The sequence below is a fragment of the Cupressus sempervirens genome, chromosome 9, assembly GCF_028749045.1.
Source record: "Cupressus sempervirens isolate cs-2001-9-10 chromosome 9, ASM2874904v1, whole genome shotgun sequence".
Classification (NCBI taxonomy): Eukaryota; Viridiplantae; Streptophyta; class Pinopsida; order Cupressales; family Cupressaceae; genus Cupressus; species Cupressus sempervirens.
This window is the reverse complement of record NC_143126.1, coordinates 722,920,235-722,992,323: the sequence shown is the minus strand read 5'-3', so window position 1 is coordinate 722,992,323 and position 72,089 is coordinate 722,920,235. Positions and strand designations below refer to the sequence as shown.

Genomic DNA, 72,089 nt, shown 5'->3' with positions numbered 1-72,089 from the left:
TTAAAACTTTACATTTCCCCCCTTGTCACATCACCATCTTCCTCTCCAATTTGAGCGCTCAGCATGGAAGGAAGCATTTAAATATGTTTTTTTTTTTTTTTTTTTTTTATCAAAGTCAACAAGTTGATCCTTGCTTTTCTTCCACCCTGGATGCATGTGTTTGGAGGGGGGGAGAGGAGTGTTGTCATGCACGTACCCCAACTAGCAGCACGTTGTCCCAAGTGCAGCGCTTGGGAAGCGCAGCGTGCTATGAGTTGGGGTGGTCGATTTGACCCTTATAGTAGGGAGAGTAGGTATTGTAGAGGGTGTAGGGGGTAGTGTAGAGTAGGGAGTAGGAGGGGAGTTTGATGTTAGTATAGGTTAGTTTATTTATTTTTAGTTTATGATTATAGTTTAGTTTTTGCTTAATCGTAGTTAGTTTGTTTTAATTATGTTAGTTTATGTTGTTTTTTCATTTGTGAGTAGTATTAATTCATAAGTTTGTTTTAGTATTTAGTTTAAAATGTTTTGTTTATTATAGTTATTGTAAAGTCTGTTTATATATATATTTATGTTGAATTTGTGTAATATTAGTTTAAAGTTAATAGAGTTTTCTTTTTGTTAGTTTTAGAACTAAGTTAGTTTAACATTAAATGTAATATAGTTTTAGATTTTAAATTAGTTAGCATTTTTTTTTAATATAGAGCGAAATATAATTGAGTTGCAATTATAATCGAAACTTAGTGTTAATAGAATGTAGTATTTGATTGCGATTGAACTAGAATTAAAAGTGATGCATTTAGTTTTGTTAGGAATTAAGTATGATGTTAAATTAATATTAATTTATAGGTTCTACCATCATTTAAATTAGTGTAACGATTAGTGCTGTACTGATATGATTTTAACTAGTTTAAATGTATGATTGTTTTATATTTAGTTAGTTTTCAATTTCTTTAAATTTAAATTTAGTAAGATTTTGATGGTTTATTAATATGTTAAAAATAGTTGAAATGTTTAAGTTAAAAAAATTTAGATATATATATATTCAGTTTTGATTTTAGTTAATTGTTTTCTTAGAGTGACTTTCCTATATCGATTAAGATTGTCAATCGATAATTGTCTAAGAGATTTTTTTAGTTGATGTTGATTAGATACTTTCAATTAATCTAAACTCAAATACATTACATTGTCATTTAAATTAATTGTATCTTATTGTTGAAGGTTAATGTAGAGAACCTGTACTAAAGCTTTTATCTATCATTTCAACTTAGAGCATGCTTAATTATTAATTATTATTCAAAAAAAAAAATTGGAGTGTGTTTTTGCCCTCGTAGTTTGGGCATGACAAGATAATTCTAGCAATCTAGTAAAACATGGGATGATCCTTGGCTTGTGAGTATTCCATGTTAAGGATCAACCTCTGGTGTAAAGGGTCAACTTCCCTTGAATCGCCTATTGAAACTGGACTTGAACTTGGTAGGAAATGAGATAGAAGGAGAAAACTAAACTGGAAATGAAGGTGATTCACAAAAACTATGAGGGTGATGCAACTTTGAATGAAAAACTCATAATTAGAAAATAATGTAACAACTTGATCATAGATAAATCCTACTAACATTAAGTGCATGAAATGTAAAATGGTGTAGGGTTTAAAAGAATGAAACTTGTTCACAACTTTAAAACCAAGATTACACACAAATTACATATAGTAAACTCAAAAACTATCTCTCAAATGCCTCTCAAACACTTAACTTAAGCCATGTTTCATAAAAAACACACTAACTTGAAGTTGAAAATGCTCAAAAGACAATAATTTTTTTGAAAAAGGACCAAAGAGGATCACTAATATATTACTTTCAAAAGGAGCAAAGGCTCAAAAGTTGCATCACAATATAGGACATGAGCTACAAACAAGACTATCTTTGCAAGGAGAAACAACAAAGCCTTGTGCAATGAGATAGGATACAAGAACTAATTAGAATAATGCCCAAGAATGGGGTATAAGTAGGTTTGAAACCCGCAATCTACATTATCCCCTAAATTGGAAACCAATCCATGATTTCCATCAAATCAGTTGAACACTGAAAACTAACATCTCCCCAAAATCTGTTGGTAGGTGTATGCAACTTGCCTTTCTATGAAGTTCCTCCTACCCGTGATTTTGGTAATAATAAATCCCACCAACTGCGTGATTTTTGCATTTAAAATTATATCTAAATGGGATGATTTCTAATAACACCACCCATTTAAATATTTACACTTGAAATAAAATGCAAAAAACACCCTTATGTACACCTAACATTTTCTATTTCACCAAAATATTGTTGGCAATATGGTCATATAGATGTCTTGGTAATTTTCATTTATGGCAACATGTATTTAGCATTTCATTTATGCATTTAGAGTTAGAAAATTGTCTAAGTATTAGACAGTTTGTAGTAGCGCAAAGATAGATGAGATGTGTACAAATGATACACTTCGAGTTAGCTTATGCGCAATTGAGGAAAGCTTTATGACAATGTCAAGATGATGTGGTAAAGTGAGCATATGTGTACAAATAGAACGACGTGAGTTATAATTAAAATACCAGTACGGGTATTTGACTGAGCAAAATAAAGCATGGTAGAGAATTGAGTTGTACGACTTAAGAAATTATTTTGGTAACAAAATAATTACCAAGTCTTGATGAATCAACTTTGTGGAAATTATTCCATAAGTTATTTTATATTATATCAAGTCTGTGAACACGTGAAGGCTGATTGAGCAGACAATTACTAATTTGTGAAGTATAAGTAAAGATCTTATCTTGTATAGATAAGGGTGTGACATATGTGTTATATGTCGAAATGGTATGATATGCAAACAATTGTATGAAGATCTTGAAAGTTATATGAGCCTTATGTGGTGCGAGATTTGATGTATAATCAAAGCAAGTGTAAATTAAAGTATTGTATATACATACATACATACATACATACATACATATATTATTGTGAAGAACTTTATTGGATAAATGCATGTTAGGGCAGTGGGCTCTTCTTGCATACATTGTAATTGTTCTACCAAATCCTAGCAGGGTTGAGGCTTCTAACAAGGCCTAGTCCTCTAACAAGGACTCAAGACACTATATGTACTTCTTAGACTCCTAGCATGGTCAATATCCTTAATAAGATCCTTTTCTTTAGTGAATCATCTTGTGGGTATCAGCCCCACTGGGTTTTTCCCTTGGCCAGGGTTTCCCTGTTTAATAAATAATGGTGTTATGATTTCTCTATGTATAGGTTATATTTATTGTTCAACATTTTTGGTTTGCTTTCATATGCAAGTTATAAAGTAATTTAAAATATTCAGTTGTGGGCAAAATTTTGTAGAATACTAATTCACGCCCCCCCCCCCCCCCCCTACTTCTCTCAGTATTATCTATTTCTAACAATTGGTATCAGAGCACAATTACTTTGAAGAAGCTCTTGAATAGACTAACCTTCTTACAGAAGAAAGATATAACCTCAAGGATAGGTATGAAGATGCAAAAGTTTACATTGACAAACTAAATTACAAGATTGATGATATGAAATCTAGTGAGAAATCAATTGTGCAGACTAATGACAATGATGAAGTAGGAAATCTCAAGAAAGAATATGAGATCTTGAAACATGAATTGAATTTCTTTTAGCTTAAGTCGACCCTTAAGAGAGATGGTAGTAAGAATGAACCTAATCTAAAATTTGAGAATATAGACCTTATATCCCAGTTGAGTCAAGTAACATATGAATTAGATTCTATTAAGATTGAGCATACATAATTAGAAAAGTATAATATCATTGTGAAAGGAGAGTTGACACAAGCTAAGCAACAGTTGGAGAAACTTTATTCATGTAGTGAGAAGATTTATGAACATATATTTCACTATAGACCTTCTTATGATAAGACAGGACTTAGATATCTTATTGGTGAGCAATCAACCAAGAAAGTTGAAATTAGAAGAGAATCAAATCCAGTTGTTGAATCCCCTAAAGAATTTGATTTGAGTAAGATAGAATCAAGCACAACTACTAAGGTATCAAAAGAGATCGAATTAGTTGGTTTATTAGTAAAACATAACGAACCCAAGAAAATAGAGCAAATTGATAAATCTAAGCAAGATGAACCAACCAAGGAAGTGAGACATGAGTTCAGAGGTAGATGTTTCATATCCAATGAAGTTGGTCATACGAGGAGAGATTACACAAGTAAGTATTTTAAACCTATTATTAATTTCTATTGTTATAATTGTCATGGTTATGGACATAAAGTACTAGATTGTAAGAAACCTAAATTTGATGGTAATAATGGCTTCAAATAGTAGAGTGTTTAGGAATACTAACCCTGCAGGTAATGAAAGAGGGAGATCACAAAGCAGATGCAATGATGAAGCAAGATATGATGGAGAAAAGAAACAGTTTGTGTGTTACAAATGCAACAAACCTGGACATATTGCAAGAAATTGCAGAGAACCTAAAAGTCAGAATGGAACCAATCAGAGAAGGAATGCACCTGTATGTCAATTATGCAATAACTTTGGACACCCAGCAATATACTGCAGAACAGAAAGAAGAAACTTCAATAGGAATCCTAACTACAAAAGGAACAACAACAAAAGGAATAGAAATGACAGCGATAATAGTCAGAAGGAAGCAATCAAAGAACATGTTGATGAATTCAAGGAAGCATTTGTGAAAGCTAAGGATCTAAAAAGTTCTTAAATAGTATTGGAGGAACAATATTTCAATGCACCTAATGAGACATTGGAGTCAGCAATTGTTTGTGACTCATCCTACTTGAATTAAGTAATTTCAAAAGAGGCAGAGCATCAAATTGGTCAGAACTGATGTTAGAGAGTGAGTTGGAAGTTGCACAATTAACAAGAGGTAAATGACATAGAAAGGAAGCTATGGTTGAATACGCAAGCAAAGATATATTATCACAAAGATCTGAGAGAGAAAACAAGTTTACTGGTAAACAAAGACAATTTTTAAATCTATGGTAGATACACATTTAATGTGTAGTGAGATTTGAAATGATTTAAGGATTGAAAACATGATTATGAGTACCATTTTTTCATGTCAAGTGTCTAGAGCAAATTGAAGAGTGATTTGACAATAATTTGAAGTGTGTACTCTAGCAATTTGACCTTGTTGAAATCAGAATGATTGTGTACTCTAGCAATAGTCTTGTTGAATGTAATTGAGGAATTCCATGTTGCTTCCATACATCCATTTTTTATTTTTATATCACTGTTTTATTGTGTGTTATGGTTGCAACAAGTTTAAATAATATCCCTCGACACATTATTGCCTCTAAACTCCAAAGTCAATAGATGCAACAAGGAGACCTTGTAACAAATATTCAGGGATCAACACCAAACCAAAAGAACATGAAAATAAATCCTATGCATGCAAATGGTCAAATGAATAATCACCTTGGTGGAAGTGTTAATGACTCATCTCACAATTCTATAGCTCTGAGTAACTATCAAAATCTTCTACACCAAAATTCAATGCCTACTTCATAAAATAATTTACAGCAAGAAGCATCTTGTTCTTTTGGTGGATCAAGTCAAACCCCCCACTGCAATAACTTACAAAGTCCTCATTTTATTTCATTTCAGGGTGCATTGTCCTCAATGCTCGGAACCCTTTAGAATGCTTCTCTTATTGGTTTGTCCAATTCCATTTAGCAAAACTCTGTAGGTGCAAATTTGCTACAACAAACACATCCACGCTCATCTCAGGTCAGTCCACATATTTCACAGCATGTACTGCAACACCTTATACAAGAAATGATGAATAACAGAGGTTTACCACAGCAACCATTGGTTGGACAAGGTTCAAATGGAAATAAATTACATGGAACATGCTAAACAATTTAAATGGATTAGGAAGCCTTGGCATTGGATCTAATGCAGTAAGAAGTGTTGGCATGATAGGCAATGGGTTCGGTTATGGAAACAATAGTATTTCTAGCATAGTTGGAAATATTGCACGGAGTCTGGGTGGAAAATGCAATCTAATCCCAAGTAGAAGTAATAGTTTTAGGAATTTAGCCAATAATTTTGTGCCTATGGGCAGCATTAGATCTGGTGGTTTTGGTGGAAGACTAAACTTGGGTGTTGTAGCTCAGTTGCAAGACATCCACTTACAAGATGTGGTTCAAGATCTTCCACATGATTTCACAAATGATGACATTTCAAATGGTTTGGGAGGAAACGATGATTCCAGTGATATGCCATATGTCTGGAAGACCTTTTCATGCTAGTCATATGCAATAGCTAAGCACCTAGTTCTTATAACACTTGCATTTTTTCATAATTATTTAGATGGAGCATTTGGGAAAATATGTGGAAGTGTAATGTTACAATTATGAATATTGTGTTGGCATTTTGTTGGTTGGAGTTTGATATATTAGGTTTCATGAACAGTTTTAAACTATTGGAGCTGGTAGTTTTTCTCTCATAAAAGGATATATTATAACTTTATATACCCTAGTTAAGGGGACACTCATGCATCTTCAAAGAGGAGTATTTTCTTCACTATAACCATCTCCATGTCAACATTGTACAGTGCTCTGGGCTTTGGTTTCACTACCTCGTATACATTGTTTGTAGTTTTTATTTTTATAAAGGGTAGTTCTCTTGTTTAAACATTTTACTTTTAGCCTAAAGCTATGGGCATTTTGATTTAGCACATCCTTTTGTATAAGGCTTTTGCAATGTGTATTAAGAACAAGTGTTTTCATTGAAAGTCTACCCATTGTATCCTTTCATAACAATACAACAATTAGTGCAATAAAAAGATGGAATCTTGGTGTTTTGTTTTTTGTATTCTGTCATCTCATCTTTTAAAACAAAATGAATGTTGCTTTGCATTTTTCCAAAATTTTCATTTTTAGTCAAAGTGCATGCAAACACTAATAACATTCTAGTACTTTATAACCCTTCGTAAGAATGTTATGGATTTGTTCAATTTTTTTGACATCTTGAAGGTGTAGGTCATTTTAACTTAGTGTCTAATACTGTCATATATAAAATTAAAAGTTGAATTTGAGTAAATATAGGTATAAATTAAGGGGTATCATATTAGCAAGGATTCATTGAAAGGAACAAGCAACTAGATAATCCATGTATCAAATCCCTCTCGATTTGTGTGAAAATGCATCTAAGTTAAATTAGGCATTATTCACAATGATGCTTTGTCAGATACCATAGATTCACAGGAAGAAGCAAGTAAATAAACCACATGTAAACCTAGAATAGGGTTGATTAACTAAAAAATCAAGTGTGATTATAACACACTTGTATTCATGCTAGTGTTGTTAATTTCTGTACTTTGTTTTTGGCATCACCTTTTTTTGTTTGTGTGGTGTTAATAAGTTATTTATGAGCTGTAAAAGCCAACACCCCTCTTTCAGTACTGGTGCTCTCTTTGATGCTTTCAAGTTGTGGTTGTGTATGGGTTAGCCTCCTTACCCCACCTTGTTAGACTGCTAATTATAATAAAAGCCTTTCTTTCATTGTACATAATTACTTCACCATCTATTGAGGTGCATCTTTCAACTATAGCGGTGGAAAACAAGACAGGGGATAATTTTAATCTCTCATTGGCTTGAGAGCAAGATAACTCTAAATTTTTTTTCGAATGTTAGTTATTCACCCACCGATCTTTAAGTATTGACAGAGATGATTGGAGTAGGTTGTGTTTGTATTTTAGGTTGATTTTTTATCAAATAAAAGGTGGAAATCATACTATAAATGTCTGAAATGTTAAGTCACCCATGAATATTGGTAGAGATGATTGGAGCAGGTTATGTGCATATTTATAGTTTAAAGGATTTTACCATCATCTAAGATCTTGACAATGTTTCACAACCTCTGCCAAATATCGTTTGAATTGTAGTTTATATAGGGTATTCTAGATGCATCGTTCCAGTTCTGTTGATAACTGGGTATAGGGGTTAGGTTTGAGGTTTTGAATTAAGTGAAACTTTGGTTTTGAAGCTAAGTATCCTTCTTAATAAATAAGATAAATGTGAACATGTCCAATTGGTCTTGTATTGTGATAGATGTAAGATTTTGCAACCTAAATCTACAAAATAAATTGAGAATATGCTAAAAGAATGAAGCCAAATTGTAGGTCAAAAAAGTAGAGTAAACAGAGCTACTAAAACAAAAAATCTCTTTCTCATTGATTGATTATAATTTGCATTCATATGCATGATTTATACAATAACAACCACTGTACCAATTAAGAAATCATGGTGAAGAACTATGAAATAACAACATGATTTTTGCATGTGTGAACATCCACTGTTTTGACAGAAGTTGAACAACTTCTCATCACCCATGAATTATTGCATCAAAAAAGTGGTGAACTTGGAGTTAGAATTAGTTAACATCGACACCCTCCCCCCTGTAATTCTAACTAAGGAGAAATGAAAAATCTAAAGAAAAGAAAGATGAAAGAGGAAAAACTCAATGGGAGTAAAACCCCTCCCTCAAAATAGGTGCTAATAAAGCAATAAAACTACAATGCTACAATTTCTTTCACCACAAGAAGTTCTCTGAGAAAGTGAAATGGAAGAGAATCCCTCCACGATGTGTAGTGAATGGTAGATACTTGACACTATGTGCAGAAGGTGGTCCATCATCTTCGAACAACATTCGTCCCTTTAGGAAGAAACAAAATTGAACATGTATGAATGAAGTCTTCCCAATCCTAAAAGGAATATGTAGGAAGAAATCTCAAGATGCATGATGCCTCACAAAATTGCTCCATTGTCTCTACGTAGATCTTGAAATAGCTAGAATCTATTAGAAACTGATGGATAACATAATCAAAAGACACACTTATCTTCTCAAAAGGCAAATAGATCTCCTCAAGATGTTGTACAAATGTATCCAATCTCATATCAATCTATGAAGAATGACCATGTGGAGAAGGAAGAAGAGGGACAAAAGGTTCCCTCACAACGACTGAAGAAGATTCATCTTATCAAAGATAAGATGTATGAAATCCATACTTTCATCTAGATCTAAAATGAGGGATTCTACAAACAAAAATGATATGTTTGATAGAAATCTATCGCAATGAACTAAATTCGGAAGACAAATGATCCTGCTGCAAAGAAAAATTGGAAGCTTTCGATGAAGCAACTCTAATCTTTGAAGAAACAATACGAGCACCAGGGTTATTAGTAAATTGATCATCCACAAAGGATGTGTTTACACAAGATGAGGCAACAGAAATCTTAGTATCACCCGTAGAAGTCTAGTTATCCAAGGAATCATCACTTTTAGATGAAGAATCAATGTCTCCATACAATTGCTAGATGATGATCCAAGCAATGAAAGGGCACTCTGTGTGCTCTATATCATATAAAATATCCTCAGAAATAGTAAGACATATTAATCCATAGACAATATCATTACTATTAAACCATACAATTTTTTATTCACAATTGTTGGGCTCATAAATGTGTCTGAGGAGATAGGGTAATAGATCTTGCTCAAGATAGTGATTCTCCATCCCCCTTTTCTAAGACAGATAATTCTTCGAGGTTAGCTTGACAATAGAAGGATGAAAACAAATACTAGACATCATTGATCTCCCCTAAAAATGGAACTTTATCTCAGTTCATGATTACAAAAAAAAACACATTAACAACCCCCAATCTAATGACAAATTCCATTCTAAAAAAGCTCTGGTCTGAAATACCTGCAAATATCTTCTTCCAACTCCCTACACTCTGATACCATGTAAGATTTTGCAACCTAAAGCTACAAAATAAATTAAGAATCTGCTAAAAGAATGAAGTCAAATTGCAGATAAAAAAGCAAAGTAAACAAAGCTGAGCTAAAACAAAAAAATCTCTTTCTCATAGATTGATTATAATTTGCATTCATATGCATGATTTATACAATAACAACCACCGTACCAATGAAGAAATCACGATGAAGAATTGTGAAATAACAACATGATTTATGCATGTTTGAACATCCATCATTTAAGTAGAAGTTGAACAACTTCTCATCACTCATAAATTATTGCATCAAAATAGCAGTGAACTTGGAGTCAGAATTAGTTAACACTAACAATAGATGATGGCTATAATATCTTAATTTGTCTTCACATTACTTTTTTTGTGTTTCTAAAGATGTAAATTCCTCATTTAATTATGTTCTACGTTAAGTTATATCTAAGAACTATATATTTGGTTAATCATAGAGAAAGGTAACCAAAATCTAAAGCTGCATAATATAAAGTAACAATCACACTTGAAAATGCGATAGGGATGCCAATAGATGAAATATTTTCTTGTGTGCAATAAAATAGATTCAAGGATTTCCTTCTGGTATGTGGTAATATATTAGAATATCATAGTAATTAACATACATCATTAGCCATTAGTATGCCTTAAGTTATTGAGATTAGAAAACATTTAATTCTTCATAATCTAATAAATAACCAATTATATTAGGGTTCTTCCACAGTACTTCCCTAAACCTAACATGGGATGGTAGAATTATTGTGTTGGGTGCTTGGGCATCATCTACAACACCTCAACCCTAACAAAGGATGGTGGATTATTGTGTTGGGGTGCTTAGACGCCATTTGCAACTAGTCTCCCTCGAGATTCTAAGAACACATGTTTATACCCATCTTTGGACTTATTGAGCTAGGCGAAGTCAGAAGATTCGTTGAACACCAAGCATGAAGTTAGATATTGCCAAATTTGAAACATTCCTAAAAGATTCAATAAAAATTGCTTTAAATTCATACTCAAAAGACAAAATTGATTTCCATTGCACTAAAAAATTAGAAATTGTTGTATTGACGATCTTGCAATCGTTTGTAGGGTTTTTAGACAATTTGTTTCTTTACAATTGTTGTTCTCGAGCCCATTAAGTGCACATAAATTAGCCAGTCATTCTGCAATGTGATTGTGTTTTGAGGAGAGCTGGAGAGGCGAATCTGCAACCTGAGAGTGTTTTTAGGAGAGGTGAATTTGGAATGATCACTTTCCATGTCTGCAACTTCCACTGTTTTCCTGTGTCTACGTCATGCAAGGTATCAACCATAAAGAGTTTCATTGTAATTTGTCACCCACATTTTTTTTAGGTTTCTTTTAAGACTCTAGGAAATACAAATAACGTAATGTAATTATTGTTTTAGTTTTATTAAATCTATAATTTTAGGAAACTATTTTAAATCTTAAAGTTTATAAAATTAGTTAGATAAGTATTTTAAATTGGTAATAGTTATCTAATACCATTAGAAAATTAAATCTCTTATTACGAAATAATAATAGTTTTCTAATACTATTTCAAATCTCTTAATGGTAATTGGTAATAGTTTTAATCATAGATTCTCATACAACAGTTTGTAGTGGTAATTGGTAATTGTTTTCCCACATAATAGTTTGTAATGGTTATCTAATGTTTGTTTTAAAAAATCTATAATCTAAGATATTGATATATTAATTTTTTTTAATTATAGTTCTTTAAATTTTAAAATATTAAAGTTGATAGCTAATTAGATATAAATCATTATTTATTTGATTTGATTTGGCTTTATAACTTTTTATTAAAAAATAAAAAATAATTTTTTTATTATGGTCTAGATAAATGTATATATTTCAAATAATGTAGTTATAGAAGTGTTAAATGTTGAACTTCAACATGTCTTAATTTAATTTAATATTAATATGTAATATGACATTGGTTTGTTTTACATTTACTTATTGAATTATTTAGTTTTAAAGTTTAAAATAGTTAATGTTTTTTCATTTAAAAAAGTTTAGTTAATGTTTTAGATATAATGTAGTATTTTATTTTTTATTCTGCACATTGTAATATGTCTCCCAACAAATCAACTTCGGAGGCATGGAAACATGTGACTCATAATGGTGTTAAAGCTCATTGTAACTTGTGTCCAAAAGTTATTACTAGAAGTTCAACAAGGGTCATGGATCACTTGCTTGGTATTATGAGGGTTAAATGTGGAGGTGTTACTACATGTCTAGGTGTGACCCAAGGGTTCAAAGCTATTTTAGAGAAAGAGCATTCATCTTCGATTGTTGAAAAGATGAACAAGGCACAAAAGAAACAAAAAAATGAAGATGATGTCTCTAGATTCACATCTACTATATCTTCCTCTTCCTATCTACTTCAGGTCATAAAGGCGCCGAAAGAGAGGGGAACATGAAGCAACTTTTGGAAACCAACTGAGAAATAACAAATGAATGATTTACTAGCTGATTTATTCTATACAAGTGCTATTCCATTCAATGTAGCTAGAAATCCACTTTTTCATATGACAATTCAAAAGGTTGCAGAGTTTGACAAAGGGTACATGCCTCCCACTTCTAAGGCTTTTAGAAAAATTCTCTTTGAAGGTTAAAATGTAGAGTGACTAAGAAATTAGCTGAGATCAAAGACTTTTAGAAGGCAAGAGGTTGCACTATATTAAGTGATGGATGGTTAGATATATGTCAAAGGCCATTGATCAATGTTTTAGTGGCTTGTCCTAAATGTGTTGTACTCTTGAAGGTTATTGATACTGCAAATAAAAAAAAACTTCTAAATATATATTTCAGATACTAGAGGAAGTGATTCTTGAAGTAGGTGTGGGAAATGTGGTTCAAGTGGTCATTGATAGTGCAACGAATTATGTGGGAGCTAGGAATCTGATTGTAAAGAAGTATCTACAAATTTGTTGGAGTCCTAGCACATTGTTTGGATTTGTTGATTTATGACTTGGCTAAATTCCCCTGGATACATGAAGCAATTCACAGAGGAAGAACAATTCCAAATTTTATACAAAATCATCGTCTCACATTGAGCCTTTATAGACAACATACATCTAGGGAGTTGTTGAGGCCTTGTGACATAAGATTTGCTTCATTTTATATCACTTCAAAAAGAGTGGTTGAAGAGAAAACAACATTGAGATATGTAGTTTGTTCCAACGAGTGGGGAAAATCAACATTCTCTAAAAGTGATGAGAGGAAGATCGTAGAACAAATTATTTTAAGTTGTATCTTTTGGGAAAGTGGAGCAGAGTTCTTAAGTATATGCGAGCCAATTGTTGATGTGCTTAGTATCATTGATGGTGACACTCCTTGCCTTGGAATGCTTTATGAAAGCATGGATCGTTGCAAGGAAACTACTCAGAAAGCATTAAATAATGTGGACACAGAGTTTCCTTCGTCTCTGATCATTAATTTTCCTTTATAATGTTTATGTTAGATCTAGTAGGACATGCAAAATATAGGTTTATCTTAGGTCCACACTATTCACATCGTCTTGTTGGGAATATGAGCCAAAAAGTACCATTCATAGCTTTTAACATCTTTTCTATTTCTTTGTGACTGTTGCACCACCTCAAAAAAGTCCAACTTGATAATCTCTCACAACTCTTGAAAATATTTAATTTGGAAACCATCGAAACTGGGGGCTTTACTTTTTACATGTGAAACACAACATATTCTATTTCTTGTAAATAGACGAGGCAAATGAAAACCTTGTTCGTCTCAATAGAAATTTTTGTTTACACATAGTTTTAGATACTAATCTTTTTCTTAAATGTTATTTGTATATCTGTATTTGTCACTCTATCTTTATATTTCTTCTTCCGCATGTCTCATGTCTCTATTTTGTTATTTCTCCATCTCTCCTACCCCTATAACTCTCCCTTTCATACTACTATCTATTAAATCTATGACATTCTGTTAGGAATAAGGTGTCTCAACCTTGGATAATTCCTATTCTTATTATTTGTTTTGTAAAATGTATTTTTTACAAATAATGTTGATGTGTCGGCATCTTGAATTGTGTATAAGGAGATCATCACTAAAACGGTTATGATGGATTCCTATGACACGTAAGAGCTATGTTAGGAAGATTCAATGATAGGTGAAGACATGTGGCAACTGATAAATTTGAGTACTATACACTCTACCCCAATAGTGCGGTTCCTATTTTCTCAGAGAATGGTAAAACCCTAATATGGTTACCTTTAGGAGTAGCCCTAAAGTGAAGCGCATGTTATAAGCATTTTTAGGGTTGCGAAGAGGAGGGATGTGAGAAAGTGTATTGTTGGTACTGTGAGTTGCTACTAGAGTCTTCTGTTGTTGCTATTGAACTTGCATTACAAGTGTATTGTAACCTTGTGTTGAAGATAATACATTGTGCAGGTTCTGGAGGGGTGGGGTTGTTTTACCGAAAGGTTTTTCCCCATTGGAAAATCTTTATGTTATGTGTTTCTTTCTCTATCTATTTTCTTTATGGTTGGTTGGCTGAAATATTGTTGTTTACATGATATTGAATCTGTAAGTGTGAAAAGATTTTAATAGGATTTGCACCATACTTCTCTTAACAGATTACTGTAGGAAGTTGTTTCCGCACCTAAGTTCCTTACAATCTCCACAAAGATATTTATTACATAAGCATCATCTGCACACCAAAACAAATAACTCTCTCTATATTATTTTATCTTTTTATGGATACATAGATCCTATCATTCCCTTTTTTGACATCTATTTATTCTTCTCTACCCCCTACCCCTCTTCTTTATCTCTTTGAATCCCTCGTTAGCAACACCTATATATCACTTCTTATATCTTTCTATCCCACCATCCTTTTTCTACCACTCCATCTCCCTTCCTCAATTTTCTTTTCTCTCTATATCTATTCGTCACCCTTTATTGATATCTCTTCCTCTCTCCCTCTCCATCTTTTACTTTATCTATGAAATTCTATCTGTCTCTCATCTACTTATTCATCTCTCTATCATCCTCTTCCCATATATCTTTGATCCTCTCTTTTACTCTTCCCACACATCTCTATCTCCCCCTCTATGTCAACCCCTGCTCTTTCTCTAGGTGTAAGCTACACACACACCCATACACCCACACACACTTAGAGATTTCCACTTTAATATTCATCCACATAAATTTTACATTTCACACATGTGAAAAAGCGGTTTATTTTATTGATTATATCATATGAATTACTCTTTAAAGCTAGTACATTAGTTTTAGTACTTGCATATACAATATTATTATTTCATAATGAATATCTAACTAGTGATTATTTTATGATATTCCATTAATCAAAAGTGATTTTTTTTTGTAAAGTTAAGCTATATACTTTCTAACTTAGTAACTTGTACTAATTATTTATCTACAATGAATGGTTTATAAACAAATATTTTGCATGACATGCACTAAACATTGTTTTATGACATTCATAAAACCATTTGAATTTGAAACCCCAAATTTGTGAGATAATTTTTTTAGAATAACATAGACTACTTTGAAAAGGTCTTGTTGGGACTATTTAGCTCTTATTATGTGCATACTCATATGTTTTTTCTACAAAAATAATTAGTAATTAATAATTAACAAGGTATATTTCTTCTACTTAAATAAATAAAATCTCTAAAGCTAATTATAATTCTAAAAAAGAAAGTACTCACCATTACATAAATCAAAATACATAGATTTTTACAAGTTGATTGTTTACTTTGATTGACTAATTGAATTTCATAATTGGATGACATGACATTGTCTTATTAGTTCCTGCCGTAGTAGGAAACTATAGCATTTAATGCACTTTTACCTTTTAATTCGTTTGTCCAATTAGAACACTTTATTATTCAATTACTTTTTGAGCTATAAAGTTTTCATATATATTATATTTAAAACAATTCAACATAATATATTTATTGACAATTTGAGTGGTCATTTTGTGCTACAGTAGGGAGTGCAACTTTTTCCTTTATTTGTTTGTCCAATCAAAACAATTTATTATTCAATTACTTTTTGCAACTATAGAGTTTTCATATATTATATTTGAAAGAACTAATAATTTGTAAAAAAATATTTACCTTTATTTGTTTGTCCAATCAAAACAATTTATTATTCAATTTTTTTTACAACTATAAAGTTTTCATCTATATTATTTTTGAAATAATTCATAATAATAATTTTTTATTTACAAATTAACTTGTTGTTTTGTAGGGCTTTTAATTATTTATGTACACAAAATGCAACATATTATTTCCAAGACTTTATACATTTTATTATTGCATAAAACTCATAATATTTTCTTCTATAGACAGTATTGCAAATACATATACTCTCTGCTTCATGATTACAATATACATTCCTTAGAAGAATTTACTATCTCAAACTATCATCCAACTACCTAAAAATTGATATGTCATAATTCATCCATCAACTCGATACAAAATAATATTATTATAATACTAGAAAGACACAAATGGATATGTCACAACTCACCTACCAACTAAACAAAAAACAATATTATTCCAATACTAGATTATTCCAAACTATTGATTAAAAAATACAGATTCTATCAAATTATTTATTTAACATAATAATTATAAATATTTTTCAAAACATAACTAATATCAATTTATTTAATAGTCATATTTTTAAATCACCTTAAAAATCAAAATATTATTTCTTAATACCAAATACTTTTAAGTCACTTCTCATACTCTACAAAATTTATCCACATAATATCTTTTACCTCATAAACATAAAAAGGTTAAATAGATTTTTACAAATTAATTGTCTTTCCATTGATTCATTGAGTTTTACATAGTCTTAAATTCTGAAGTTCTACTTATTTATTTATTACAAATTTTCAAATGCACATACTCTGTATTACATCACTACAATATATATGTCTTACAAGAATCTATTATCTCAAACTATTATCCAAGTGCCTCCAAATAGATATGTCACAATTTATCTATCAATTAAAGACAAAATAATATTATTGTATTTGCCGTAAGCTCATATTATTGTAATTAGTTCAACATATCTAGTGATTAATTTTTCACATCTCAACCGATTAGATCTAATTATTTTTCCTTCTAATTTTAAGTTTTGATTTTTGGATTGTTTATATATAAGTTTTTTAGCATCTAATTTTTTTAAAATATTTTACTTGAACTTGATTGGCTCTTATATTTGGGGTCTTATAGGAACGAATTTTCTGGAAGCACTATCGAAATTTTAGCATTCACTTAAAAAAATAACATTGTATGGAAATAAATAGTTTTGAGTTTTAAATATTAATTTTATCACAGTCACTAGTATTTGATTATATTAAATTTTAAATACTTTAATTTGTGAAAGATGACAATTAACTAATGTATATATTAAAATATAGTATTTGTGAAAAAAGGTATAATAATAAATGAAAAGGTAAAAGTATAATACTAGCAGTCGCATGCTTTTGTACATGCAATGAGTGCACCAATAGGAGATGAGATTTAAGAGAAAAATGTAGGATGAACATTAAATAATGTAAATATAAGTTTTAAAAAAAAGAAAATATAAAAATAAAGAAGTTGAAGATTAAAACATAGATATTAAATTTATAATATTTAGAAAATTTGAATATTGCTTAAGAAATGTGTTCAATAATTTCAAGATTTTACAATTAAATTAAATTTATCAAATATGAAAAAATAAAAAAAATAAATAAAAAAACTAATAAGAGAAATACAAAAAGATAATATGAAAAATAACATCTCTAACAAATATTCTATTGATTAAATAAATTATAGAAACTGAAAAAATAATATTTAAATAAAAAATCTAAACTAAATTTTATTTTTTTAAATAGTAATTTAAAAACTAAATCCTAAATCAATTAAAAAAATCAAAAGTTTAATAAATAGAGATCACAACATAATCTAATGTGAAGATCACAAGTAATTATTTTTTAAATAAATAAGAAAAGAAAAATAATAGTTAAAAGTGGATATTTAAACTATAATCTTATGTGAACAAATTAGATTATTAATAATTTTAAATTTAAATAACATAGTATTTACTAAAATCTTTTAAATAGATTAATAAATATTATTTATTTAAATTAAATTTATCAAATACGAATTTTTTTATATTTAAAAGAACCCATCAAAAAATCTATTATGAAAAATTAATAAGAGAAATACAAAAAAAAATGTTTAACAAATATTCTATTGACTAAATAAATTATAGAAACTAAAAAAAAATATTTGAAGAAAAAATTAAACTAATATAACAAAAAATAAATTAAAATAATTTAAAAACTAAAATTTAAATCAATTTTAAAAATTAAAAATCAAAAGTTAAATGAATAGATCACAACATGAGCTATGTGGAGATCACAACTAATAAATAGAAAAAGAAAAACAATAGTTAAAAGTGGAGATAACAACTAATAAATATCAAAACAAGAATTAAAAGTGGAGGGAGAAAATTTGGCCGGTAAATAATTAACGGGAAGAATTTTTAATTTTTCGGTCAAACTGACAACTTTCCTGACCAACTTGCAAATTTTTCGTCAAAATTTTAATTTCCTGGAACACAAATAGCCTATCAGCTAAATAAATAATTATATCTTTCTTAAAATACTTTGTTATTAGATTAAAATCTAGTACAATTATTTTATAATTATCTAGGGCCAAAATCTCTACATCTTAATATTATTTATTTTATAAATGTTTAGTTATCTATAGTAAAAAATAATATTAATGTATTAATATACCAATATACTAAAATACAATTAAGTAGTTATAATAGTATACAAGCCACTACGTGGCACTTGTTCTAATACTAGAATGACCAAATTGATCTACCATAATTCATCTACCAACTAAACAAAAAAAATTAACATTATTCCCATACTACAAAAACAAATATTGATATATCACAATTCATATTTTTACTAAACAATAAAAAAAAGTTCCAATGCTAAAATAAAAATAAATACCTCACTTCTTTACATAAAAATCATATTTTTTTTAATTTTAAATCAATTTAAACTATTAATTAAAAAACACAAGGTCTATCTACTTCTTTATTTAAGATAATAATAAATATTTAATTTTTTTTAACTGTATCAATTTATTTAACATCCTTTTTAAAATCATATTAATAATCAAATTAAATTATTTTAACACCAAATACTTTCCAAGTCAATCCTCCCACATTTTACAGTAAATTTATTTAAAATTCCTACCTCAATCATAGAAGACTATATCCACATAACACATAATAATAATATCTTTCACCTCATAAACGTTAAAAACATTGTATTCGATTCTGTTTGGATGAGCTCAAATTTATTATAAGCCTCGTGGTTAAAATCTAAACCCAGGTTAAAAAGCAAACTTGTAATCTAACCACGGTGAACTTTATTATTTATTTGATCCCGCGTTTACTCCGTTGTTTTCATTTGTACGCGGATTAATCCAAGCCGTCCATCGCAGCCTATCATTGTTTACCCTTGAGTTGTCGACTCCGGCCAGGCAGATTCCGACACGTGGCAGTACGAGAGTGGTTGGATGGAATCTGCAGTAACAGATGAACGGGGAGCAGCCGGGACGATAGGGTATTGACTGGCTGCAGCAGGTGCGACCAGCGATTACTGTGCGAAAGGAGGGGAAGAAGGGCGAAAAAGCCAGTGGGTAAAAACAATCAATCCGTGGTCTTTTTGGGGTAGCTACTGAGGGAATGACAGCAAATGATATTTTTAAAAAAGAATTTTTATTTCTCTTTCTTGAATTCGCGGTTTGTTGAGCTTTCCGGGAGGAAAATCGAGCTACGAAACATTCAGATTGGCGGCTTTCGCAGGACAAGAAATCTCAACTTGGATTACAGGTGAGTTGCTGTTCTCGTTGTACAGTTGGGCAATTATCGCTATCTCGGTTAGTGGATTAGGGATTCTCTCTTTTTATCCTTCTTTGTGCGTGTGTGTGGCTGGTCGAGGGTTTGTCTCGTGCTTGGTTTCTTCTTCTATTTAGTCTTTAAGTATTTTTTTGCCCTCTTCAAATCACATTTTGAGAGCAGAAGAAGTATAAAATGCGTACCCAGATAAATAGTACGTGAAGCAATTTGGTAGATTCACGTTGTTCAAGTTTATTAATTTAGTTATTCTCTTTCACGTTTGAGGATTGAAATAAGTTTTTCTTTTTTGGAGAGATGGGTTATGTGGTGCATGTTGTTTAGCTGGGATTAGCAGATAATCAGGGTAGTATCGGCTCGCACAACGGAACCTTTCTCTTCTAGGTCATGTATATTATTCTATTGAATGGTGAAAGGTATAGATTTGTAAAATAGGACTCATTAGATATGGACGAGATCAAGCGTTTTCTGGGTTCCAATTTTGTGGCTGATTCTTGTTTTGTGGTTTAGTGTCTTTGCAGTTTTTGTATTGCGGCTTTGGCTCAATCGATGCTTGTGATATAAGCTGGTATAAGTACAAGGTAAAATATGTTTTGGTTTGCAAGTCTATGTGGTTCTGATCATTGAATTTGCACCTGTAAATATCATTTAAATATGAAACGTAAAGAAACTCAAGCTGTTTTCTTGGAGTAGTGAAAGTTAGAAGAGAGAATAGGTTTATGAAGGTAAAATTGGATGTTCTATTAAGAGCAATGTATTGGGGTTTTGCAATAATTTAATTATTTTGGTATTCAGGCAAGTGGGTTTGGTTTGTAAGGGTTAATGCTTTAGGAGCAGGAGAAACTTCAATGGGTGGCTAGAAATATCTGCATCTTTACGAGAGGAGTTGAGTTGGGTGGTGGTTCAGGGCTGGCATTGGAGAATTATCTGGATTCCAGCCACCGAACGGCGACGCCGTTGGCGTCTCCGGCTCCGGTGGCTGGAGGCCAAGCTCAACCAGCCTCTTCTAGTTCAGGTATCGCTTACCATACCAATGAGCACAAGCAGAATTCTGGAAACTTGCAATTGAGTGGACCTTTTGGGAGTTTGGCTTCGAGATATTCATTAGCTGGAAGGGTTGATTTTGGAAAAGTTGCCGGTGACATGAATCAAGTTCTGAACAGTGGAGCAAACTCAGGGCCAAGTGTGGGGACAAGTTCTTTAGTTACGGACGCCAATTCAACGCTCTCTGGTGGCACACAACTACAGCGGAGTGCAAGTACCAATACAGATTCTTTTATGCGCCTTCCAGCATCACCAATGTCATTTTCATCTGGAAACATAAGCATGTCTGGTTCTTCTGTTATGGATGGTTCATCCTTAGCACAACAGAGTGGCTCTTCTATAACTCGGCTCGAGTCAAATCAAGACCAAACATCACAGCAGCAGCAGCAGCTTCAGCAGAGGCAACAACAAGGAGTGTCAACTCCAACTTCACAGCAAAAAATGCAGCAAACACCACAACCACAGGTTTCGTCTCAGCAAATTCAAGTCCCAGGAACTGGACCACAGCTTGCTGGACAACAGATGAATGGGCAACCAAATGCTGGGAATGGTCAGCAGCTAGGGCAACAACACCTTGGACAGCGACTTCCTGGTCAGGTACTTATGACTCCTAAACTTGAAAAGAGTGACCAAATGCTGCAAACAACTCAGATGCTGAAGCCTGTGAAACAAGAAGATGGAGTACAACAACAAGTAGCTCAGCAAATTATGCAGAGGCCACCTGACACTGTATTGGCTGCCCAGCTTCAGAGGCAAGAGTCTTTGCAGCGCCCTTCACCGCAGTTGCAGGCTATCATGCAGCATCGGATTTTGCAACAACAACAGCAACAGCAACAACAACAGCAACAGCAACAGCAGTTGTTGCAGTCTTTACCACAGCATGTTCAGCGTTCTCATCTTCAACAACAACAACAGCAATTGCGACACCATTTGCAACAGCACAATATCCAGCCCCCATCTTTGACCAAGCAACCCACCATGGACAATGGTGTCTGTGCTCGTCGGCTAATGCAGTATATATACCATCAGCGACACCGTGAACCAGTAAGGCTCAGGAGATTTATATTTTTTTTGAATGCACTTATGTATGAAAGCTGTTAATGCATTCAAAATGTTTTCAAACTGACAAATAAGGCAATTGAATATGTTTCAAAATCTTGTTTTTCCTTATAAAATTTTATGGGAGTTTGTTGAAATATCTGAACATAACTATTGCATGTATCACAGGGGAACAGTATTACTTTTTGGAGGAGTTTTGTGGCTGAATACTTTGCTCCTCGTGCTAAGAAAAGGTGGTGTCTATCGAACTATGGGAATGTTGGGCATCATACTCTAGGTGTTTATCCTCAAGCTGCAATGGTGAGTTATAATTCATAATTTGTCCGTGTTCCTTTTCAGAGTTTTCACCATTGTATGTAAAGATTTTTCTAAATTTTCTGTCAATGTTTAAATGATGCTTCTTACTTGAAAAGTCTAAAAGACATTTGATGATGTGATTTAAGATTTGTTATGAACTTATGATCTAATTTTTGATGGAAGTATGATTGCCAAGTAATCATTATTTGCTTTTCAAGATTGTATATGCTTATTATAAGACACATTAAAATTTGATGAGTATGATGCAGGATATATGGCAATGCGAGATTTGCGGAACAAAACCAGGGCGAGGATTTGGTGAGGAGATGCTTACTCTGATCTTATAATAATAAAGCACTTTGTCAGTAACTTTTGATGGGTGTACTAATTAAGACTTTTTACTATTAGGACATGTTATCTCATTTTGTATGAGTAATATTCCACAACGTATATTCTCAGAAATGGTTTCCTTGATCAATTTTTATTCAGAACAAGAATCTGATTCCCGTGTTGAAAACACTGTGACCACCTTGTGTCTATGCCTCTGTCGCTATTCACTACCCTTTGTATCAATATTGAGTGGACACTTTGCGTCTTATGGCTGCAGCAATTATAAACTTAAAGCAATATTAATGGTCAATTGCAATGTGTTTATATTTAAGTAGTATCCAGTCTGCACCTGTTATTCCTGCCATTTTATACTTGATGCAATTGCAAACTAAATTAACAAACAATTTATGAAGGATCAATTGGGTTGAAATTGTCATTTTGCCACTTCTTGAAAGTACAGGGTGCACTGATAGTATGGCAAAATTCATCTGTCAAAATTCATTTGAGTGTCTATTGCGAAGACATGCACAGACATAGTTTAGGTAGAATATACGTAAACAGTGCAAACAAAGCATTGTTTTCTTGTCTCAATAATTATTTAAATGTATGAGAAAACTCATATTGTATCTCCCTATCACTCACAATGGTATCATCAACATACTTGTCACTAATGACTCTTTTACCATATTTGCAGTTGTCTTAATTCAATGTAGTACTAGGTTGTGGCCCTAGATAGACACACTGTGCCTTGTACAACTCTTGTAGTTTCTGTTCCAATGTTTGTGAGTTGAGGTCTATTTGATAACTTTAAACTTGTGAACTGTAAAAGGGCCTCACCTAGCTCATAAGATAAAAGGATCACAACTCTCCCTGAGGCGTTGACATCGAGTATGCCAAGGGCAACAGTTTAATTTCGGCATGAGTGCCTTTAACAAGTACTGAAAAAAATTCAATGGAAGTTTAGGCTCGCCCAATAACATATATTTGCAGACATTTTTCTCATATAATCTAGTAAGTTTCCTTGGTGCTTGGGATACATGCATGTAGGCTTGCACATCTACACTTGGCTTTGTTGTTTGTGGTTCTTGATTGATGAGATAAATCTTGCTGTATGCATAAATGATGTTTGGTCTAAATTGTGCAGCAAGATCTTACTAATTTTTGTTCATGTCACTTTTTCTAGTAATTTGTGTTTACCTTGGGGTAAGGGTTATATATAAGCAAATTTTTCCTTATTAATTGTTGATCAATTCGCATTATTTTATATATATTTTAATTTCTGTTGATTTCCAATTGTGCTTTATAGAGACAACTGTTGAGGTGCTACCCAGACTCTGCAAGATTAAGTTTGACAGTGGAGTGATAGATGAACTCCTTTTTGTTGACATACCACGTGAATACCGACTCCCTTCAGGGGTAATGGTCTTGGAGTATGGAAAAGCAATCCAAGAAAGTGTTTATGAACAACTCCGTGTTGTTCGCAATGGCCAGTTAAGAATAATTTTCACTCCTGAGTTGAAGGTAAAGTTCGAAAATGTCATGTTTAATATACCCAAGTGTTATTAGATTTTTTTATATGATACAATTGGTTTTTGTATTTGGAAAATTTATTTAGTGTAATGTTTTAATTTTGGATTCTTATGCATAAAGCTTTATGCCCCTAATACTACTGACAATATCTTTTCCTCATGATATTTGAGATCAGATTTTGTCTTGGGAATTCTGTGCAAGAAGTCATGAAGAGCTCTTACCTCGTAGGATTGTAGCACCTCAGGTGACGTCTTTTTCAATTACATGATTAACTATTTATATATGGCAGATTTCAGAAATTAACTGTTAAGCTATAAACTTGGTTGTCCAGTGGAAAACATCGTTTGATATATTTGTACTATGTTTTAACTTGCCACCAGTAATTAGAAATTTGAGACAAACTTAGAAAATTTTAAAAGCTCCATAATATCGCAATAAATTAGTTTGTTTTTAAAAATATAAGCATCGGACCCGTGCATTTTTGGATATCTTGAATAAGTAAGTATAAGATGTCCAGGTACTTTTATTGATTAGTTGTTAGATCTGTGTTGAAGGACAGCTAAAATTATTGTTGTCATTATAAAATTCAAAAAAATGAACGAGTTATCTGCAGCTGTGAAGAGACATACTTATTTGGGTTTTAAAACCTTATGAATAGGGAACATAGCTGTTGTTATTATGATTAGTTACTATTATTGTTGCCTTTGATAACAGAGACCACTGCTTGCATCATTTATGACTTGTGAGCATAGTTGTTACTAGACAAAAGTGTCAAATGATTATGGTATCTTTTAACTTGTCATTATTATTGCATCACAAATGTTAGTACCGTTGTTGTCATGCTGTCACTCCTACTTATCAATGGTTAAAGAGTTGTTATCATGTCAGTTGTATTATTGAGGTAACTGTGTATGAAATTTCACCGTTACTTATATTGTGAATAGTTTTTAACCAGCTGAGATTGTTGACATCATTATTGTCTTTTGATACACCTATACTTATTATCGCTGATCAGTAGCATTCTGTCATTGTTGGATCTGAATTGTTGTTGGTACAGGGTTCAATTAATATGGGTGTGATTACTGTTGTCAAGCTTATAGGAAATATTGTTGGTCAAAAAGATAATTTTGAAATATTTTAAGACAGGACATGGCTGTCTTGAAATGCCATGCACGATCATTGCTACTGTCAAATTAAGAGATAGTTTGAAGAGGTTAGGTAGACTGTTGCTGTCAACTGTAGTTACTATTTTATGTATAGATTAGTCTCTTGGACTTTATAGTTGAGGAGAATGGTATGATTGTCAGGTTACTTTATAATTTATTTGTATTTTATCATATTATAATAATTAAGAGTTCATTATCTTTCTGTCAGAGTTATTTATTAACATCTTTAAAGAGAATTGATTTTACATCTGTCTGCAATCAACAATCACTAGATAAATGAAAGAAGTCCATAATTTAAAAACTCACGGTGTATACTGTTGTTTACTTAAAGTCTCATTCGCTTGTTTCGTTTCTGTATCATACGCTGGGCAATTTGGATGCCTTTGAAATCCTAAAATAAAAAAAAAATTGCCACATGTTTGGGTTCTTAATATTTTTCCAGTTTTTTTTCTTGATAATGCTTTTAAAATTTGAAAATATATTCATCTTTTGTACGCCCAGGAATTCATGAGAAGATATTTGTATTCATGAGAAGATATTTGTTTCTTTGACGTTTTACTGGAATAATATGAATAGAACCAATAAATAATGTGTTCACAGGTTTGAAATCAATGAAGGTCCAACAAGGATAAGCATTGCTTTATAAAAAGATTTGGTAGTCCACTCTAAGAGTGTTAGAGCTTGATATCATGACACAATATTTAAAATAGGAGTCTTATCATTTTTTAAATCCAATGAATTTTTCAATTTTGATTTCCATGTAAATGATTAATAAATGATGACTGCATAATTTTTTTTAGAGTATCAAGTGTCATTACATTATAGGCTTTGAACCTAGGCCTACTTAGATAGGGACACCAATTTTCCTCATTTATCCCAATTGAAATATTTTGATCTTGTGGTAGAGTAAAGATCTGTTGCAAACTTGGGTAGTCTATTAGTGTTTTTTCACATATATTTAAAAATTATATTGGATGTTCAAATAATCCATCGTAACTCTGATCCTCAGTCCCAGTTCCTCCCAAGACTAAACTAATGAGGACATCCCCAGAATGATGGGATCTGGACAAAATGCTTCTCCATTGTATCAGAGACGTCTATATTGCTCTCTGCATTTGAAGGGTGCTGGTCTTGTGGTTGCTTTTCCTTTTTCTATTTGTAGGGATGTGCTTTTCAAGGGCTTTTGAGGGAAGCTAAATAGCTTGCACTGGAACAAAAACTTCTCATGTGGTGGATGGCCCTATACTCCCCCCGTGCCTTCAATGCTTCATACAATTTGTGTTCTCCACAATTACTTTTGTTATCACCACGGGGTTTACTCATGGAGGACAAATTAGAAATTCTAAGCATGGATGTTGGCAGCCTGCATCCTTTGGATAGGACATTATCTTATCTTCTTACCTTTACCAATTGTTTTTAACAATAGATATTGTTGGTTTTTTCTTTTGATTTTTTTCGTTTTTTGTTATTGAACCCAGGAATTTTTAGCCCTGAGGCTGGGAGTCCAAATTCAGGGGACCTCATCCCATTGGAAGGGATATTATCTTTTTTTAGTTTTACCAATTGTTTTTAACAATAGGTTTTGCTGGTTTTCTTTTTTTGTTTTTGTTTTTGTTTTTTTGTTAGTCAACCCAGGAAATTTTAGCCTCGCCTAAGGTGGGGAGGTCAAATTGAGGGGACCTTGTCCCATTGCATCATCACTGTTCAAACCTATAATGTCAATGGCTTAGTGGTGTTGGAATTTTGAACCTTAATTGCAACAGCAGCATCATCATTTATGCTAGCCATTGCACCATGCCATAAAGCAATTTTGCCAGGGTTTGTCATAAATATTTATTATTTTATCATAGTATATTTTAAATGTAATGCTAATATATTTTGTGTTTATCTTTAGTTATTGTCAATGATAAATTTTAAATTGTAAATGTTTTGTATCTTTGTATTTTGGTAATAATTGTTAAACATTACAATCATGTATAGGTCAAATTCAGGGGACCTTGTCCTATCACACCAAAACTTTTCAAACCTTTGAGCTCAATGGTTTAGTGGGGTTTGAAGTTTGAACCTTAATTGCAATAATGACATCATCTTTTACTAACCATTGCACCATGCCTTAAAAGCAATTTTGCCAGGGCTTTTCACAAATATTTATTATTTTATCGTAGTATATTTTAAATGTAATGCTAATATATTAAAGAAGCTATGCTAGGTTAGACAGCAACACCTAAAATTAGTGGACATGAATGAAGAACTAAAAGAAATGGTAGTCAATCTTGCAAGTTAAAATGTACGCTTTAAATAGAAGCCTTGAAAGTTCCAGAAAGCAACCACGAAATGATATTCAATAAGTGCCAATCTTTAGTTTCTTTAATAGAAAACTTAAAAGAGATTGAAACCCAATTGTGGGTGATATGTGCAATGTCCAAGTGGTCTTCATATGCAAGTAACACCAACATAATGGAGGAAACCATTGTTTTTTTAAGGATAATTCTTATTCTGCTGAGTAAAATCATAAAATGTGATTTCCTAGCTGGAGAAGTTCAGTACATAAGATCTGTCAAAATTATTGATAATGAATATAGGAATCTGCTATTGACAGGTTATCTGTTGCTTATATAAATTCTGTGAGCTGAATTAATAAACCTTATATAGGTTAGACAAATAAAATAGGTTTGCTGATGAGCTAAATTTGATTCTGGGATTTGAAACAGGATGCTGAAATCCCTAAGATATTCTTAAATGAAATGGATTTGTGGACGTTCTAACTTCAAAAATTTGATTGAAATTCTTAAATAGATCTAAAATGATCTTCTGATTAAAGTCTGCCATAAATTTGTATATGCTCTAAATTTGAGAATACTGCTGGAATTCACAAATATATCTGAAGTGAAAATGGAGCTTGATCAAGTCAGTTCTAATTCTTATTCTATTTCTATATTAATAATTTAAAATTTTCAGACTAAAGACAGGTCAAAAATCTGTCTAGTGTTAATTGCAATTTTTAGAATTATCTTTTGTAAACTAAAAGTTTCTGAATAAGCCCTCCACCATTTCTGTATTTTGAACTTGTCTTTTAATTTGGACTTTAAAGTTTACATGGACTGCTTATTTGAAAATGCTTTTTAAGAATTATTTTTGTTTTACCAATTCTATATCTTTCTATTTTCAACCCGCATCAAGAAATTGAGTAATAGGTCTTATAGCATCCCATGTATGATGCCATCTGTTTGTATGAATTCGTATTTCAGACCATCTCTGATATAAGGTCATACTATTCATATCAGCTCTTCTAGATCCTCCCAAAATTTGTAGTATAAGTTGTACTCTGTTGTGTAGAATGTTTGACAGCTCTTTTCTTTTTGGTTCCATTTGCAATCCCCTTCCGATAATTTTGGTGCTTGCTTACAAAGTCTGAAAGTTTTAGTGATATTATGATACCAATGTTAAGTTGAAAATATTGAAAACATTGAACTTGGTTGTTGAAATTTACCATTTTCAAGAATTTGCTATCGTACGTGGTGCTATAAGTGCTGAAATATGAACTCCTCAAAATTTCAAATGAACCTAAAGCTAGACATAGATCTATATATGTTCCAAACATGGAAACCCAGTTTTAATTCTGTGAATAGATTTGAATTTTTGAGCTGAAAGTGCTCTGTTCCAAATGCTAATTCTTCTGATATTTGTTTATTTGAATCTACTGGGTAAATCTGAGAATTTCATATTTTTTTAAAACTTTTGTTCAGTTTTCTGAAACTGTATGTAGAACATACCAAACAATCTAGAATTTGAACGCCAAATGGAGCAATCAGAAAAGATAATGGAAATCATCATTCATCATCGCTTAAGTGTTTTTATGTTCTACATGAGTCTGAAGACTTGGGCGAACATAATTTGCTAAGAAATGCTGTCTTGCTGGCCGACTGTCAAAACGAAGGAATTATGAATTAATAAACTGACTTCTTGATGAAGAAACAAGCCTCTTCATAGACCTGCCATTAGAACACGTCTATCTCATGCCTATCAAATCCTACCAAAGAGAAAAGATGCATTGAATTTGTACATGACTAAAGGGTGGGTTTGTGGATTTACTGCTGAAAAAGGTAGGTTGCTGAACACAATAACTATAAAAATATAAAATACTGGCGTGGTCTACACCCAGTAATATCATTATTACTGACCAAAAACATTTGTAACAATAACGTTATCACATGAACTGCAGAGAGAAACTTGGAGTGGTCTGAACTTTTACTGGATATAAGCAAGATCCTTATGAATAATTACTGCCTGCCAGCACGCAAGCTTTGATCGAACTAAGATGTGAGAACAAGTGCTAAGCAGAAGAAAGAGTTTTACAACAGTCATAATAAACTAAAGTCAAACCATTTATATGGTTGTTTGATCCAATCAGAATATCAGCTTTGTTTTTACAGAGGACCTGTAACATATAAGAAGAGGATGGCCAACAAGGGCAAGGCAGAAAAAAGTATAGATATCTGCAAAATCTTCAACAACCTAGTAGCATCTGGAAATTGTAATTTAATTCCGTTTTCATTAATTTTCAATTAAGTTATGTTTCTTGTGCTACAATGTTAATGAGTTAGGGCTATTTAGTTGTGGTTAAGTTAAAGTCTGTTTTGATGCCTTCTAATGTGTCTTAGTAGAATGATCAAAGCTGAATTGCAATTCTGTAGTCTGGAATGTCTCAGCAAAGGATTGGAACTCTCTTAGAGGGAAACAAATGTTTAAAGGAAATATATTATGGAAGTATTTATTTAATTTAATATTGTATTCATAATTTTTTTTGGATGAAAATTCATTTGAATTTCTATTGCTATCTACTTGAATTGTGGAGTTTTCTGCAAACAATGATTTTCAACTCTTTTGACTCCGAGCTGTCAAATTATGAGTCCTTTGTGTTGGGTTCACTTGTTTGTTATCTTTGTCATGGTAGGCCCATATTTCTTGTGTGTTCAAAACACCATTTAATTGACCAAGCTCTAAAACTATGGATGATCTAAATGGGTTTCATAGAAATTGTGTTTCTTTGCCTTTACTGGTAACTAACTTTGGAACTATGGGCATGCATAAATGGCAACTTTTCCAGAACCATTGTTGTCCTTATCATGCATCATAGCCATGGTATGAAAACTATTTTAAACTAACAGACAAAGTATAAACTGTGACAATGTTGGCTCTAAGGTCCATGCATCCTGGATTTTCATTGATCAAGCCATAAATTTAGCTTCAGTAAAAAGATATTGAGAAAATATGCAGATCATTTAAATTCATTTTAACCACTTATATTTTTTATATTGAATGATAAGAATAATAACAATTTTACATGCAGAAACGATCAAACCTATAACATTACAATTTAAAATTTGAATAAAATGCAAATAACAAAAAATGTCTACCTTACCACAAGATAATAGATTATCAAGTTATCTTGCTGTGTATTATTGGATGTTCAATTGTTTTTTTTGAAAAGCGAACAAATTTATGAGACACATTTCCTTAGAATTTTATGACCATTTAAGCTGCATACAACTCTACCTGAATTTTTTTTGCAGCATTTTGGTCAAGGGAAATGCAGGAAAAATAATAGTTCGGTTAACATTCTCTACACGATGTTCCCGAGCTTTACGTTCATTTGCATGTTTGCTTTTCCTGTGGGCTTTACCTTTATTTGCATCAGAATCTCTCTCTCTCTCTCTCTCTCTCTATATATATATATATATATATATATATATATATATAAAGAAAACTATTGGGGATCTTATGACAGAAAAGCATGAAATCAACCAAAGAGTTGTGAAAAATTCCAAATCCGAGAAAGGCTTGGCCTCAGAAAAACAAGAGAAGCCAAAGATTCCATATCACAACTAGCTTTGCAATCTCAGAACACTGAAAGCAAAGTGAACAGACCGCTGAAATAAAATAGTAGGAAAGGCTACACACATTATCTTGGTAAAAAGAAGCTAAGCAGCCTCAATATTGCATGCAAGCAAACCTTTTGCCATCCAAGAGAAAAGAGCTTCCATATTCCATCAAGTTCCCTCATCCATAGATTCGAGAGTATCTATTCTTAATTTTTTTAGCTTCAGATCTCCTCACTATGGGCTTTCTAGAAGGCCTTCTGCTTTATTGCTCTCAGTTTGTGAAATAGGAAAAAATTTCGTGTAAGCAATCTGATCTTCCTCTTCAAAAACCATTTTCTTCATCAAAGTGATTTAATGCAATTATAGGAGAACAAGGTGCCTCCTCTTGTGTCTTGCCATCTCTAGGAGAGCTAAAGGGCAAATAAATCTGCTTGGTTGGAGAAAAAACAAGCCAGTGTTTCTCTGATATTATGAGACCGGATCTTAGGGATGGCAAATTTTTCCCAAAGCTTTCGGGACAGCAGGGTCTCAGTTATATGCGCACACACACATTGCTGTTAATTAAATGTTCACTGAAAACATGTGCTTATGGTTAACTGAATTTTGGGAACATATTTGTTATTGTGGATATCCTTATAAATAATATTTAAATCAAATTTTGGAGTCAGTACATTATAGATGAAAAGGAAGAAAAAACAAGATACTTAGAAGGCCAATCTAGTTGTACGCGGGTGCAGAAAGAGGGCTGACCTGATTAGGCTATTAACTAAAATGCTTTATAGACAAGGCAAAATCACTGTAATTTCACATTCCTTTGTCCATACAGTAGACAACAGCACAATACATGTAGTTACTGTCATGGTAAATAAATATTGTTGTAGTTGTATTAAACAAAGGAGATGAAACCTCCTTAAATAGATTTACAAAGATAATGTTTCTCAAAGACAGTTGTTTCAATCTTCCAAATGCATAATGATGCATCTTTTATAGCAGATTAGCAAGAGCAGCATTCAAATAGCAAAGAAAGGTCATTTGGGAATGTTGATGTGAGTTTTGTTACACTACAACATGCAGAATCAAATACTTGATATTTCGAGGAGGAACATTGAACAATCAATCCTCTCTTTGATATAAAGTCATGTCTCATGCTAAGCTTGCAAAGTAAGATCATGAAGTGACTTAAAGGTTCCTTCTGTTGTGGATACTCACTCAGTGAAATACTGTGAAATGTTGGTTATCACAAAGGGACTTACTTTATTCATTCAGTGGATATCCGACTCTTTGACTTCTAAAGATTTGGCGTCACAATGTGCAATAAGAATTTAGATTGATTTTCCAACTTCCAGTGCAACTTAAAACTGAATTCCTTCTACTTATAACCATGACTGCAAGGAATCAAGGATAACTTGGACTCTTACTAGATGCAGCTAAACTAGTTGACTCCACCCACCTAGTGCAAGCTTCTAAGGAATACATAGAGAAATGGTTTTCACATTAATGTCCCCTCTTCAATCTCATCAAATGGATGCAAAGTCAAGATTAATATAATTGTAGAAGTTAAGCGCTTTTGTTCATTAGCTTACCACTCAAGACATACTTAGAATTAGCAAAGTCCCTGATTTGTTCGAGTCATGCAATTAAACATCCACAACTACTTTCATTCAACTAATGTACTTGAAGTAAATTCTATTTTACATTATCTCAACAGCTTGAAATGAAATTCTAATCTAAATATCAACTTTTGCACTTCTAAAGATTTGGCTTCACAATGTGCAATAAGAATGTGGTTTAACTTTCCAACTTTCACTTCAACTTAAACTAAATTACTTGTACGTATAACCATGAATGCAAGTAATCATGGATGACTTGGACTCTTACTAGATGCAGCTTAACTAGTGACTCCACCCACCTAGTGCAAGCTTCTAAGTAATACATATAGAAATGGTTTTCACAGGATTGTCCCCTCTTCAATCCCATCAATTGGATGCACTCAAGACATACTTAGAATTAACAAGATCCCCAATTTGTTTGTCATACAATTAAACATTCACAACTACTTTCATTTAACTAATGTACTTTAAGTAAATTCTATTCTACCTTATCTCAACCACTTGAAATGAAAGTCTAAGTGAGATGTAAAGAACCATGCAATACTCTAAATGATCATATATATCCGCTGTGAAGACCAACAATAAATAGAGAACAATTTTGGTAGTTCTTTGGCAATAATTCTTCAACATAACTTTGTTACAAGTGATGTGATTAATCCTTTAAATAGAGAGTTCAATTGCAATGAATGATCGAGATTCATTTGAAATCAAGGGCCAAGATTGATCCACATATAAGGCCTAATTAGGTTTTCTATAACTATAACTACAAATATTAAATGCCCATCCAATTACAATTAAGCACCACCATATAGATAAATAGAGAAATTATATTGCATCATGGGCGAATGAGAAAATTCAAATTCGTAACAACTAGATAAGGTGCAATGAGAAGTGGGCCAATGCGGAGAGCACTTGTAGAAGAATCCATTGCCTAGCAGACTGATGAGAAAATTCAAATGCAACCGAGAACCAATTAAGAAAAGGCTACGGGGGCCTATGCTACCTCATCACATTAATCTGCAAGGCGGACCACCACTTGTAAAAAATTGTGAAATTTTAAATGATAATTTCAGCATATCCAATTGGTAATACTTAGAATATCATCACAACCTTGCTATTTTAATTACCATTATCAAAAGTTAATTGGGTGATGCAAATTGAAATTTCATATCTTTTTTTCAAATTGATTTGCAACAAATAATAATCAACATAAAATAAAAAATGTTATGTTCCTTGTTTAAAATCGATGCTAATTATTTAAATTAAAAGACTCTTTGATTAAATCAATTCAAATGACCTTTGACAACTTCTAGTTGATTGGAAAATATTTAATTTATTGCCATTAATATTTATTTTCCATCAATTTTAATTGGCCATTTGTTATAATCGATGCCACAATGGATGAATTAATTAAATTGATTTTTACAATCAATCCATATTTTACAAAAAATATAGGTATATTTAATCTCATCTCAATTGAAATCCATTTTCATTCTTTTATATTTTTGCATTTTGTCATCATTCTCTCATTCATTTTTTGAAGATTTCAGAGCATTTCATTGAACTCGAGGAAAGGTAGGGTGGTTTTGTGGTTGAGATTTGCTTATTACTCTTGAAGTGGAAACCACTACCTATTTAGCCAAACCCATCTAACATCAAGTGGAAACAACGAGTGACTTAGGAAAATAATTAATTCCCAAAAGTGTAATCCACCATAGATATAGGCAAAACCATTAATCAACAAGTAAAAATCTTAGTTGCCATTTCGTGAAACGAATCCGATTTGGGCATGTGGATCGGATCCGTGGATTCGGGATTTTTTTCCCCCAATTATGATTTGTGGAGGATTCATGTGTGTGTGTGTGTGTATATATATACTAAAAATTCCAATTTGGGCACGCGGATGATGAATCATAATTAGTGTTATGATTTTCCTTTGTGACGTTGTGCTGAAGATGAATATATCAGAACTTGTACTATTTCTTTAGCAGCATGTGGAATAACATTTGTTACATACATAAAGGTTCAAGTTTTCTTGGCGCTAATAATATTGGTGGATGCTAAGAGTCCTGGCAGGTTAATGAAACTATTTTTGTTTGTGTTGATTACATGAAGAGTCTCTGAGTGGAATTTCTTGTGACATATGAATCACTCATTCTGAAGGTGTTTGATGTTGCAATAAAAGATCTTAGGAAGTGTCGTGAGGAATGCATGCAGAGTTTCCCAAGGTTTGGGCTCGTATGCCTCCTAGGATTTGTTATGGTGTTGTAGGTAATAGGATCCGTATGCAGAGCCTCCTATTCCGGGCTTGGATCTATGAGGATTTGGGGGAGAATCCTTGACTGACGGATCCGCAGGCTGCAGATCCTGACGGATCCACAGGCATAATCAAGGATCCTGCCTGGATCCTCACAAGTCCAAGCCTGGATCCGAATCTGGATCTGGCCTGTATATGATGAAGCCAGTAACTAAGGTGAAAACCACTACCCACTTAGGCAAAGTGCAACCAATGTGCAGTGGAAATCGAGGGTGACTTAGGTAAGGTGTAACCAATGTGCAGCGGAAATCAAGCGAAACTTAGGCAAGGTGCAATCAATGTGCGTACAAATTAAAGTGGAAATTGACATGAACTTTACAAGTAAATGTAAAGTAAGTGGAAATCAGTGTGCACTTAGGCAAGTACATGTATTTTGGTGCAATTTTTGTTTTAATTTCTTAACTTCCACACTTAGCCAAATATTACCATTTTCCCAATTTATTTTACACAGCCAAATTTGACCATTTTTCCCTGTTTTTTGACACTTAGCCCAAATTTGCCAATTTTCATGTTTTCCACAGAGCCAAAATTTACCAGATTTTTTGCAACTCAACTCTTTGGAAAGCTTGCAAAATTCTTGAATAGTTGCCACAATTATTTCACTAATTAAACTTGGAACAACAAGAGGGGATTCCCATTTGCAATGGTGTGATGGTGTGAAAACCTCACAACAGGGAGCAGTAGCAGATATTAAAAATGATGAATGACAAACATTAGCACCTCCAACAATCAGAATATATATTTTGTTCATGTTTAAAAAGTGCCAGTCTGTAGGGGATGTCACGATGTCCCTGGGATTTTTTGGTATGCCCCTCTAAGGAAAGTTTTTAAGAGACATCTTCCATAGTCATGGGCATTCCTGGGATGCCCTGAAATTTATAGAGAAAAAGAGAATGGGATAGGACATTCTGTCATGTTCCCTCGTCGCTGAAACACCCTTTGCCAAGGAATAACAGAAAATCACCAGGATTGGGTCTTTCTGTAAAGAATGGACATGGTTTTACCAAATAGACTCCTTGTCAGGTCTGCCCAATTGGTACCAGGTGAAGGGGATCCTTAAAAATTTCAATATTAATATGAACCTTTTGAGAATTGACACTGAATGGAATGGTGAATTGGTTTAGATATGTCCATCAAGATACAAACTGTACCTGTGAATCTACCTTTGCTGAATCGAATTCCTCGTATTTTCCCACTTGTTCCAGCTCTCTTTGAACTGTTGATGTTAACAGTGGACATCATTGCAAGGATTGCAGGATGTAGGCAAAATACATGATTCAGAGGATGAATTTGAACTGTTAAATCATGAGCTGCACAGTTGTTTGAAGTGAAATTGAATTAATGGGCCAATGATTTGTTTTTCTGAATGTGTATGATTGAGATACCCATTTCTCAGGTTGGTGTGTATTTGAGGGGTTACAAAGTCACAATTAACAAGAGGGAAAACAACGAATGGAAGAATAGAACAGCTGATTTAAGCATAGAAATGCTTCAAACTATAGGTATTGCACAATAAAACATGCCTAACTATTAAGCACTAAATTGCACATCTCTTCACACAGATAGAAAATGATCTTTACAATGCTTTTAAGAGTTTTAAAATTGTTGTCACATTCATATCAAAAACTGTGATGAGAGTGAATCTTAACCAAAGATCTAAAATTTCCCTGAAAATATACACACAGCCCTTGAGACATTTAGTTTATAATACCCATCACAGTTCTTTTCTTCTGATGCTTCAAAAGATATTGTTGCGTTCTTGCAATTGGAAAATCAATCTTGAAACCTTGGAATGCATTGTCAACCTACAAAATCTGCTTGGAAAACTCTATCTTATTTCTTCCTTGATGCAAAAAATACTAGCATACATCTTCAGCGCAAAACCTCAAACCAAATCACTGTTTAAGGTCAAATGCACGGCCTTTAGATGATCCCAACCAAATTTAGATGCTATAGATTGAAAGGGTTCATTGAATAGCTGAGAAATATTAATGTCTTCATGGCATGAATAGTTTAGAGGAACACACAGCTGCAAAATTCTCCATTAGCTGGTGCCTTGGTAGTTTAGATCTTGTTAAATATTCCCCCTTGAGCAGTCAGGCCCTTTTTGGTATTCTAATAATAACTTTGGTTCTTAGTTTCAAAACCTTTTGCGATGCTTGACATACTTATCACATTAACTTTCTTGCATTGCCTTCAGCTCGCAACTCTTGTTGACACTTTATTTGAAATTGCATATTGCACCGGGTCTTTGAATGGAATCGTTGAAGCCCAAAACACTTGACACGCATATCACTTTGTTTTTATTTATTGCCTCCATCTTTCAACATATGATTGCACTAAAGCAAGAGGTGCAAACTAGACAACTACTGTTGGCATCTTCATATGATTCCTCCACTGAATTGCCTCTCCTTTGCTAGCATGTGTGAGGCTCTGAAACCAAGGCCACATGTGAACAAACATTTGGCACGTACATTTCAACCATTTGGAAAGAGTTTGTGGAATATGTCAGGCCTGTTAGGCTTCTAAGAACTTCGTTGGGAGCTGCTGAAGGTTCCAAAATCCAAAGGTAAACTCCCTCAAACACTTGGTGTATAATAAATATATGAGCAAGGTAATGTTGGTAAATTTGACTCAGGAGTTATAAAAGGTCAAGAAACATATGGAGCAACTGACAAACACACAATAACGCTCCCCATCCCCATAAAAAAAATGGGTCAAGAGTATTTTGATGAATATCAGGCCTCATCAACATAAGCAATGCAATATAGGCAAAATTACAAAATTAAACAAGACGTGGGTGGGTTTCACAAATTTTTGAAAGAGTCCTAACATTTACCACACTAGCCTAGAAAAAGCTAAATTGCATGGCCATTATCCTATTGATAAATTCCTCATATATATCACCCCCTAAATCAACTTTAATCTCCCAAAGCGCTTGATCAAATTCAGAAAATGTCTTAACCTGCATGCTCATGTTGTATTGCATCATATTTCCAAAATGAGGTAAATTATTGGTGCTGCCAATTTATTTTAGGGAAGGACATACCAGCTGCATTTGCAGAGGCATGTCACCGTAACTAGAGATTTGTAATCTTTTTTGAACATGATTTGTAGAGGGTTCAGAAAGGACATATGGTTTTTTTTGCCAGGTTCTTCATGGGTTTGTCCAGGACAAATTTACAGTTGTTCGTATGTGTCTTAACATAAACCCCTGGCAGATTTGTCCCGCATCTAGGCTTGGGACAAGTTGGACCAGATTTGGCAAGGGAGTGGACAAACTGGAAACTTGGAAAGAAAGTGTAGTTTAAAAGATATCCTTCTAAGCAATTTTCATTCATAAAGATAACTCCTCAAAAGGAGGCGGCATTGCCAAACACCTCAAAATCAAATATCCTTTGTCAGGTCATCGCTAATCTGATTAAAACATTCCTTACGGATATGAAGATCCAATGGATCAGTACTTAGGTCAGCAATTGTGTCATCGCTTAGGGCCCGTTTGTTTTGTGCAATTATAGAATGCTGGAATTTACAAATACCGGAATTTGCCAATTCAAGAAGTTTTAAATTTGGAAAATGGTTTTTGGAATATGGCTGGAATCGTTTGGTTCACCTGGAAGATGAATGAGAAGATGCAATTTTTGCTTTTGGTTCCATAAATTAGGAATTCGAATACCACCTGAATAAGGTTTTTATTTTTCGTTTTCATATTTTTAATGATATCAAGGCCAACTATCCTGCCTGCGATATCAAATACATTGCAGTGGGTAATGAGGTCTTCGGAAAGACTGATATGGGCCAGTATTTGGTGGGTGCAATGGAAAACATCCAGAAAGTGCTTGTGAATGCAAATCTGCAGGGCAAAATAAAGGTGTTGATAATCCATGTTCTCACAGACATATTTAGGCCATTTGCGCCTCTAAATCCGTCAAGGGAAGTTTCACTGCTAAAGTGCAGAACGAGATGATGTCTGTTCTGCAATTCCTGGTGAAGAATGGTTTTTTCATGGCCCATGTGTACACATATTTCACCTACGACAACAATAGAGACTCTTATAATGTTAATAACTCTCTGTTCAAGCCCTTGCCCCTCGCTAACAAAAAACAGGGATCCCAAGTACACGAGTTTGTTTATTGCCATGGTTGACACCGTGTATTCAGCGATGGAAGGCATGGGATGTTTGATTATTCCAATCATGGTATGATGCCCTTCAAATTTTCATTAGATACGGTTACAAAAACATTCATAAAGAACCAGGGCAGCAAGAACGGAAGCACAGATCCATGGCAAAGGAAAACTCTGCAAGCTACATAATTATCAAAGAATGCATGATATTCAAAACTCACCTGTTTTGCAGCTAAATGTCACAAAATACTTAAGGAAGCTTGCAAATCTATGTCAAGAGTCTCAAAGAATCTCCATCCAAACTCTAGAATGGAACAAAACAGAAAGCCCAAACTGTAAACTAATTTTTTTAGTAGAGCCGCTCTGCAGCAGTCACTCTAATCAATGCCCTAGAATTGCGGACTTGACTTAATTATAAAATTTTGTTTACTCAATTCACATAAATGTGGAATTTGAGTCCATTTTCCAATTTCAGGGTTTTAGGTGGAATATTAATATGCTATTTTTGAGGTTAAATAAGATTTTACTAGTTCATATTCCATTTTCATTAAAAAAAACAAACATTGAATTTTGTAAAATTTGGTATTTGAAAATGTCAATTCCATCCCAATTCCATCAAACAAATGGAGCCTTAGGGATATGAAAATTATAAATTTATGGAGGATTTATTAAATATTACGAATGCTTGCCCTATCTTAATGCTGAATCATATATACCTAGTTGAGATGATACCTGGACAAGAGACAACTGCCTCTAAGATATGACTTGTAGCTTTTGTAGTCACAATCTGTTCCTGGCAGAACTCACCACAGGAGTGGAAGGAGTTTGTTGGGTTCTTACACTCTTTAGACATGGTAGGAGCTTCTTGAGAATCATCCATCTTGGTGCCAGTGCCAGCCATTGACTGTGGAGAAACTTTGATCATACCATATAAAAATCCTTTATGCAACAGCTTCCGTGAAATATCACTTGCATCTTTCATTTCTGCACCTTTCTAGCTTTTTCTGACTAGAAAAAGTCTAAAAGATACGTGGAACATGCCAGGTGATAACTCCTTATTGTGTTGCTGTTACAACCATTGTGTTTTCATTTGCTGTTTCATTGTAAGTTGCCTTAAGCAGCAAATCCTAACAGATTTTCCCTATCGTAAATCACCATTGCTGAAGCCAAGCTCATCCTTGCCAGCCCAATTGCCCGGCTATTGATTCTGCCCTAGTTCACTCAGTTTCTGCTATGGCTCTCCATTCTTCCACTCTTTTGCTCACATTTTCTCTCTCTTTATGTTATTGTTCTGAATGTTCTTTGTTCTTTATATGGTATATCTACTTACTATTTTCATTTGTATGTTGAAGTGTTCTTGTTACCTTTTTCTACAGGAGTAGTGAATGCATACTTTTATCTGTAAATGGTTAATTATAATAAAATATTTTTTTTTGTCACATGAACTTTGTGCTTTTTTTTTGATAAGTGATGTTTTATTTATATTTATTTTCATAAAAGAGTTTTACATAATAGCCACCGAGTCTGGCAGGTATTCATACCCCAATGTTACAGCTTCTACGTTCAAAGCTATACATTCCAATTCCTTACAAAATGGCCAACTTAGCCAAAACAGCTAACATACTACACTCGGACAGCAACAAAGCCCTACCTTATACTGCCTAGTATCATCTATACCCGTCAGAGCAAAATTGGGCTACATCTGGACATAATCATAGTTGCAGACAAAAAGAAACAAGACCAAAGTCACTTCATCCAGCTCTTCAACATTTCTTCACAGGACTCTTTTTTGATGAAAATGCCTTTAGTTGTGGCCTTACCTTTCTTACCTTTACTTTACTGGTTTTGCCAGGCCGCATTCATCCTGCTTAGCTTTGAGTCTGGCCTCCTATTTCCTTGGAGTGTGCTTCATCTTCTGCCTATGCTCAGCTCCAATTGCTCCATGTCCGCCTCGCACTAGGCCGAACAGCAGCAACTCCTCCCGATCTTCCCTCGCGTCTACTATCCTCTGTGCTTCTGGCATAGATGAACCCCAAATAATAAAGGGCTGAAAATCCTGATTCATCCCCTCCACCAAACACATCTCCCTCATTATTGTTGAATTTTCTCAGGATTGCTGCAAATGTAATAACACTGCCATTATTTTTGGCATGTGTGTTCCAAAGGCAGCTCTCCTCATATTGATAAGCATAAACCATGAATAGACATGTCCCTATAAGGGACTTGTCTATTTGTTAATAAATAATTAATATTATAATAAATATAACCATAGTTATGTATATTATTATTAAATTAATTTACCTCATATAATAATAAACACATATATATCTTATAGATAATTATATATAGGTTTATCCAACTGAAGCTACCACACATCAACTCTCCCTCTTAGCTAGGGTGGATAAACACATGGCCATATATTACCTTAGTATAAGAATATCTTTGATTAGAAGATATTCAACATTTTGATATCATGAGTATTGATCTTCCAAAATATCAACATATGATATTCACCAATTACTCAAATAGGGTTTTGATATCACATATGATATCAAGAGTATTGGTTTCCCAGAATATCGACATCTGATATCACAAGTATTGGTCTCCCAGAATATCATACAATATTCACCAAGTACTCAAAATAAGGTTTGATAACACATCTAATATCAAGAGTATTGGCCTTCAAGAATATCAATGATATTCACCAAATACTCTGAGTAATGCTCTTCCAGAATGTTGAGATGCAAGACATTCACCATTTACTCAATTTATTTGATCTCATAATACATGTTATTGTAAGATCGTCACCTTGCAACAACTTCTCCAAATACAAGTGATGATCATTTGGAAGTTGTCACTTTCTCGTGATGTTCACAGGGGGTAGGCCCATTAAAATCACATGATCACGATGTATGAATCACGGTCCTCTTGATTGTGATAATTTATTGATTATTGGAGAATCCATCCCATCATGGTTTACTCCCTTTGAATCAATATGATCAAGATCACCAAAGGTTGACTAAATCATATCCTCTATCTCGCTCTCTCTTTCAAGGTTGCCTATAATGAAATGTCAATCTTCCTTCAAATCTCAATCTCTCTCTACTTACAATAACATTCTTAGAGGAAAAGATCAAGACATATAGCTCTTATAGTACACATAGAAATGCAAATAAGAAGAGAGAATTTTTTTAACTCTCATACTATCATGTCTTAATTGAAATTACTTTTTAGCTGTAATGCAAGAGATGGTTTTCATGAGATTATTGGTTTGAATATGAATTGATTCCATATTTAGAAATGTATATAGAAATGTTTTGTTTTGGGTTGTGAAATTCAAATGTAAAGAAAAGACAAGTTCATATTGAGAATTGGGCTGAGCACATGGATTCTAGAATTATTTTCTTTTGAATTTTACTTATCATCACATCAGATAAATGTCTAAGTGAAATATATACTTTGAAGGTATATGCATATACTCCATCTATATATACTTTAATCTATATTTCAACATATTATTTCTTTATATATATAGAATCACATTCATAATATCAATTGACTTATATGAGCTAAAAATCTATCTATAACTATAAATAATTGCTTATCACCTCAATTAGTTACTTCCTAAATAGATGCCTATATATTCAGGAATCAAAATGTAAAAAGAACATACCTTCATATTAAGTAACCAATTATCCTTTCGATATTCCTTAATCTTTATTCTAATGGTGGATATCTTTGTTAAATTGCTCAATATTTAAAGATTATTGTGTTTATACCCCTTGTTATTTGTTGATCTTCTCTTTCCATGCATTGGGTGATATATAGTTATAAATCTTGCAAGATCTTGTGGGATCTATGTGGGAGTACACATAGAAGGTGAGTTATCGAATGAAGAGTTGTCTTTTCCTTGTTTAAATCTCCCCTCACTTGGGGTGTTAGAAGGTAACATGAACAATATTTTCATGCCACTTTTAAACACCTTGAATTATATAAATTTTGACTTTACTCTGATGTACGTTGTCTTCCGAAGATTGGTCCAAACATAATTTTTAATGTCTCCTTATCATATCCCCGTGATCTCTGTTTGGTGAGTGACGGGTCCATGCTTAGGGTTACGGGTCATCCAATATATTATATATTTGATAGGGAAACTTATTAGTTGACGTGGATGATGCCATCGACAAAGGGTACGTTTGTATCAAGTCAGTGCAAATCTTCCAATATGCAATCAGTTTTGGTTATTATTTGATCTGTGCTTGTGGTGGGTTCAGGTAACTTTGGCCGCTTGTACTTCACATGATCTTCGACAATGTAGAAACTTCTCACCCACCCTTCTAGCTCTTTGATTAGAGTAACATTGATCATATCGTTGATTGCCTCATTAACATAAGGATTTATGATGATCTAAAACTCCTCTCTTAACTGTTGCTTTGCAATTTGCTCAAGATCAACAAGAATTGTGCACAATCTCTTAAAGTGGTGGTTAGTCATAAGAAAGCATGATCTCTATCATTCATACTTTTCTTAATGCGCAGTCGTCTAAATTAATTCACCTATGAATTGCATATATTAATTCTGAAGTCTTTGATTTTCAAGTTCAAATCCTATCATTGGTTGTGCCTGGACCTGGCAAAATTGGAAGTCTGGTATGCTAATTCCATTTTGCCAATTTTGAAACAAATGCAAAGATTTCCAAATCTGGATTTTGAAAAGGCCAATTCCTGTCATCCTCTAGGAACCAAACGGACCCTAAGAAACAACCTTTCTTCGGTAAGTATACTCCTTGCCTAAACATAATGAAATCCATTGCGACCCAACAAAATAGGCCCCACTAATAGTGTTAATTCTATGAGTAACTCTGATAATATAATGATCTGTTTCATCAGATCGAACAGATCTGGTAATGCATTTGTTGAATTAGCCTTTAGAAGACTTTAATATATCATGCAGATCAGCGTTTCATTTGGGAACATTTTCCTAATGTTCCTAATTGCCTAAATGTAGTTAGTTTAACTAACTAATAGACATATTTAGGGACACTAATCTTAGTAAATTAAATATGTTTTATGGAGGGCCGACCTAGAAAGGGTCATGTCCTTTCTAAGGACATGCCCCTTGGGTTTACTATAAAGGAGAGGCAAGGATGTGGATAGAACACACATTTAACACACAAGTCTGCTCTTCTAGCATTACTACCTTGAGCGATTTTATATTAGGAATAAAAACGATTTCCAGAATTATACACCATTCTCCAAGAACAATTAATATTCTGTCCAGAATATTTAAGGACTATTCCCAGCAAGGTTGAAGGTAATATATTAGTATTATTACATCAGAATTTGCAAAAAACTTACATGGTATCAAAGCTCTGGTAGTCAAACCTTGGCTCTGCAAATTAATAATCAGATTTAAAACATATATGGCAACTTCCTTCTACCTACAATGGCCAATGCAATCAGACCCGAGGACAGGTTTGATGGAAAAGACCACTTCATTGCATGGAAATTGAGAGTTATGATGGCTCTTGAAGAAAATGATGTAACATAGTTTGTTGATAAGGAATCCAAGCAAGCTAATACTGATCCTTACAAAACTATATGGAGCAAAGGTAACAAGAAAGCCATGAAAATCATATTTGATGGAGTTAAAAATGAAATAGTACCTATGCTAATGAAACATCAGACAATATTCGATGTGATGAGTGCATTAATAAATGCATGAGGTTACTAACATTAATGAAACATCAGACAATATTCAATGTTATAAATGCAACCAAGAACCCTTTCACTAAAAAGGCAACTAAATCATATAAAAATAGGGAAGGGAGAATCTATGAATTCATACTTCCCAAGGGTTTCTAGTTTAAGAAATGAACTCACAAGCATTGGGTACATGATGATGAAGAACTAACATTAATGGCAATAGATGGATTACTAGATTCATGGGAATTATTCTCACAAGGAGTAAGTGCTAGAGACAAACTTCTAGACTTCAATAGACTTAAAAGAGATTGCTTTCAAGAAGAATCTAGGCAACTCAAGAAAGGAAGGAAATTGAAAAGTGAAGATGAAGAACTTCATGTTCTCAATACAAATTTTTACAAAGGTAAGAAGCAGCACTTCAACAAGAAGAAGGCTCATCAAAGAAATGACAAACCTAAGAGAGATTTATCCAAAGTAAAATGCTTTAAATGTGAGAAATTTGACACTATAAAGAAAATTGCCTAGAGAATACAAAGTAGCAAGTAAATGTACAAACGTTACTAAGAAAGAGGAAAATTATAATCCTAAGAAACGTGTTTTGTATTCAACACTATCAAATGAAGTATCAAGTAAAGCATGGGTAATTGATAGTAGATCATCTCCATATTATAGGATACAAAGAAGTATTAGACTCGATATGAAAAGAAGTTAATGACAAAGCTACCATAGGTGATAATTCCACTCATCGTGTTAAAGGAATTGGGAACTGCACCTTGAAACTGAAGTCGGGTATTTCTCTTTGTCTCAAAAGAGTACTCTATGTACCAAGAATCAAGAGGAATCTAATCTTTGTTACAACACTTGAAGATGATGGACATAAGGTTGCATTCATGGATGGTAAAGTAGTGATTTGGTTTAAGAACTCTTCATTTAAGAAATCAAAGTTGATTGGTCAAAGAAAGGGATACTTGTATGAATAAAAAACATAACCTATTCAAGCCTCAATCCATGAAGCTACTGATATAAATGAAGTGTGGCATAAAAGGTTAGGGCATCTAAACTAAAATCCTTATCGACTATGGAGAAGATGGTTACTGGTTTACCTAAATTAAATAAAGATCATTCTAGCATATGCAAAGGATGTGCACTAGGTAAGACCATTTCAAATTAGCGCTAGAAAATCTAACAATGTCTTAGAATTAGTCCACTCAGATTTATGTGGACCTGTATATGTTCCTTCTCTTGGAGGATTCTTGTACTATATACTTTTTATAGATGATTTCTCTATGAAAACATGGATTTACTTCTTAAAATGTAAAGAAGCAGAAGAAATCCTTAAGAGATTTAAAGAATTCAAAACCTTAACTGAAAACCTATCAAGACATAGAATTAAAACTTTTAGGTCTGATAATGGAGGAGAATATACTTTAGATTTGTTTAGAGATTTTTGTAAAGAAGCAAGAATTAATAGGGAGTATACTGTTCCTTATAATCCACAGCAAAAAGGAAGAATAGGACAATTATAGAAGCGACAAGAGCTATGGTACTTGATCAAAACTTAGAATTTTATCTTTGGGCAGAAGCCTCATGTACTGCTATCTTTATTCAAAACAGAAGTCCTCACTCTCACCTTAGAGATAAAACTGCTGAAGAAGTTTTTTTAAAGGTTAAACCAAATATAAGCCATCTTAGGATATTTGGGTGGCTTGTATACATACATGTTCCAAAAGAAAAGAGCACTAAGTTAGAACCCTCTGGAAGGAAAGGTATTTTTGTTGGGTATAGTGAAACCTCTAAAGCATACAAAATTTACATACCTAGTCAGAAGAACATTGAACTTAGTAGAAATGTTATCTTTGAAGAAGAGCTTGCATTCAATAGAGCCCTAAGTTCTAAAGACCCCTCTCATACTCTTAGTTTTGAAGAAAATCATGATCCTGAGTTTTAAAGGGAGAACATTGAAGAAATCGAAAGTGAGATTCAAAACTTTAATCTTGAGGAAACTCAAAATCCTAAGAAAAGACCACTTTGGGCTATTAAGACTGTAGAGAAAGCACAAGACTTTGCTACACCATCTGGAACCTTCAGAGAGAGCAAAAGACCCAAAAGATTTTCTAGCTATGCAACAGACATGAGGGACTTATCTAAATCAGAACCAACAAATGTTTCAGATGCTATCAAACATACAACTTGAAAGGATGCCATGACAGAAGAATACCGATCCATTATTAAGAATGATGTTTGGGAAATTGTTCCAAGGCCTATGGGAAAATCTGTTGTTTCTTCGAAGTGGATATTTAAGATCAAGCATGTTGCTGACAGTAAGATTGAAAAATATAAGACCAGATTCGTAGCCAAAGGATTCCCTCAGAAGGAGGGAATTGATTATGAAGAAACCTTTGCTCCAGTTGCCAGATACACTTCTGTAAGAACAGTCCTAGCTATTGTAGCATTGAAGGGATGGAAAGTACATTAGATTGATGTGAAAACAACATTTTTGAATGGAAAGATTATAAAAGAGGTAATTTGGAACAATTTGAAGGATTTGAAACTTGTAATCCTAACGTCTTTGTATGCAAACTCAAGAAAGCTCTCTATGGGCTAAAACAGGCTCTAAGGGCATGGTATGAAAGAATTGATACATATCTCATTAGTTTAGGATTCTCTAAAAATAAAGCTGATCCAAATCTCTATTATAAAAAGGATAAAGATGATATGATAATTTTGATACTATATGTTGATGATTTACTAATAACAGGTGACGATCATCTTATAGATCAATGCAAGCAAGATTTAATCAGAGAATTTGATATGAAATATTTAGGACTCCTTCATTACTTCCTAGGACTGGAAGTAGGGCCAAACTTTGAGACAGCATCATACTTAATCAAGGAAAGTATACATTAGACATCTTGAAGAGATTTGGAATGTGGAACTGTAGACCTATGTCTTCTCCGATGGAGATTAATCTACACAAACTTAAGGAAGTAGCAACAAAATCACTCTCACATATTCTACTCTTTACAGACAGATGATTGGGTCTCTTATGTACTTGGTAAATACAAGACCTCATATTTGCTATGCTGTTAATGCCTTAAGCCAGTTTATGTGTGAGCCAAAGGAGATTCACTTGGTTGTAGTCACACATTATGAGATACTTACAAGGCACTATTAACCTTGGGCTTAACTATAAGAAAGTTGACTTGAACTTACATGGATTCACAGACTTAGATCGGGCTGGAAGTGTTATTGATAGGAAAAGAACTTTAGGATGTTGTTTCAGTTTAGGTTCAACAATGATATTGTGGATATGTAGAAAGCAGCCATCAGTAGCACAAAGTTCCACAGAAGTTGAATACATTGCAACTACGATGGCTTCTCGGGAAGTAGTTTGACTCAGAAAGTTACTTGTGGGATTATTTGATCAACCCATGAATCCCACTATCATTCACTGTGATAATCACAATTCCATCAAGCTTTCTGTGAATCTAGTTTTTCATGACAAAGGCAAGCATATTGAAATTCCTTACCATTATGTAAGAGATGTGGTCGACAAGAAAACTGTCAAGTTAGAATACATTTGTATTGCAGATCAGACAACAAATATTCTTACCAAACCTCTCGCTCGAGCGAAGATAGATCACTTCAGAAAAGGACTTGGTATGGTTGAATTATAATATGTTTGTATTCTTTAAATCATTAATGAAATAATTTTGTGTTAAAATTATTATTGTTAGGCTATTAACTGTTATGGGCTTCACCATTTGTATTCATTATCTAAGAGGTGACGATCTCTGAGATAATGAACACTTGTATAAAAGACATTATGAGAGATGACGATCTCTGAGGTAATGTACTCAACAGTAGAGGACTACTATCAGATCTGGATGAGCTCAAGATCACATTGTGATGTAGACATTTCTATGCCTACGAGTCACAACTTGGATAAAGGAAGAATTTAATCATTCTCCAGATTTTATCTTGTGTATTGCATTCCATGCAATATTGTTATCACAAGACTAGGTGATAATTCATATTATAGGTATATGACAAAGTATCATGTGTACAATGATACCACATGCTAAGAAGATTCAGATAGATATAGAGTATCAATCTATGCTTAGTCATCAATATTGATGATGCTAGATATGTTATCTCTCATTATGATTATCAAGTTAAGAGGGAGTGTTAATTCTATGAGTAACTTTGATAATATAATGATTTGTTTCTTCAGATCGAACACATCTACTAATGCATTTGTTGAATTAGCCTTTAGAAGACTTTAATTTATCGTGCAGGTCAATGTTTCATTTGGGAACATTTTCCTAATGTTCCTAATTGCCTGAATGTAGTTAGTTTAACTAACTAACAGACATATATTTCGGGACGTCAATCTTGGTAAATTAAATATGTTTTATGGAGGGCCGACCTAGAAAGGGTCATGTCCTCTCTAAGGACATGCCCCTTGGGTTTACTATAAAGGAGAGGCAAGGATGTGGATAGAATACACACATTTAACACACAAGTCTGCTCTTCTAGCATTACTACCTTGAGCGATTTTACATCAGGAATAAAAATAATTTCCAGAAGTATACACCATTCTCCAAGAACAAATAATATCCTGTCCAAAATATTTAAGGACTTTTCCCGGCAAGGTTGAAAGTAATATATCAGTATTATTACATCAGAATTTGCAGAAAACTTACAAACTGCCCAAAGACCAAAGGACTAACCCACCTAAACCTTCCATCTCCATTTAAATTTAAAATAAACATTTCAATATGGACATTTCTAAAATCTTCAACAAATTCTTCTTTCGTTCTACTCATGCAAAGCCACTCCCAACATTTGAAAGTTTGTCTGCGACCACATTAGCCTCTCTTAAACATGTTAATGTAAATTCTTTAAAGGAGTCTAGGAGAACTCTGATTCTTCTGATGAGTTTGTTGAAATTCCATGTCCCCATTTTACTGTATGCTATCCTATTATCTATAATCTGCAAATCTCCTTCCAAGTGCAACTTCCTAACCCCAAACTTTTTGCTAATTTCACTGCAAATATTGCCGCCAAGCTCTCTGCCTCATTGTTTGTCCCTAATTGTAATTGGCTTCAATCATCTGTATATTCCCCTGCTCATCCCTTATCACACATCCCGCACCTGAAGGGATGGGTTACCCTTCAAGGCACCGGCAGAATTTACCTTCATCCAACTCCTTTCCGGAGTAATCCAACCCATCTGTTTATCACTATGGGAGAGAGGATGAACCCTCACTTGCCCCTGAACGGGCCAACTTTTTGCAAATGTTGAAATAAGGTATATTTTGCATTAGGCTGTTGAAGAATCTTTTTGCTTGGGTTATACTGTTTAAGACTTTTCTTGCTTGGGTTATATATTCATCATAGTATATTAGCATGGTTCCATGAGCTGAGCCGACAGATGATGCTAGAGGTTTTGCATGGGATTGATTGTGTTGGTCACAAGTATGCACATTATTAATATTTCCTTTGCCCTATTAATATCATATGTGCATGCTTCTTTGTGCTCCTATGTATGTAATTGGATATGCCACAAAGAGTTACAATCTCTGGTTGCAATACTGAAATCAATCACTTCCTTTGCAGGTGAACCAATTGGCGATGGTGGCACAGAAGTATCAGAATGCTGCAGCACAAAGTGGGTCTTCTGGTCTCTCTGCACAAGATTTACAACAAAATTGTAATATGTAAGTCATTTTATTTTCTCATTCATTTTGTTTTGTTGAAATAGAATGATACCTTTATACCTGAATTTTGCTTTTGTTTTGTTTTATTTTTTAATCATAAAATATTCATGTATGAACATCTTTTTAACCAGTAAATACAAATAGGAATATGCCTATGTATTACTTCTCTTCTTTAATAGTAGAACTATTTAAATCAGTGGGCTTCCTGGAGTATTATTAACAAAATTAATAATCTTTAATTACCATTCCTTGTTTCTCAATGATATTTGGGTACATAAGTGACTACGAAGCCTCTTTGGAAATTCTAATAAAATTTGACATGGAATACAAAATATAATGCTTATAAAACTATAGGATGTGCAGGTTATTGTGTGTAGTCACTACATGAGATGCAATTGAGTTTGCACAGGGAGTTCGAAAATATTCTTATTGAGCTTAGTTCATAGACAGAGTTTCCATCCACATTAATTGGATAGGTTTTTGAAATGACATTATGTGTAAAGTAAAATTAGTATTATATCATACATGGCTAGAAATAGATGCATGGATACTCATGAATGCTGTCTCATACTGTGATATGAAAAAAATTGAAGAACAATTTGATTGCACTTTATTGAAGGTAGGTTAATCAGATTGTGCTATTTAAATTTGGGCTGTGGCAAAGCTGTCAATTTGAGGTGAATTTCTTTTTATCCTGTTGTTTCACCCTTGTATCAATCTTGTTTTTGTACAAATGCCGAAAACAAATATGATTACAAAATTTGTTATAACCAAATCCATGCACCAGAATTAGAACAACTAATTTAGAAAATAAGAAATTACAAAGTGGAGCCCGCCACAAAACCCAACCTAAAATACTTCAGAAACCCTAAATGTACACATTGTTGTTTTGCATTTACTACTCATCAAAATAGAAAGAGGTAGAATCTAGGAGAGGTAGAGAAAAGCTGTTTATGTGAAATTTCTAATGAAGAGAAAACTGGGTACATGTATTTTACATTTAAGTTTTATTATTTGTGCATGACGAATTCAAAGCAAGGTTGCCAAGAGACCTTAGTGACAATGTCATGGGAGACTGATAACTATACTGGTACGTCTATTTTTTTTAAAAGTAGGAAATGGAGGTACATGGAAATGCCATAATAAAATATAACAAAATAATAATTAAAAAATATATAATATATAATAAAAATATAATATTCCTACATAAAGATGTAAAAATATAAAATATTTAATTCTTTTCTTATCCTGTAGCTTGACACATGCTTAGGGTTTCTGCCAATTGGAAATAATAATAATAATACTTGTAATATGCAATGATAAACTGATATGTTGTCAATGAATGGTTACAATTATTGACATGTAATGCAATAGATGAATTTTCTAGTAGATGCATCATGCTAAAGCATGCTAATAAAAGTGTCCAACCTTGTTCTCAGCCCCCATCTTTGTGACACTCGTGTTGTCTCCAGTTTTGATCAGAACCTTTATAGTTTAATGTGTCTTGTTTTACCCTTACTCAGAACTGTTTGGTCCATTCTTGCTTCTCCCGGCTCCTTTTCGACTCCTCTTATTGTGTTTTTTACTGTTCAATTTTTAGAGTTTTTTCTTTTGGGCGAGGGAGATGGCAGGAGTCTGTTTAGGCATGTCTCTTGCAAGCATGGATATCTTGACTGTGTGTTTTGTACATTCCTGAGCCGTGTCCCTGTCCCTGAGATGCATCTCATGGGGTCAGAGACATGTCTACAGTCTATCTGCAACGTTGATTTAAAGCAAATTGTGTTATAATTATTTTCAATTTGTTTATTATTTTAACTTTTTTGATCTTACATATTGAACCACAGGATGATGCCTTACATTGGAAAACAGAAATTAAAAAAATTGAGAGAATTTAAGAAATTTTTTGTTTCAAAAAACTTTCATTTGTATTTTTGAGATTAAACAGTTAATTTGTTTTTGTTGTTTGGCTATATTGTGTTAAAAAATGATTGTTATATTTTTTGTCTTGGCCTTTTTATAGTTGCAATTGGGTGCAAAAAATATTCTTTATAGGGGCTGAACATTTTGCTGCTTGTTTGCTGGTCTCACTGCATATTTTTGCAGTGCAACATAGTTACAATGGCAAGAATTACAAGGATGACTTAATGTAGGGAACAGATAATGCAAACAAGGGGCATGAAGAAGAATGAGGAGATGTTATCTCAAAAGGATAGTTCAATTGAGTACCGCAGAGTTTGATTGTCCTTCTAAGATATTGACCCCATAGGACAAGGGCCATTTAGCAAGAAAAATCCATTGTGACATATTCCATCATCAATAATACAAAAAACTCATGTAAGGTAGGGGTTGAATTGTCTCACTTCCTTTAGGACTTCTAGTCACATTTCTATTTTTATGCCGCATATAGTTTCAGCTTATAGGGTGTGCAGAGTGGAGCCTATGCGGAAGGAAAAGAAAGGCTGTGGTTTAACTTCAAATCCAGTTATAGATACATTAGATGCGTGTGATTGAGAGGGGAGGTACATCATGCCACAGAAAGGTCATCATGGTTTTAACTTCTAATTCAGTTTTGGATACATATGATTTAGAGGAGGTACATGGTGCCACTGGAAATATTTTCTTTGCCTATGACATTATTTCATGTTGCCTGCTTTCCTTTTTTCAAGGAAGCAATGCCTAAAGTTGCCAAACTAGCTGCATTTTATGCATTGTGTGTGTCAAAAATTGAGGACTAACATCTTGGACAAAAATGATTCCAAATCAAATTTGTTGGTGTAGAAGATGAGAGGCAGATTGGTGTCTCATAGATGCAGTATCATTGGAGATGGGTGGGGATCTATTTCAATGTTACAAGCTTATTAGTATTATGGTATAGTAATGGCGGCTTTATTTATTTAGGAATCGACTGCCCCAGAAATGCTAGGATGCTGAGTTCTAGTTTCATACTTGGAGAGATTCTTTTGTGGAGGTTGATCCTTTCTATTCACTAGACCTCATATTGTATACATGCAATATCAGACAAATAATGAACTCAAAAGATATTTAAAAAAATGAGAACGATAAAAATTTCCATGCAATATGCAAGTGAGGTGCTTATGGTCATTTGTGATCACCACACCTCATTGGCACTTTTCCAGTCCTTTCAATGCAGGTCAAATAGTTATGCAAGATGCAAGGGATGTGAACATGTTCATTTGCAAACACATATCATAGGACCAAATTTGCACTTTTTGAATATCTCAAACTAATAGAGATTCAATTTGCATCCCACTTCATTCTATTGCAAATGATGTTTGAGTTGCTGGAGAGCTTGAAACATATGGTCATTGTGACACAAGAGTGGATGAGTTTGGGGGAAATTAAGACAAAGTAGGGAAAGAGGGTGAAGGAGGTTGTGGTCAGGTGTGAGATATATTACATCTATTGTATCTCCTGTTTTCAATTTCATTAGATATGGGGTTTTAATTGTTGTAGCCTTATAGAAATATGTAAATATAATAACATGTTTGGTCAGATGAAGATTTCAATTTCTGAGAGATACACCACCGTAGAGGTCTACCACATGAATTTTCAACTCATCATTTAGTGAAGCTGGGAGAATCAAAACATATCTTTGCAGATGGTCAGATATACAGTAAATTTAACATGTTTAATGAATTGAATAAATATATCTCTTGCCACCAAGCTCCCAAGGGTGATGCTATAGTAAATGTGCAGACAAGAGTAGGTACACCCAATATGAGCAAAATGCTTGATTGTTAGACTGAGCCACTTTGAATATTAAGCCTTCAAAAGTATCAGAACAACAATAAATTTTGTTGTGGATATCTAATATCTTAATCTAACTACCACTGCTTATCATAGGTTGGCTATTATCACAAATTTTAAATCTTTAAAAACAAATAATGAAGATGATGTGCTAAGGGTGTAACAAAATGATACATTGAGTGGCCATGTATAATTGTTTCAATTGACGTGGAGGAGGTGAATTAAGGCCTGTATTGGAGTTGAGTCAGTCAGATTTATGAACTTGATAGCAGCAGAAGTCCAGCAATGGTAGATAGGTTCAGGTTGGGGCAGGAGAGGCTAGTTAGCTGGTGATGACTACATGGCTCCCCAAGATTATTGCATATATTTGGCTTATGTATCCTCTTAGAGTTCTATCTCCTTTGTTGTCAAGAAGAGTATTTTGACACGCGAATTTATTCACTCCTTCAAGAGTATCAAATTTACCTTCAGTAAAACAGTGAAGCTTGTTTCTGTTCAAAATGCCATGGGTCTTGGGTCTCAGTTATTACAAGACACCCAAGTATTATGAGAGCCTAACGATACAATATGTTGCAGAGCCTTAGGAGCTGGTATAGTTGACAAAGAGTAGGATGTGCAGTCAAAAACGATTGGGGTTTTGTTGCAGGATGCGATTGAGTCTAATGGTTCTAGTGTTGAGAAGCAGCTTCTGAGATATCCATTAGATGATTCTCAAATATTGGAGCTTGTTACTCGATGTATTCATGGAGTATGTATAAACATTTCTTTTTTTCTCATTGTCATTTCTCAGCTCGTGCTTTTGACTACTTAGCATGTAACTTTAATTGGATACATGTTATGATTGTCAGATGGATTATATAGCCACTGGATTGTTACTGTGTATAGGACCTATTGTTTTTGGGATTACTTTTTAAATTCTCATATTCTTTTAGCTTCTCCAAGGTTTTTTCAGTATAGTTTTATTTTAAAATGGGAATATTGAGTTTTTTATATATTATTTTAAATATTTAATAGCTGTTTCCTGTTATCCTTATATTCTTGGAAACTTTTGATTTCTCCCAAACTGTGTCCCAATCCCCAAAACCCAGCAAAATGGTTTATATCTTTAGCTTTTGGGCTCTCAACTTAAGCCACGTGTTATCCTGATCAAATTTAATTTAGTGTGATGGACAAATAAACTTTTATATGGTCATGCTGTCTCCTAATAAAGTATGGGTTGTTCATTTACCATAAGCATTTGTACCTTGTATGTTTCATGCCTAGTTGAAAGTATGTGCTGTATGAAAGGGATATTAATTTGGATGGATAGTGAATTTAACATGGTCATACAAGTAGGGTCAAATATAATAGGAACTAGGTTAGTATAATTGTTTTGTATGGTCAGTAACACATTTCAATGATTTGTGCTGTTCTTGTTTCTGTCTTCTTAAATTATGGTCAAATTTTTTGTAAAGTAGTTAAGTCTGAACCAATCCTTCAATTTTTTGAAGATGTGAAAGGGCTAGGAATGTCAGACAGAATACTTCTTGGACAAAATGATAGAAAACTCTCATCAGTTGGAAGGGACTGGGCAGCACCTTTAGAACTGAGCGAGTGGGCATCTAAACCATCTTGTCTCTATTTATCTTTGAAATATTAGATGATACTTGAATCACTGTAAAAAGGACGAAAATCCTAATTTAATTATTTAATATTAAGCATTTGTTTTAAGAAAATCATTCCTTGTCTTTTTTTGTTCTATTGTATTCAAATTTGAAAATATTTGTGAACAAGCAATGCACAATAGCAAGTACAAACAGCAATGTTTGTTAAATCCTTAGTAAAGATGAGATTAGTTGTTCTGAAGTTTGTGCAGTCAATATGTGTTGTTTGTGACAGTCACTATGGGTGTTTATAAAATATTTGGTTTTAGCAATGAGGATAAATTGGTTGGAACCAGGCAGATGATTAATTTTATGCTGAAGTTTGTCAGTACTGAATACCATGGCTCTCAATGAATACCATAAGCTCAATTGCTTAGGAAAATCCTGTGTGTCATATAATTATGCAGATAATAGAATACAGAACATACAATTAAAATTTGAATTCCATTTAGTGAAAGTGTTGAACAAGAAGGAATGCCAAAATATGACCATGTTACCAACAAAGTGAGGATGTGCTATGTTATTTTCCTGAACTACAAGTTTTGCTCTGAAATTAACAATGTTCCTGATGCAACCATACAGGAATTTGAACATCAATGTTTCGGGTCAAACTGATGATGGACCATTGAGTTTGATCTGACCAATTGATGTGAAAAAATTACATGGTTACATCCAAAAGTACTTACGATTGTATTATTTGGAGATGATGGATCATGGAGTTTGATATGATATATTAATGTAAGAAAACTGGCATAGCTGCATCCAGAAGCATTCTTGACTTCATTAATACAGACTCTGGAAATATCACGTATCTGGTAGCTTTATCCTGGTTAAATTTTTCAAACAATCGTGACAAGTGAACTAGAACTTAGGTACATAAATTCAAGAAAATCTACATTGAGTTTGTTTGGATAAAACAGGCCCTTGTTGCATCTTAAGAATAACTAAATATTAATTTCATCAAACAATTGTAAATGGGAGCTCTCTGCACTACCTAACAGTACTTGACTTGTTTGTGATATTAAGATATAATATTTAACAATAATCTGTAGTAATTCTACTTATGGTTATCATCATATCCTATATATTATAGAGTAAGATTAGTAATAGTGAAGTATATCAATACACAAAATTATAATGAATAATCTTTGCGATTTCTGCTTACCTTTGTTGGTTTTGCATGGGGCATGTATATAAGGAAATCTAAAAAATAATGCCACACTGCTTTCGAGAATACCAATACAAATTTTAAACTGCACAACTAGTAAAGCTACCTATTAGTAACTTTGGGCACTCAGATGTTGGGGCAAGGTTTAGTTATGTTTTGTATGGTACACAGTTGTCTTCTGGCATCTTGTTGATTATGTTACGACAATATTATACGCACTCCCAAAATATGGAAACTATACCCTTGCTACATTCACTAGCAAATTGAATCTGTGAGCTTTTATATATTCATATTCTTGATTTTTGATTTCAGATCAAGCTTGGTAAGGCTTTGGGGCAATTAAGCAGGATGCTTCATAGGTTCTCATTTATGGATGTATTTTGATGTGATGCCTAATAGAACACATAATATGGAATGAAATGAATATTGGAAAAGTTAATATACGTTAACATTTTATGCTCTACCATGAAATTTGGGCTAGAATGGTTTGCTTTATCAGAAAGCTTGTGCTAGTTATTTTTGTGCTTGAATTTTGGGAGTTAAATTCAAATCTTATATTTGTACATTGAATACCATACTGAGTTTCAATTATGAATTAAAAATTTAGAAAGAAATGCAATGCAAAAGAGTTCCTTTGTGATGCTAGAACATCCCAGAGGCAAATTGCATTGTGGAAATACATGGCATCTTGGGTAAGCAGGTGTATAAGAAATGTCTGAGCAAACTGTATGATGATATGTTTACTCTGGTGGGTTGAATGGATGTTTCAGGTTTGTGACAACTGGGCGGCAGCTGGCACGTAATCTAGAATTGCAGTCACTGAATGACCTTGGCTTTTCCAAGAGATATGTTCGCTGCCTACAGGTTTTAACTGAATTGCTTTTGTTGTGTTTTATGAATTAATTGTACATGCTCTTATTCTCAGGGATTAGATACTTAAATTTTATGAAGGCTTATGTCTTTTGTGGCTTGAACAGATATCGGAGGTGGTGAACAGTATGAAGGATCTGATTGACTTCAGTCGGGAAAATAGCATGGGCCCAATTGGTAAGCATGTTTGCTAGTTTTTAACAATTCCATTTTGTTGCAGTCCTATAATTGATCCTTTCCGTATGTCTAGTTTACTGTCTTAATGGGAATAATACTAATTAATACCTGCTTGGAAAGTTTGGTTGTTCACTAGTGTTTGATTGGTTTCTTGGTTGGATCTTGGCCTTCATGATGTTTTACTGTTGTTGGAAGAGCATGCTTAGAATGATCCTAGTCTGCGCTGCCCATGGAAACTATTTTTGCTTTACTTCAACTTATGGTGGTATAAATTTATTATTTCCCTGGACTGGGCTACCTTTATTAGTCTTCTACAAGCCAGTTGGTATCACTATCAAACATTTTGTGGAACTAATAGTTATGGAGCTATGGGACAAAGATGTTTGGAAGAATATAGTTGTACTTGGTTAATTTGGAAGTCATTAAAACTTGTATGTCAATGCTTTATTTTTGAACTATAATATAGAAAATTGCGAGTCATTTAAATTGTGAAACTGAACACTAATGTAACTCTTCAATTTCATTAAGTTTGATGATTCTATCTTAATTCTTAATTTTTCTATTTGATTGTCATCTTCATTTTTTGTATGTAGGTTATAATTTATTATTTGTTTTCTTGAGAATTAATGTTAGGGATCCTAGACCTTCAGAATAATTAAGGGAAATCTGTTAACCAATAGCGTCTTGGTAATTACTAATTATTAATATTGATGTTTAATCAGTCCAAAGTGTACAGCACTTCACATCACAGTACAGTACAGTACAATACTTTACAATACATAACAAACATTACACTAAAATTTTGTTCAACGTGTTTATGTATTAATTTATTAAATATGTCTGGACCATGTAACTGTCCTCTATTTTTGGTTGAGGTTAAGATGCTTGGTAGCATTCCATTTATTCGGGTTTGAAATGGGAAAAACTCAGGAAATAAATAACAACATACAAGTTATAAAAATGGGGAAAAATTACTTATAAATGACAGCATAGGATTTTTACCTAAGAGGGTTTCTATAAAAGGTATACAGATGGCTAGAAAATCTTATCTTCTTCTATCATGAAACATAGCAGGGGTAGCACTGTGTTTTAACCTAAATCCCTGTTATGGTTTAAAATGTTTGTTTTAAAATTTAAAAGAAATATATTCAAAATAAAATGAATAAAATGATTTTTCTCTCTCTCTAATCCTATATAAAAGGTGCTCCGTCTTCCTTCGCTCTGTATTTATTTGTCTCCTAGTGTTTATTTGAGCAAAAAAAAGGAAGATAAATCATAGTACCATTGCCCTTCATTTAAGTATCCACAGAATTATAACTTCAACATAATTGCTTGTTCTATGAGGGAATATCTTTGTTAGATTACTAGCAGTAATGATTGTTCATTTAAATTGTGAAACTAAACACTAATGTAACTCTTCAATTTCATTAAGTTTGATGATTCTATCTTAATTCTTAATTTTTCTATTTGATTGTCATCTTCATTTTTTGTATGTAGGTTATAATTTATTATTTGTTTTCTTGAGAATTAATGTTAGGGATCCTAGACCTTCAGAATAATTAAGGGAAATCTGTTAACCAATAGCATCTTGGTAATTACTAATTATTAATATTGATGTTTAATCAGTCCAAAGTGTACAGCACTTCACATCACAGTACAGTACAGTACAATACTTTACAATACATGACAAACATTACACTAAAATTTTGTTCGACGTGTTTATGTATTAATTTATTAAATATGTCTGGACCATGTAACTGTCCTCCATTTTTGGTTGAGGTTTAGATGCTTGGTAGCATTCCATTTATTCGGGTTTGAAATGGGAAAAACTCAGGAAATAAATAACAACATACAAGTTATAAAAATGGGGAAAAATTACTTATAAATGACAGCATAGGGTTTTTACCTAAGAGGGTTTCTATAAAAGGTATACAGATGGCTAGAAAATCTTATCTTCTTCTATCATGAAACGTAGCAGGGGTAGCACTGTGTTTTAACCTAAATCCCTGTTATGGTTTAAAATGTTTGTTTTAAAATTTAAAAGAAATATATTCAAAATAAAATGAATAAAATGATTTTTTTCTCTCTCTAATCCTATATAAAAGGTGCTCCATCTTCCTTCGCTCTGTATTTTCTTTTTGTCTCCTAGTGTTTATTTGAGCAAAAAAAAAGAAGATAAATCATAGTACCATTGCCCTTCATTTAAGTATCCACAGAATTATAACTTCAACATAATTGCTTGTTCTATGAGGGAATATCTTTGTTAGATTACTAGCAGTAATGATTGTTGCAAAACAGTTAATTAACATGAAGCTGACAGGACACGTGCTTAGAGTTGAAGACTATATGTTCGTTGAACTTTCTGAGATATAGAGATGGGGTTCATGCCGATCCAGGCCCAGCCAACATAAAGCTATTGTGCAGCATCAGACTGTTTAATCTTGCTCTTTGCTTCATTTTTATTTTGAGTTATTTTGAAGCTTTGCTGGCCAAACTGCGGACATGTTTTAGACATTCAGAACTTGTTAAAATGATTGATGTACTTCAGGAAATTGTTATAAATCTATTTTTAATGAAGTATTTGCAGTCATGCACAGAATTCATTTAAGATTATTAGAGAGCCAGTTGTGTGTTTTAATAAAATGTGGTATCATAGTCATGTATATTTCTTTCCTAGGTGTGCTTATGACCTGGCTAATGTGGCTTTTGAAGTGGTTGCGGATGTATATCCTGTTCAGATATATTTTGGTCTAGGAACTGGACTTTGCTTGACTTAACATGGTTGATGCCTAATTTCCTGTTCCTATTTGACATTAAAATACTGTTTGATATACGTGTGTCACAGATGGTTATGTTTGATTTTTTATGTTTTCAGAATGATTGTGTACTCTAGCAATAGTCTTGTGGAATGTACTTGAGGAATTCTGTGTTGCTTCCATACATCTATTTTTTAAAGAAATCACTGGTTTATTGTATGTTATGATTGCAGCAAGTTTAAATAATTTCCCTCGGCATACTGCTGCCTCTAAACTCCAAAGTCAGCAGATGCAGCAAGGAGACCCTGTAACAAATATTCAGGGATCAACACCAGACCAAAACAGCATGAAAATAAATCCTATGCATGCAAATGGTCAAATGACTAATCACCTTGGTGGAAGTGTCAATAACTCATCTCACAATTCTGCAGCCCTGAGTAACTATCAGAACCTTCTACGCCAAAACTCAATGTCTACTTCACAAAATAATTTACAGCAAGAAGCATCTTGTTCATTTGGTGGATCAAGTCAAACCCCCCAGTGCAATAACTTGCAAAGTCCTCATTCTATTTCATTTCAGGGTGCATTGTCCTCAATGCCTGGAACCCTTCAGAATGCTTCTCTTATTGGTTTGTCCAATTCCATTCAGCAAAACTCTGTAGGTGCAAATTTGCTGCAGCAAACACATCCACAGTCATCTCAGGTCAGTCCACATATTTCACAGCATGTACTGCAACACCTTATACAAGAAATGATGAATAACGGAGGTTCACCACAACAGGCATTGGTTGGACAAGGTTCAAATGGAAATATTGCAGGGAACATGCTAAACGGTTTAAATGGATCGGGAAGCCTTGGCATTGGATCTAATGCAGTAAGAAGTGCTGGAATGATAGGCAATGGGTTGGCTTATGGAAACAACAATATTTCTAACATAGCTGGAAATACTGCAGGCAGTCTGGGTGGAACAGGCAATCTAATCCCAAGCAGAAGCAATAGTTTTAGGAATCTAGCCAATAATTCTGTGCCTGTGGGCAGCATTGGATCCAGTGGTTTTGGTGGAAGACTCAACTTGGGTGCTGTAGCTCAGTCGCAAGACATCCACTTACAAGATGTGGTTCAAGACCTTCCACATGACTTCACAGATAATGTCATTTCAAATGGTTTGGGAGGAAACAGTGATTCTGGTGATATGTCATATGTCTGGAAGTCCTTTTGATGCTAGTCATATGCAACAGCTAAGCACTTGGTTCTTATAGCACTTGCATTTTACATAATTTATATAGATGGAGCATTTGGGCAAATATGTGGAAGTGTAATGTTACAATTCTGAATTTTGTGGTGGCATTTCGTTGGTTGGAGTTTGATATTAGATTTCACAAACAGATTTAAATTATTGGAGCTGGCAGTTATTCTCTCATAAAAGGATATATTGTAACTTTACCCTGGTTAAGGGGACACTCATGCATCTTCAAAGAGGAGTGTTTTCTTCACCATAACCATCTCCATGTCAACATTGTATAGTACTTCGGGCTTTGGTTTCACTGCCTCGTATACATTGTTTGTAGTTTTTGTTTTTATAAAAAGGGCAGTTCTCTCTTGTTTAAACATTTTCCTTTCAGCCTAAAGCTATTGGCAATGTGTATTAAGATCAAGTGTGTTCAGTGAAAGTCTGCCCAGCGTATCCTTTCATAACAATATAGCAATCAGTGCAACATAAAGATGGAATCTTGGTGTTTTTTTGTTATCTGTCATCTCTAGCTTCTCTCTGCCCATCTTTTAAAACAAAATGAATGCTGCGTTGCATTTTTCCTAATTTTTCATTTTTATACGAAGTGCATGCAAACACTAATGACATTCTGGAACTTTATAACCTCTCGTAAGAATGTCATGGATTTTTACACTTGTTTTGGCATCTTGAAGGTGTACACCATTTTAACTTAATGTCTAATACTGTCATAGATAGAAGTAAAACCTGAATTTGAGTAAAAACGTGTATGAATTAAGAGGTATCATATTAGCAAGGATTCATTGAAGGAACAAGCAACTAAATAATCTATGGATCAAATCCTCTCGATTTGAGTGAAAATGCATTCGAGTTAAATCAGGCATTATCACAATGATGCTGTCATACAACGTAGATTCATAGGACGGAGCGAGTAAATAAACCACGTGTGAACCTAGAATAGGGTTGATTAATAAAAAATTCTAGTGATTATAACACTTGCATTTGTGCTAGTACTGTTTATTTTTGTACTTTGTTTTTGACATCACCTTTTCTGTTTGTGTGGTGTTAATAAGCCATTTATATGACCTGTAAAAGCCAGCACCCCTCTTTCAGTACTAGTGTTCTCTTTGATGCTTTTAGGCTGTGGTTGTGTAAGGGTTAGCACCCCCACTCCACCTTGTTAGGCTGCTGATTATATTAAAAACCATTCTTGCATTATACGTGATTCCTTCACCATCTATTGACGTTCATCTTTGAACTACAGCAGTAGAAAACAAGGCAGGGGAGAATTTTAATCTTTCATTGGCTTTAGAGCAAGATCACACTAAAAATGTTTTGGATGTTAGTTATTCAACCACCATCCTTTAGGTATTGATAGAGATGATTAAAGCAGGTTGATTTGAGATCAAGGAAAAGGTGGAAATCATACTATAAATTTCTAAAATGTTAGTTCACCCATGAATATTGGTGGATATGATTGGAACAGGTCTTATGCATATATCTGGTTAAAGGATTTTACCAGCGTTTGAGACCTTGATAATATTTGACAGCCTTGACAAAGATATTTTGAATTGTAGTTTATATAGGGCATGCCAGATGCATCGTTCCAGTTCTGTTGATAACTGGGTATAGGGGCTAGGTCTGAGGTTTTGAATTAAGCCACACTCTGGTTTTGAAGCTGATTATCCTTCTTAATAAACAAGATAAATATAAACATGTTCAACTGCTCCTGTGTTGTGATAGACAATGGCTAAAATATCTTACTTCGTCTTAACATTACTTTTTTTGTGTTTCTAAAGGTGTAAATTCCTCATTTAATAATGTCCTACAATAAGTTATATATAAGAACTATATATCTGGTAAATCATAGAGATAGGTAACCAAAATCTGAAACTGCATAATCTATACTAGCAATCACACTTGAAAATGCAATAGGGATGCCAATAGATGAAATATTTTCTCGTGTGCAATAAAATAGATGCGAAGATTTCATTGTGCTTGGTAATATATTAGAATATTATAGCAATTAACATAAATAATTAAATATTAGTATGCCTTAAGTTATTGAGATTAGAAAGCATTCAATTCTTCATAATCTGATAAATAACCAAACTGTATTTAGGACCACTTCCCTAACCGCAACAGAGGATGTAGAATTATTGTGTGGGGTGCCTGGGCACCATCTACAACACCTTAACCCTAACAAAGGATGGTGGATTTTTGTGCTAGGGTGCTCGGACACCATCTTTGGACTTATTGAGCTAGGTGAAGTCACAAAATTCGGGAACAAGAAGCATAATTTTGGATATTGCCAAATTTGAAACATTCCTAAAATATTCGATAAAAATTGCTTAAAATTTGTGCTAGAAACTGGATTTGATTTCCATTGCACTAAAAAATTAGAAATTGCCATATTGAAGATCCTGCAATTGTTTGTAGGGTTTCCAGACCAGTTTTTTTCTAAGCGTGTTTTTAGGAGAGTTGGAGGTGAATTTACGTATTTTTTAGAAAATTTATTAGATAACTATTTTAAATTGATAATACTTATCTAATACCATTAGAAAATTCTCTCTAATTAAGAGACAATAATAGTTATCTAATGCTATTTTAAGTCCCTTAATGATAATTGGTAATAGTTTTAATCACAAATTCTCATGCAATAGTTTGTAATGGTAATTGGTAATTGTTTTCATACAATAGTTTGTAATGGTAATTGTTTCCCATATAATAGTTTGTAATGATTATCTATTATTTATTTAAAAAAATCTATAATTTAAGATATTGATATATTAATTTTTTTAATATTACAGTTCTTTAAATTTTTAAGTATTAGAGTTTATAGCTAATTAGATATATATTAATATTGATATTATATTTTGTTTTATAATTCATTAAAATTTAAAAAATAAAATTTTAAATTTTTTTTTAAGTATGTTTGATAAATGTATATATTTCAAATAATATAATTGTAAAAATTGTAATTGTTGTGGAGTCAAATCAGTCTTCAAGTAGGAGATTGTTGTGATGTGGAGCCTAATCAGACTCAAATGTTTATTTAGCACGATTTCGCCTAGATTATATCTACGGGAGTTTGGCGGCAATAACCCAGGTGCACTCCTTGTTGCAGTACAAGGTGGGGTCAAGAGGCAACATCCTCACGAGGGTTTCTGAGGGAGTGGTGCCGAAGCCAAAAATGACTATTATTGTAAAAGACGTCGACTATTATTTTTCAATTGGACAACTTATTCTAGCCCTAATTTTGTAAGTGGCAAAAACTTGTATAATGGCTCAGGATTAGGGATTTCATAATGTATGATGAGATTGTGGCTTCTTGTGGTGATATTGAGCTATAAGGGAGTGCATATTGTAATCACTAGATAATAATAATATTGGACTTCTTGTTAGTGGATAGCCTAGAGGTTGGGTGAACTATGTTAAATCCTTGTCTTATGTTATCTTTTGTGCCATTTATTATTTTCTGATATTGGTTATATTTGCATGAAATAGTTATTTCTGTTCGTGGTTAATCCTAACAGGTGGTATTAGAGCTAGATTCTTGTCATTTTTTAAAGCCCAAACTATCATTTTTTTAGCCCAGGCTGTCATTTTGTTTAAGCTATCCTCTGCAGAAAGGTCTCATGGTTGAGTAAGAGTCTCACGATTGAGTGGGAGTAATGACAGACGAGGGTAAGTTGAAGGCTGGGAAGTTTAATGGGCATAACTTCCAGTTATGGAAAATTCAAATAGAGGACCATCTTTATTAGAAGTATTTTATGACGGCCATTGGAAGGAAAAGCCAAGAAACAAGGAACTTTGATAGATGAGGAGTGAGAAATTTTGGATAGAAAGACACTTTTAAGTATTCAATTATGTCTAGCACAATCGGTGACATCTAGCATTACAAAAGTGAAGACAGCTGAAGAGTAGATGCAAACCCTAGCAAGGCTGTATGAAAAACCCTCCACTTCAAATAAAGTATTTCTCATGAAGCATTTATTTAATATGAAGACGACAAAAGGTGGATCTATTGCAGATCATTTAAATGAGTTTAATACAGTTACTAGTCAATTATCTTCTGTGAATGTCAAATTTGATGAAGAAATTAGAGCTCTCTTGATTTTGTGTTCTTATCTTGAAAGTTGAATGACTACGAGTAATTATGTTTTTGGATCTAATACCATAAAATTTGATGATGTGATTGGTGTTATTCTGAGCGAGGAAACTTGTAGGAAAATCTTAGGTGGATCTATATCAGGAAGTGCTTTAAAGGCACAAAGCAGAGACAAAATGACTGAGAGAGGAAGTAATTATGGAAATTGTGAGAAATCAAGAGGAAAATCAAAGGGAAAGAGGTCTCAATCTAGAGGACTAAGAGATTGCTAGTATTGTGAGAAACCAGGACATAAGAAGAAAGATTGCTGGACTCGAAAGAACAATGAAGGAGATAAACCAGATGGGAACAAGAAGGCAAATATGGTAAGTAACAAATCCAAAGAGGATGCTTTTCTTCTTTATTTAGAAAGTGTTGATGAAACATGAGTTTTAGATTCAAGGGCTTCATTTCATGCTACTCCCCATAGAGGTGATTTCCTAGCTTATGTCCAAAGGGATTTTGGGCTTGTTTATCTGGGGGATAATGAACCCTTTCATATTGTTGGAAAGGGAAAAATTAAGATTAAGTTGCAGAATGAGAATTATTGACTACTGCAAGAGGTAAGACATGTTCCAAGGTTGAGTAGGAATTTAATTTCAGCAGGACAACTAGGTGATGAGGGTTGCATAGTTACTTTTAATGACAAAAAATAGAAGGTTTTAAAAGGTTCCCTTGTAGTAGCAAAAGTTGTGAAAGTAGACATTTAATATCTTTGTACAAGTCATACTGTTCCTTCTACTTTAATTATTTTAGAGAAAAAATGAATGCTCAGGAACAATTGCTGCATTTGAGTAGGGAGAACAAATGATTGCTATGGATTCTGATACAACACTATGACACAACAGACTCGGGCACATGAGTGAGAAAGGTATGAAATTACTTCATTCAAAGAAACTTATAGTAAGTCTGAAATGTGTTGATATGGATTTCTATGAAATTTGTGCGTATGAAAAATAAAAGAAAGTGAGTTTTGTGAAGAGCAGGATGGAAAAGAAAAATGAGAAATTAGAGCTTGTGCATACAGATGTATGGGGACTAGTTCATGAATCTTCCTTTGGTGGCTCTCGTTATTATGTTACATTCATTGATGATGCAACTAGAAAAGTATGAGTTTATTTCCTTAGACACAAATCTGATGCATTTCAAACTTTTAAGAAATGAAAATGCTTGGTTGAAAATGAGACTAGTAAAAGATTAAAATGTCTCAGATTTGATAATGGCGGTGAGTATTACAATTATGAATTTGAAGATTATTGCTCCACTAATGGAATTCGTAGACAAAAAACTATTCTAAGGACTCCATAGGAAAATGGAGTGATTGAATGCATGAACAAGACAATAATGGAGCTTGCAAGGAGCATCAAGTTGCATGCTGGGTTGCCCTTAAACATATGGGTAGATGCTATCAATACTGCTGTATATTTGATTAATAGAGGTCCCTCTACTCTTTTGGATTGTGGTACTACAGAGGAAGCAAGGACTGGTAAGAAGGTGAGTTCTTCTTTTATCAAAATCTTTGGTTGTGAATCTTTTGCACATATACATTCTTAAAATAGAACCAAGCTGGAAGCTAAGTCAAAGAAATGTATGTTTGTTCGATATGACATTGATGAATTTGGCTATAAGCGTTGGGATTTTGAAAATCATAAAATTGTAAGAAGTAGTTGTTGACAATATGGCTAAGTAAGATGAGTAAGAGTTGTCATTTATGGCAACATATTATTTTGGAATAGAAGACAGATTATACAGTTGAAGATTTCGTGATCAGAGACAGAAAATTGTCTAAGTGTTAGAGAATTTTAATATTAGTACAGAGATGATTTTGAGATTGCGAAGTCTAGAATGACAATTGGCTCATGCGCAGTTAAGGACATGTAGAACAAAGTGTCATAATGACGTACCTAAGTGTGCAAACCAATACAAATAGTATAGATAGAGTTACAGGTCAAACACTGATAAAGGCAACAAATAGAGTAGAACAAAGCACAACAGAAACAAAGGGATAAAGGGTTAAGGAATTATTTTGTTTACAAAATAAATACTTAACTAATTAGGGATGACATCCTATGTTTACCCTAAGTGGACAAGTGTTAGTTTTGTATATAGCCAAACGTGTGGAAGCATCAAGGCCGATTGGACAATGTTTTTATAAAATAAACGTTTGTGTGGAAAATTGAATGATATGAAAGCTATATGCAAGCTTATTCAAGGATTGTATGTATGATAGATGAACTCTATATGATGCACAGTCTGATGAATGATCAAAAGGAATGCAAAGTATAACAACAAGAGGTTTTTATATCTATCTCTATTTTTTATAAAGGAACTACATTATATAATTGCATGTTAGGGTAGTGGGCTTTTCTTGCATACATTTGTAATTGTACTACCAACTTCTAATAGGGTTGAAGCAACTCCTAACAAGGCCTAGTCCTCTAACAAGGACTGAGACACTATATGTATTCATTGACGCCTAATAGGGTCAATATCCTTAACATGATTCTTTTGTTTAATGGATCATTTTGTGGGTACCATCCCCACCGGGGTTTTCCCTAGTTAACAAAATATGGAGTTATGAATTCTCTTTGTTTATGATTTTATTTACTATTCAACATTATTGGTTTACTTTCATATGCATGTTGTGAAGTAATTAACAATCTCCAGTTGTGGGCAAAAGTTTGGAGAATAATGATTCACCCCCCTCTTAGTATTATCTATTTCCAACAATTGGTATTAGAGTTTAGTTACTCAGAAGAGGCTTAATAGATTGAATAAGATCCCTATGGATATGAAACAATTGAAGAGGAATTCCGAAGAAGCCCTTGAGAAAATTGATCTTCTTACAGAAGAAAGAGAAAACCTGAAAGAAAGGTATGAAGATGCACAAAATTACATTGGTAAATTGAAAGACAAGATAGACCATCTCAAATCCAGAAAAGAGTCAAAAGAGAAGACTTGTGACAATGATGAAATAACAACCCTCAAGAAAGAAAATGAAATTTTGAAACATGAGTTGAAAATTGTTGAACTCGAGTATGAAAAAGGATGAGAATAAAATTGAACTAGAAATGAAATCTGAGAATGCTGATCCAAGATCCCATCTGACTCAAGCAGCATCTAAATTAGATTCTACTAGAACAAAGCACACAGAATTAGAAAAGTACAATACTATTGTGAAAGGTGAGTTAACTCAGGCTAAGCAACAACTAGAGAAGCTTTATTCTAGTAGTGAGAAAATTGATGAACAACTATTCTATCAGAGATCTTCTTATGATAAGTTAGGTTTTGGATATTTTATTAGAGAAAAATTAGCCAAGAAAATTGAAGTTAGGAAGGAACCAGATCTAGTTGTTGAAACCCCTACACCTTAGGAAATGATCAGAATAGGATTGAACATCAAATATCTACATAAGTATCTAAAGAAGATGAGCAAGTTAATCAACCTGAGAAACATGATAAACCAAAACAAACAGAGCAAGTTGAACTACCTAAGGGGTTATACATGAATTTAGAGGTAGATGTTTTATATGCAATGGAGTTGGTCATATGAAAATAGATTGCATAGGTGAATCTTTCAAACCTATTACTAATTTTTATTGTTATAATTGTCATGGTTTTGGACATGAAGTAATAGATTGTATGAAACCTAAGTTTGATAGTAATAATAAATAATAATAGAATGTTTAGGGATAATAACCATGTAGGTAATGAAAGAAGGAGATCACAAAGTAGATCTAGTTGTGGAAAAAAGTTTGTAGAATATTGATTCACCCCTCTTCAGTATTATCTATTTCTAATAGCAATGATGTCATATTCAATGAGAAAGAGTTGTACAAAAATTTGTTGCAACAACATGAGAAGAAAGAAAATGATTATGTAGTGCTAGATGATACTAAAAAGGATGATGTTCTAGTAGTTCCTCATGCTCCGTAACAACCGCAATAACAAATACCACACACCTTGGTGAATGTTAGATAATCAACAAGGCAAAATAGACCTCTAGAAAGATTTTCTGCTTCTTTGTATTCTATTTTATTAACAGATGCAAGTGAACGTGAATGTTATGATGAAGCTATGCATGTGGATACAAAGGCTCAGTGGGAGATGAAATGGACTCTTTGCTGAAAAATCAAACATGAGATTTATGCAAGTTACCTCCGGGTAAAAGGGCTTTACATAATAAATGGTTTTATAGGTTGAAAGAAGAGGATGAAAGTAAAAAAATATTTAAAGCCATGTTAGTTGTAAAAGAATTTTCTCAAAAAAGGGTTTTGATGAGATATTGTCTTCTGTTGTTAAAATGACTTCTATTCACATTATTTTAAGTATTGTGGCTACTGAAGATTTGTATTTAGAACAAAATGATGTTAAAAAAACCTTTCTTCATGGTGATATATATATATATATATATATATATATATATATATATATATATATATATATATATATATATATATATATATAAAACCACATGGGTTTGAGGTCAAAGGTAAGGAGAACTTAGAATTGAGATTGAAGAAAAGTTTATATAGCTTGAAACAAGCACCTCGGTAATGGTATCTTAAATTTGACAACTTTATTCATGAATATGGTTACACCTGGTGTCATTTTGACCATTGTGTTTATTTTAAGAGGTTAGATGATGACAACTACATTATTTTATGTTTATATGTTGATGATATGCTTGTATCTGGGTCTAACATGGATCACATTAAGGGGTTAAAAGAACAATTAACACATTCATTTTCTGTGAAGGATTTAGGGACAACAAAACAAATTCTTGGTATGAAAATTTGTAGAGATAGGAAGCACAAAAAATTGACATTATCTTAGGTTGATTATATTGAGAAGGTGTTGTAATGTTTCTCTTTGGAGAATGTTAAGCTGTCAACACACCTTTACTTGGTCATTTCAAATTGACTAAGGAGATGTGTCCAAAGACACCAGAAAAGGAGGCTAAGATGTCAAAGGTACTTCGTGCTTCAACTATGGGAAGTTTAATGTATGCTATGATATATACTAGGCCAAATATTGCACATGCAGTGGGAGTTGTTATCAGGTATATGAGTCATCCAAGGATTGAACATTAGAATGTAGTTAAATGGATTCTCAGATATTTGAGAGCAACATCTAGCAAGTGTGTACATTTTTGGGGCTCTACTACTCATTTTTAGGGCTATGTTGACTCAAATTTGGAAGGAGATATTGATACTAGACAAAGTATTACAAGTTATGTATTTACTGTTGGTGGGACAACACTGAGTTGGATTTCTTAGTTGTAGAAGGTTAATGCTTTAACCACTATAGAGGTAGAGTATGTTGCTACTACAAAGGCAACCAAAGAGATTATATGGCTTAATTTATTCATGGAAGAATTGGGACACCCACAAAGAGATAATTATTTGTTTGTAGATAGCTAGAGTCATTCATCTTGCCAAGGATTCTGCTCTTCATTCAAAGACAAAACACATACAAATGCCATACCATTTCATTTGGTTAGTTTTCGATGATAAATAGTTAAATCTGGAGAAGATACACACAAATGATAATCCAACATATATGTTTACCAAGGCAGTAACAAGGGAGAAGTTGAACTCCTCTTTAGCTTTGGTTGGTCTTCTAGAGTGAACATAATAAAAGAACAACAAAGTCCAGGGTGGTTTGATATTCCAGTGAGAGCTACAAGTTTAGCAGTGCTATGACTAGTCTCCAAGTGGGAGATAATTGTTGTGATGTGGAGCCTAATCAGACTCAAAGGTTTATTCAACGTAGTTTCCTCTTAGAATATTTCTACAAGGGTTTGGGGCCAACAC

General features: G+C 33.3%; 1 protein-coding gene across 9 annotated transcripts; it reads left to right on the top strand.

Annotated features, from left to right (window-relative positions):
* Positions 1 to 19,433: 19,433 nt before the first annotated feature.
* Positions 19,434 to 62,642, top strand: LOC149540751 (putative transcriptional regulator SLK2). 9 transcript variants are annotated; one of them, XM_089801842.1, is made up of 12 exons: positions 19,804 to 19,921; positions 20,021 to 20,109; positions 20,247 to 20,306; positions 20,521 to 21,813; positions 21,997 to 22,128; positions 22,395 to 22,443; positions 23,762 to 23,976; positions 24,161 to 24,229; positions 50,413 to 50,513; positions 57,863 to 57,956; positions 58,070 to 58,139; positions 61,129 to 62,642. In XM_089801842.1, exons 4-12 carry the CDS (start codon positions 20,869 to 20,871, stop codon positions 62,112 to 62,114), a joined length of 2,661 nt encoding a protein of 886 aa, XP_089657968.1. In that variant the 5' UTR covers positions 19,804 to 19,921; positions 20,021 to 20,109; positions 20,247 to 20,306; positions 20,521 to 20,868; the 3' UTR covers positions 62,115 to 62,642. The 9 variants fall into 9 exon arrangements, with proteins under 9 accessions (XP_089657963.1, XP_089657970.1, XP_089657968.1 ...); XM_089801838.1 differs by having other exon boundaries at positions 20,236 to 20,306; XM_089801841.1 differs by having other exon boundaries at positions 20,021 to 20,114; positions 20,236 to 20,306.
* Positions 62,643 to 72,089: the final 9,447 nt, after the last annotated feature.

Excerpts from the sequence above, each read along its gene's own strand:
- LOC149540751 (XM_089801837.1), top strand. The coding sequence starts at position 20,869 with ATGAATCAAGTTCTGAACAGTGGAGCAAACTCAGGGCCAAGTGTGGGG. Across the intron at positions 21,814-21,996 it reads ATCAGCGACACCGTGAACCA|GGGAACAGTATTACTTTTTG; the intron begins GTAAGGCTCAGG and ends CATGTATCACAG. Across the intron at positions 24,230-50,412 it reads GTAGGATTGTAGCACCTCAG|GTGAACCAATTGGCGATGGT; the intron begins GTGACGTCTTTT and ends CTTCCTTTGCAG.